This window comes from Pinus tabuliformis, chromosome 1_1 (assembly GCF_031772625.1).
Source record: "Pinus tabuliformis cultivar Carrire ecotype Pingquan chromosome 1_1, CPIR1, whole genome shotgun sequence".
NCBI lineage: Eukaryota > Viridiplantae > Streptophyta > Pinopsida > Pinales > Pinaceae > Pinus > Pinus tabuliformis.
The window spans coordinates 79,779,456-79,851,544 of NC_142297.1; positions in this window are offsets into that span (position 1 = coordinate 79,779,456).

Sequence of the window (72,089 nt, forward strand, 5' to 3'; positions counted from 1 at the left end):
TGCAGATTCTTTACATTCTACAGGAGAAAGCAATCTCCAGATGGAGCCAATGTTGTAGCACTTTTTGGTTTTGATAAGTTAGAGTAAATTAGTCCAAAAAATGAAAATATTTTTCAAAAAAAAATATGTTAAGCTAGGATATGGACAAAAAGAATACTAGATACAAATTTTAGGAAATTTTTTGATAAATATGTCCATATCAAAGAAAATGTTAGAATAGATGCCCTAAAAAATGAAGGCAAAAATAAAATGATAGGCTAGAGAGAAAATAAAAAAGCAAAAAACAGATCATGAAAGTGTGTAAGTCCAACTGCCACTACTTTTTACTTTATTATATAAACTAATGGTTGTGTGTAGCTTGTCATAAATGGCACAACCCACTGATAGTGAAATAATTTAATCTTGACTAGTTCATGCTTTAAATTTCATGTTTATAGTTAGAGAATAAAGATCTAGCCAAACTGTTTAATCTTGGCAGATCAGTAGTTAGGTAGAGAATAATAAGGAGCTCATCAGTTTAATCTGAGCCCTTAGATGTTCTAAGGTTAGAATTAGATAGTTTGCTTTTCAAAAGAAAAAGGAAATAAAGGGACTGGTAGCTTAAATGCACCCAATTAAGTGAAGAAAAAATGTTAGGGTAAGTAAAGGGTAGGTAAAAAAAAGGTTGTAGAAGTACAAAGTTGATTGAAGCATAAGCACATTTATCATGCTTAATCCAATGTTTTAGTGTGCAGGAGCAGTTATGAAAGTGAAAAGATGTTCACAAGTTGATTTGGTTAACTTCCCCTCATTTCATTTCATCCCCAACTATATACTTACTAATTTCCTCATTATCCCATCATTTCCTAATAAAATACCCTTTTCCCTTCATTTTCACCTTTTCCCCTTGGTTTCACATATTTTCCTAGCAAATTACCCTCCAAACTCATTCCCCTACCCAAAACCCCTTTTTCCTAGTGTGAAACCCTTTCCCCTTGTTAATTTCCCTATTTTTCCTAAAAAAAACCCATAAATACCCCTTATCCTAACTTTTATTCCCCCCTCCGCTTTAGTTAATTAAACTTCGACATTCAAATTTTTCCTAACAAAATGACTAAAAACCCATAAAACCCTTTATCCTAAGTTTGCGTGCCCCCAACATTACTTAATAAATCTTCGAAATTCATCATTTTCCCGATATAGATCCTTCTAACCCACCACCCTCGGTGCGGTTAAACAAACCCCCACCATATTAAACCTTGGTCCCACTCCATAAACCTTTTTAACCCACTTTATTCATTATTTAATTATAGTTAAATGTAATTAACTCCCCTAGGCCCCTCTAATCTCCACCTGATTTCCCTCCATGCAACTCCGTTAGATCTTGTACCCCCAGATCTAATGGCACGCATCCATATCACGCGCTCCCAGTGTCTAACCTTTACAAGCCCGAGAGCATGTGAGATTTGTGGTTTTGCTCGGGCCCCATTTGGCTATGTGACAACAATGGGTGAACTCACATGCTCTCATGAAAAAACCACCCGACGACAAAAAGTGGTGCGATGAACCTTAATACTACCTCCCTGCTTAGGCCAAAACCATCCACTATTCATTTATCAATTTTCGTGCCAAATTTTAAACGTTACCTGTTTAAATGCTGAAGACCCTCGTTTTCACTCTTTTCGCTCGTTTTTTCACTGAAACCTGCCTAAGCCTGCCTGCGCCACCCTGAGCCTCTGCAACCAAATTCGACCACTGATTACTTCCTGAACACACTCCAGACTCCATCCACAGACATCTCAGTTCAGTAAAAGCCATTGATGGCCATCCCTACCAACCTGTGTTTTATTAATAAATTGTTTTATTTTGCAGGTAATTAGAAGACCAGGAGACTGGATAAACAATTTTGACACTAGTTAAAAACCTGTTTACTCCAAGATTCTCAAGAAATCTATTCAAAGGCTTCATTTATCAAAAGTTTTGTGTACAAAGAGAAAATCAAGTTTAAACTAAAGATAGAGCAGAAACAGACAGTTTACACAGTAAAATATAAAACAAAGGAGGCAGCTAAATCATATACTTAAAGGACAAACAAATGAAATATACAGTAAAATCATCAATATCCAACTACCAAATGATGAGACATGTGAAAAACTAAATGATTTACTCTTGAAATACATAGTAAAAACTTGAAATGTACAGTAAAAGTAAAAAGCACAATAAAGGATATTTACAAGTCAACAAGGTCAAAGAGTATCAAATGAAAGTGTATCATATGAAAGGTCATAAGTGAATATGACATCCAACGTGAAAGTCAAACATAATTTAGCTTTTGGAGGAATAGTCAACAATTTTCAGTTTTTTCAAGCAATAGTCACTAACAACACAACATCAAAATAGTGCCAGATCAACTAGAAGTCTTTATTTTGATAACCTAATTTTGTAAGAACAATTTAGGATATTTTCTTAGTTATACTATTGTATAAATAACTCTATTCATGAGTTATTATGAGTTCCACCCTTGAAGAAGAGTGGCATCCTTGAAGAAGGGTTGTACCCTTGATGAAGCATTTCTAAACATTTGATGTACTTGACTTTTCTGGAACCTTAATACAAAGCAAATGATTTTGAATTCTGTTTTACATAGTTTGTGTTTCCTGTAAGTTTTTCTAGTATTACTCATTATGTTTTTCTTAATATTCTTATGTCTTATAGAGATAATTAGGTAGGAATAATTGTGTTTCAATCTATTCCTATAAGCCTCTGAAGTGATAATCTATAAAGAGAATGAATTAATGGACTATCTGTTTAATTAAATTACCTCTGAATCAATAAATCATCAACATCTTTTGTAAGCTTAAGCATATTCTCTTAAACCTTCTAAACATAGGCCAAAGGTTTTCATACTTATGATTATTTAATTTTCAATTTGAAAACTGTGATAATCATATTATTTTTTTTTCTTCTCACCACAATACAAGTTATATCACTATGTGAAATTTTATAGCAGCCCTCTACTTTGGTATTAATATTATTCAAAATGTTAGACATTATAGTGTTACATCTGTTTCATTCATTGGTCCTCCAGATTAAAACAAAACCCCCAAAACAATTATCTTAGATGCTCTGGCATGATAGCTGACCATTATCATCTCAGAGGTACCAAACACGGTTACCCCTTTTTCGGGCTGGGATAAACTACTTATGAAAAAGGTACTCCTTGAATGAAATGGTCAAGCGGGTCTCTCAATGTAGAAATTTTGAATAATTTAACACATATTCAATGGAGATTATCCTGATCATGTACTATTGCAGAAAACATACACAATACATAAGCTCCTCTACATTGATCATCAATATAGCAGCATCAATAACAATAAAACATCAAGAGCATTCACACATTAACACAGTATGTATCCCGGGGAAAGCATCTCGCTAAAAACCCCAACTATCTGTATATTAATGATTGAGTCATGTGACATCACACAACATAATACTTCTCACAAGTATCTCCACCTCTGTTACACACAATACAGCTCAGATCTGATCTCCAAATCTCTTCCACTGCTTGCCTGCCTCCACTGCTCAATACCTGCTCAAGAATTGATGAGAATGGCTCACCAAACTCGTTTTTCACCTGCAAAATAGTCACTCACACTTTTTTGGACGTGAGCACAAGCTATAATGTGGGCAAATACGTGAGCAAACTCATTTGCATACTCAATCCCTTTATTGTGCAAGATCTGGTGCACAACTATAGTCACAACTGATAGCAATCTGATTCTCTACCACCTGTCCCTGTTGAACTGAACATGCACTGACATGCAACTGAGTTAACTGATGTATTCATTAGTTGTATTATGAGTTAATAACTTGTGAATTAATTAATAACTAATTCACCCAACTCATCTCTAGTCTATTTGCCAGTTAGACTATAGTTTAACAAAGCTAAACTGAACACAACTCCATCAACTCCACCAAACTCAACTGATTGAGTTCTAACTGAAGTCATGCATACAAAAACTCAACTGACTCATAAGAAAAGCATATTTCCTTCTGACAGTTTCATGTGCCACCTCTGTAGCTCAAACTGAAGTGCTCCAAGAGAATAAGATTAAGTTTATAGTCCAAATATTATTGTGAGATAATAATATTTGACTTTTCTATTTTTGACAGCCAGTTTAAAATAGACTTTGATCACTCACACTGTGATCACTCACACTTTCATCAAAAATATAAGTCCATCTATTTTTTCCCAACTTGATCAATCATCCATAAACAACAACCTGCAATCCATAGACATGATCCATATGTCTAAAAATAGACATAGTCTAAAAATAGACTTGCGCCAAAAATAGCCTGCGGGCCCACTTAGTGAAGGCGACTCTTTTCACTCAGCTCCATCATCTTGTTGCAATCTCAACACTCAAGTATTGTTTTCTACCTTTTCAGACTCAAGAGACACAAATGTATGAAAAGGGACCATGTGGAGTTTTCTTTTCCATATCCTTTTCAAACTCTCTAAACATGAAAAATATACCAAGTTACACCTTTGTCGAACTTGTTAAAACATACAATGACATCAGATTTGTCACCATGACGAACATGAGATTCTCCTTCCTAGGGCTCATTAAACTTACTAGGTCAGATTCATCCGAAGGATGGAATTATAGTGCAAGAATATGTTATTCCCTTCAAGCTTGAAATTAAAAAATAATTGGGGTACCTGCCAGAAATGGTGGGGGGAAATTTGGAAATTCGATCATTCGTGTTGGCAGCTCACTCTTGAACATGACACTTTCTGTTTCATGTTGGGTTGGGATATCCTCCTTTTCATCATTGACCTTCTTGGGTGGGGCCATTCATTTTTTCCTTCCATTTGATCTCTTCCACGTCATCATGACCACCGATCCTATGGGTCCAAAAGCTGCCAAACTTCAGAATCATGTCACCAATATGTTCAAAAGTTAGTCCCTCTGTAGTTACACTTACTCCTGATTCTTTGTATCATCCAAAATCATTTGCATCCGTTTGTCTCGTGTCGATGATGTGGGACACATCATGGTCCTCCTTCGACATGATTGCTTCCTATCGACTTCAGCTCATTATCTAGGAAGTTGGTCGAGAGACTCCCTTCTAGTACCTTGGAGCTTGCATGCCCTAATAGCAAGTTCTTCACACTCAATGATAAGTTCACATTATTGGATTTTGATTGAGTGATTTCACGGGTGTTTGACTTCAATTCCTTCATTCACATTCCATGAATTGTGATGCTAGTACCTTGAGAACCATTGTCATTATTGGTGGTTTCTCTCGTGCTTGTTAACAGTTTACATCATTGACTGGTAATCAAACATTTTCTAGCATGTTTGATGTCAACACATATATTCATATGTTAAAATCTGTACTTTGATTGGGTCGTGTTGGAGCACAATACCCTGGGCTCAGCTTACAAAATTCTAGGTTGCAAGGCGATGTGACATTATCATGTTGATATACATGTCTCTTTTAGATGGATGGCTGCGACCATACCATGAGTTTTCATATGTAATCCTTCTCATTATTGGATGGTTGCGACCATACCTTGGTTTCATTATGATCCTTTCTGTTGGATGGTTGCACCCATACCTTGGATACATTTACATGCTCATTCTCTGGATGGTTGTGTCCATACCATGATTCATGTGTCATTTGACAGAGTTTTCAGTAATGTATATGTATATGTACTTGCTTGCAGGTTTCCCAACGACAGACTTTAGTTCCCTGCACTAAGTTATAAAGCATTTAACCCCTCACTCTAGTTCGGCCTTCACACTTTAGGGGGCATTTGTTACACAAAATTTTGTCACTGTCCCTGTACTCCCCGTTCTTTGATCTTAGAGGACCTCTACATTGAACCCTTCATGCTTTCCCATCATGAAGAAACTCCCATTGTGTCCCTCTTCATGATAAGAACAATTCCCCTTTGCATCATTTTCCCTAAATCTTATGTTTTTCCTAGTTTACAAGACCAACACTAATGACCCATATCCTTCTCACGTTGATATGCAGGGATTAAAACTATCCCTAGCACCGATCGGATCGACTAAGCCTTTTCCCAATCATGCCGATTCTTTATTGGAAAGTTTTTTAATATGGAGTTGAAGCTTCCAGCTCTAGAAGCTTCGTAACAGAAGTCTGGTAAATGGTTAGGCTGGATGGAGATGAGGATGTCAAATTGGACTCCTTTTCCATATTAATATGGAACTACCTCAAGAGATAAGACCTTTTCCCATGAGAAGAGGCACCATCTCCCATCCATTCAAGCTATATAGACCTCCACTTTCCCCAAGCACAAGCTAGTGTTGGTGTGTGTGTGCTAGTGCTAATTAAGTTTTTGTTTGGAGTAATTAGCAAGTTATCCATACTTTGTAGCTCTCTAGTTTGTGTTTAAGGGAGAATTGTGAGTTGGTTTGGTTTTGAGCCTAAAGGGAAGAGCCTTGAGACTATCATTGTTGGGGCCATCCATGGAATGCTAGCAGAAGTGTGTGGGAACCCAGATTTGTCAGAGGAGAACATCAATGTGAAGACGTCAGTTTTAATCTCTTCTTGATTTAATAAATATGCAAGTATTGATTGATTTCCTACATAAGATGTCATCTCACATGTTTATGGTTTAATGTTTCTTGACTTGTTAAGTAGGTTGAATACAATTTGTATATTATCACGGTTGTTGTCTGTTGTTGTCTACTGGTTTCAGGTGTTCACAAGAAGAAACGGAAGATTATTGGAGCAAGGAAGCAAGGTCATCATCAAACGGATAGCGTACTAAGAGGTAGGCCCTCTTAATTGGTTCTAACCTAAGTAAATCTTCCATAGAATGTCTTGTTTGTGGCTAGACCGCTCTCGGGCTAGAGGAATTGTTTGTGTCTGCACTTAGAATTTCACTTCACCACACTTGGACATTCTCAATATGAATAATTATCATAAGAAGAGTCAGATTGGTAACCCATGTGTATAGTATCATATCATCTAGCATTGTCACATACCAAGGCCTCGACTAAAATATCTATCCCTCCACAAGATCATAGCACAATGTTGGTGATACCAATGATTTATAAACACCCTCATCATTGTCTCTCTTGTAACATACCCCACCTGAGTTCTCTCTGAGCATGTTCCACTAGGAATATTCTTATCTTCAATTCCTATTCCTCAAAGAATATCGGTCCTCTATGACTAATCTTATCTTGGATGCCCTACCACATCCTCAAAGAGTATCATATGTCATATGCTTACCCAATCCTCCATTCTTTCTTCCCAATTGAAGACAATAATGATGTATCTATCTCTCCCTCTCAACTAGGGAGGATACACCCATTCCTATAAAGGAATGTTCTCAAGCTCCCTCTTATCTAGGGACTTTTCTAGGATCCCAGGGACTTGCTTCCAATCTCCCTATTAGCCAAGGACTTATTTCCATGTTTTTACCGAGTTAGAAACTTGTTTCCAGACTCCCTCTTGATCTGAACTTAAATAAGAACGCAACAACTTAAAGATATAATCATAAACATAGAGATGTAGCAGAAAAACACTTCATTTCATTAATAGAAAAATATTGAACTATGCTTACAAACATAACGGAAATAAGATAGCTCAGGCGACGGTAGATTATCTCTGAGAAGAGATGTGGCAGAGACATGCCTCTGAACTGAGTTATAATGAGTCTCAAGGGCATTTTTATTATTAAACAATAAGGGAAAACCATAAACAACCAAAACCCTAACCCGAGGAGATGTAACACCAAGAGTTTATGGGCCCTGTTGGGGTTAGTTGGGCAGCCAACTTCCCGAGATCGTAACTTGGTCATATTATCTTTGTTTAATGCATATGATACCTCATTGGAAAGATATCTCCGAGAACTACAAATGTCTATGTGATTTCCATTTCAACCACTAAATTAATTTTACCAAAAAAAGAGTCGTTTAGGGCCTCAAAATGGCTCCGGAAGTTCAAGACCCGAAAAACTACCAGAACTAGTAAATTGTGCTAAAATTAAGGAAATAGATGAAACTGACTGGGGGATCTAGGTGGAATAGGAGAGTAGCCACTAATATCCACGTGGACCATTCCTCCCCCCTTAGGAAGGAATGGTCCCCATTTCGTGTAGAACCTCCATGAGGTGAGGAAATTTTTGTTGGACCTAGTCCCTAGTGAACCACTTGACCTAGTGATGGAGTTGGCCTACTTTGAAAACTCGATATAGTTGTATCCTTTGTTTCTGAGTTTTCTTGATTTGTGCATCCATGATATAATCAGTTGTGGCCTATTCCATGCAGTCTGGGTTGAGCTCTAGTGGTGTGATCTGTTCTACAATGTCAGATGTGTCCAGCAATGGTGGGAAGTATGGTTGAAGGCAATCTACATTGAACACTTGGTGCAGACCAAGGAACGGTGTGATGTTGAGCTTGAAGGCATTGTCATCGATGGCCTTGGTGATGGTGTATGTCCCATATCAGAGCAGGTGAAGCTTGCGGTGGGGTCCATCAAGGCACTCTTTCTGCAAATGAAGCCAAACTTTGTCACCCACCTAAAACTTGTGTGGCACTCGATGTTGATCATGGCATTGCTTGCATTGGATCTATCCAATATAGTGTGGACCTATTGGCATATGTGTTGAATGCACTCAATGAAGTTGTTAGCCCTTTCAGCTTCAGACTGCACGTGAGCCAAATCTACCTGAGTGGCTAAAAATGGTATGGCCACATCAATGGGGCATAATGATTGAAATTCCAACCCTACCTGAAAGGGGTTGTAGCCTGTTGAGCCATGGAAAGCATTGTTGTAGCTGTTTTGGATACAAGTGAGAATTTCATCCCATGTGTGTGGATGCTTCGAGTTGTAAATCCGTAGGATTTGTACGATCATCATATTGACAACCTCTATTTGGCCATCAGTTTGGGGACGGAAAGTCATGGACTTAGTGAGTTTTGTATCCAACATCAACCAGAGACTTGACTAAAATGCACTCAGGAATCTCCTATCCCGATATGAGATAATGGACTGTGGGATCCAAAAGTGTACCCACACTCACTCAAATAATAGCTTAGCAGTGGCCTCTGCTATGATACTCTTCTTGTAGGCCACCATGATGGCCATCTTAGAGAATCTATCGACGACCATGAAAATGCAATTGTTCTCATGCTTAGTAGAAGGAAGGCCTAACATATAATCCATGGAGATAGAGTCCCAAGGCTTACTAGGAGTAGGTAGAGGAGTATACAAGCCTTGTTTCTTGATGGTTGGTTTGGCAATGGCACAAGTGGTGCAGGATATAATATACTTCCCAACATCCTTATGAAGTTTCGGCCAATAAAAATACTTATGAAATATTGCCACTATTTTCTCTACACTGAAATTTCCAGTGACTCGACTACAGTGCACCTCCCAAATCATCTTGGAATGCTCACTTGAAGGAACACATATGTGTCCTAAGTGGCATAACAGTTCATCCTAAAGGTGAAAATTTGGAACTAGCTTCCCTTCCAAGGGTGTCTAGTATATGCTTCTGAATTTTGGATCGCTCTTGTAAAGATGTGGCCACACCGATGTCTCATGCCCACAAGCAACCAGCAACATTATTGGTGCTGCCCTTCTTATACTTAATGTTCAAACGGAATTGTTGCAAATAAGTGGACCATTTCTGATGGTGATCATTCTGCAACTTCCCTTATGCCTGTATGAACTGTAGAGGTCGTTGGTTTGTGTGGATGACTGTTTATTTCCCCAGAATGTAAGGCTTCCATTGATGGCAAGCCTGCACAATGGAATACACTTCTTTGTCATAAGTGGGGTACTTTAGGAATGTGTGTGGAAGTTTCTGTTATGGAACCAGCTCACAAAAAGATAGAAAAGAGAGATCCACGCCTTAGAATTCAGCCTCTTCGAGGGGGCAACCTCCTTTACATTACATAAATGAACAATTCTTGGATGCTACAAATGACAAAACCTCCTTTCTATATATAGGAGTCTAAGGAGTCACAATATAATCCAGCCGACCTAACAATAATAATATAAAGCCACAAAAATAACAATATAGGGATTCTATGGGGCACATAAATAACAATATGGGGGTAATAGGGGCACAACAATATAAATAAGGGGTATAACTACAATAGTAATGGGGTAATCACTAGTATTATAGGGACCCAACATGCCCCTCTCCTTCAAAAAAGTGTTGTCCTCAACGCTTGAGTAGTTCTGGATACTTCTGCATAAAATTCTCATCCTCCCATGTGGAATCTTTAGCAGATAAGTTCTTCCACTTGATAAGATACTCTGAAATTGATCGATTTCGTAGCTGTCGAGTTCTTGTTTCTGTGACTGCTTCCGGTTCCAATATAATTTTTCCTTCCTCGTCAAGTTCTGGCAATATTGTTTGAACTGGGAGCTTGTCCCCTATAACCTTCTTTAAACATGAAACATGGAAAACTGGGTGCAATCGAGAAGCTGCAGGAAGCTCCAATTTGTATGCCATAGTACCAATCTTTTGCAACACCTTGTACGGACCATAATACTTTGGTGATAATTTATTATCCTTCTTAGCTTGCTTTAGGGACATTTGCTTATATGGTTGTAGCCGTAGGAATACCCAATCACCTACATCAAAACTTCTTTCACTGCGATGTTGATCTGCCTGTTGTTTCATTCTATTTTGTGCCAACACGAGGTTATCCTTTAAGAGTTGGAGGACTTGTTGTTGATGTTCGATGTGATGTTCCACTGCCTGAACCTTAGAATTTTCTCTTAAATATGATGTGATGGATGGTGGTTGATACCCATAAAGTGCCATAAATGGGGTCATTTTTGTTGCTGTATGGAAGGAAGTGTTATACCACCATTCAGCCAGAGGCAACCATTTGACCCATTGTGTCTGTTTATCAGATACAAAGCAACGAAGATATCCTTCCAAACATTTGTTTACTATCTCAGTTTGCCCATCAGATTGAGGATGATAAGATGAGCTATGAGCTAACTGAGTACCAAGACAAGAAAATAATTCTGTCCAAAAATTTCCAGTGAAAATGGGATCTCTGTCACTTACAATAATCTTTGGGTTTCCATGTAGCTTTTGAATTGTTTCCATAAATGCAGTAGAAACTGTACTGGCTTTAAATGGATGTGATAATGCACAAAAGTGTGCATACTTGGTAAGTCTGTCAACTACCACCATGATGACACTCTTTCCCTCAGACTTGGGTAAACCTGTGATAAAATCCATTGAAACCTCCTCCCAACGTTGGCTTGGAATGGATAAAGGTTGTAATAGACCTGGTGTCTTAATTGTTTCAACTTTATTTTGTTGGCAAACCAAACATTCCGCCACAAACTTTTGAATATCTGATTTAAGGCCATCCCAAAAAAATTCCTTCTTAACCCTGTGGTAAGTTTTTAAAAATCCTGAGTGCCCTCCTAAGGGAGAAGTGTGCAATTCCATAAGAATCTTTTGTTTTAGCTGGGAATTCTTACAGAGGTATAAGCGATCTTTGTACCATAACGAATCATTTTGCCAGCTAAATGTATCAGAAGTACTGGAATCTTGTTGTAGCTTTCGAATAAGTGCCCACACTTCTTCGTCATTCTTCCATTCCTCCCTTGCTTCGTTTATCCAATCTGGTTGGATAATAGAAATGGCACACAACAATGCTTCCACATCCTCATCCTTTCTTGAGAGTGCATCTGCCACCACATTTTGCTTCCCTTTTTTGTAGATGATTTCAAAGTCATAACCCAACATCTTTGTGACCCACTTTTGTTGCTCTTCAGAGGATAATCTTTGTTCTAAAAAGTATTTAAGGCTATCATGATCCGTTTTTACCTTGAAGTGTCTTCCCATTAGGTAGGGTCGCCATTTCTTAAGTGCATGGAGTATTGCCAACATTTCCTTCTCATAAATAGCTTTGCTTAAAAACTTTCCCTTGATTGGACGACTTTCAAAAGCAATGGGTCTTTCATCTTGCATTAGAACAGCACCAATTCCATTTCCTGAAGCATCACATTCCACAATAAAGGTTTTTGTGAAGTCCGGTGTAGCTAAGACCGGTGCTTGGCACATTGCCTCTTTAAGATGTTCAAAGGCCTTTGTTGCTTCCGGAGTCCATGAAAATGAATCTTTCTTCAATAATGTTGTTAGAGGTGCTGCTATTCTCCCATAATTCTTAACAAACTTGCGATAATACCCTGTCAACCCAAGAAATCCTCGCAGATGCTTTATGGATGTGGGGATTTTCCATTCCTTAATGGCTTTAATTTTGCTAGGGTCTACCTTAACTCCTTCATGAGATACAATATGACCCAAATATTCCACCTCCTGGACTCCAAAGAAACATTTGGATCTTTTTGCATATAATTGTTTCTCCTCCAATAGTTGTAGCACCCTGTCAACATGTTCAACATGATCCTTCCAAGACTTGCTGTAGATTAGTATATCATCAAAAAATACTAACACAAATTTTCTAAGGAATGGTTTGAAAATTGAATTCATCAAACCTTGAAATGTTGAAGGTGCATTGGTAAGGCCAAAAGGCATGACCAAAAATTCATAATGACCCTCATGAGTTCTAAATGCCGTTTTCGGAATGTCTTCAATCTTCATTCTGATTTGATGATATCCCGAACGAAGATCCAACTTGGTGAAGTAAATTGATCCATGCAATTCATCCAGTAATTCATCAATGACAGGAATGGGGAACTTATCTTTAATAGTGAGCTTGTTGAGCTCCCTATAATCTGGACACATGCGCCATGATCCATCCTTCTTGTGCACCAATACTACTGGAGCTGAGAAAGAACTTTGACTCGGTTGAATTATACCAGCCTCTAGCATTTCTGCAACCATACGTTCAATTTCACTTTTTTGGACATAGGGATATCTGTACGGCCTGATGTTTGGAGGAACACTTCCTGGAATCAGATGAATAGCATGATCATGATCACGCATAGGTGGGAGACCTTTGGGAGTCTCAAATACCTTGGAATGATTGTCCAAGACTTTTTGGAGATCTGGAGAAATAGATGATTCCAATGTGGAAACATCTAGCGAACATAATTGTGCAATTACACCTCTTTGCTCCTTTTTTAGAAGCTTTGTCATGCCATTAGAGCTGATTATCTTTCCTGGTTTCCCTGCAATACCCCTTAATTCAACTTCCTTTCCTTCCATAGAAAATTTCATGAAAAGTTCTTGAAAATTAAAAGCTATTGTACCCAAGGATTGTAGCCATTGGACTCCTAGTACAACATCAGCACCTCCCATTGGAATGGAAAGCATTGGGCTAGTCAATACATATTCTCCCATGGATAGCTTGATATTATGGCACTTTCCAGAGCAATTTATTGTTCCTCCATTTGCAATCATCACTTGACACTCTGGTGCTGGATATAGGAAGCAATTCAATTCTTTTGCTACCCTACAATGAATAAAATTGTGGGTGCTTCCTGAATCAATCAACACTATTACCTTTTTCTTCTTGATTTGTCCTTCTATCTTGATGGTTTGAGGAGTGGTAATTCCCGCCAATGCATTACAAGATATGGTCGGATTTATTTTTTCTTCATCTAGGCTTTGTTCCTGGAGTATATCCTCTTCTTTTGACCTTTCTTGCTCCTTTTCTTCTTCCTCTTCACAATCTATGTAGAATAATTTCTTCTCAGCACACTTATGACCTTTTGTGTATTTGCTATCACAATTGTAACAAAGCCCTTTTGCTCTTTTTTCTTCCAATTGTTGTGGTGTCAACCTTGTAGGTTGTGGAAGACTATGGGAAACAACACTTCCGTCTTTATAGTTGTGAATGGTATGCTTCCTAGTTGCCATAATTTTGCTTTCCATTTTTCTTGCTAACCTGAATGCCTTCTCTAATGAATCAGGTTCCCAAAGGCGAACATCATGTTGGATATTATCCTTTAAAGACCCTATGAACACATCAATCCTATGCTCCTCTGGAATATCTTTTACCCTTATGTTCAATTTTTGGAACTCCTCAATGTGCTCCATTACTGAACCCTTTTGTTTGAGACTTATCAATTGGCTAAAAAAAGTGTTGCTTTTTGTATCTTCATAATGTGCTATCAATTCTTCCGTAAAAATTGCCCAAGTGATAAATTTTTTACGAGAGCAAAGCCATTGATACCATACAAACTGATTTGGTTCCAAATATACAGTTGCCATACGTACCTTTTGTGTGTTTTGCACATTATTGAGATCGAAGAACTGCTCCATCTGTAATATCCATGTGGCGGGATCCTTGCCATCAAACTTCCTCATATCGATTTTTGGAATATGGTGGGTCTTTGATCCAACATTAGCGTCTATGGAATCATGATTAACATTTCTTTTGTTCACATCATGAGTTTCCTTTACAACCTTTTCACCATTAGTAAGTATTTCTTGTAGAAAATTTGTCAAAACTGTCTTCAAATCTGCCATGTCTCTCTTCAAATCTATCTTTGAATCATCCATCTTAGCTTCCATGCCCTTTATCTTAGATTCCACACCACTTATCTTAGCTTCTGTTAGCTTTTGTGAGCGTGACATTTGTTGCACTTGTTCTTGTAATTTTGATATATCATGTAGCATTTCTTCCTCTTCTTCATGAGTCATGCTAGAGCTTTCAGGTTCCTTACTAGGTGTTTGCATTTTCTTTCCTCGGGGCATCAGTTATCGATAATAATGCTTTACTATGCCCTTTGAATTACGTTAAACCAAGCTTACACAAAAAATTTGAAAAAAAAACTACACACCTTTTTTCACTTTATAGAAGCCTGATATTGAATCTGATGTATCTCTGTAATTTCGGATCATCCAGTTCTGAAATTGCTACCTGTAGTATCCTTCTACGTCCTCTTTCCAATGCCACAAGTCTGAGCCAAATTGGATTCTCCAAGGAAGAGTTATGTGAAATCTCCCACAGTGACTTGCTTTTAGACTGGTTCAGTAGAGCGAACTTGTACGACATGCCACGAGTCACTATTTCAACCTTTGAATCTGAAACACACACACAAGAAACTAAAGTCCGTCTTCTTTTTGTACCTTTTTACGAAATTTCAATCCGATCCTCAGAGAGGGAGTTATGACGATTTTCCCCAGGTCACTTGTTTTGAATGTAATTCAGGAGTCTGCAAAAAGTCCAACTTCCTCAGATCATATCTCCGAAAATATCGCGCTAAAATCTCTAAAATTTGGACCCAAGGTTTAGCGCCAATTCTTCTCAAATGGGTTTGTTTTTGCGACTTCTGAAACGTCACAGAAAAAAGTTATAGCGAAAATGCCACGATGACCTGTTTGGAGCAGCGAAACCCTAGAATCCAAAGCTCTGATACCAAATGTTATGGAACCAGCTCACAAAAAGATAGAAAAGAGAGATCCATGCCTTAGAATTCAGCCTATTCGAGGGGGAAACCTCCTTTACATTACATAAATGAACAATTCTTGGATGCTACAAATGACAAAACCTCCTTTCTATATATAGGAGCCTAAGGAGTCACAATATAATCCAGCCGACCTAACAATAATAATATAAAGCCACAAAAATAACAATAGAGGGATTCTATGGGGCATAGAAATAACAATATGGGGGTAATAGGGGCACAACAATATAAATAAGAGGTATAACTACAATAGTATTGGGGTAATCACTAGTATTATAGGGACCCAACAGTTTCTCACTGTGGTAAGCCATTGGATGCCCATATTGAGTAAGAACTGCACCAATAGCATAGTTGGAGGCATCTATCTCAATCTCAAATGGTTGTTGCAGGTCTGGTAATGTGAGCACTGGTGTAGAACATAGGAAATTCTTCAACGCATAGAGAGCTCACTATTGGGTTTCTGACCAAAAGATTTTTTCTTTCGCTCTGCCCTTGGTGACTTGACTTAAAGGCCAAGTGATATGAGAGAACCCCAACATGAACCTACGGTGGAAATTGGAAAGACCCAAAAAGCTATGGAGTTCTCTTAGAGTGGTTGGGGCTGGCCAATCCTGAATGACTTGGATCTTGGATGGGTCCACATGTACACCCTTCTCATCAATGATGTACCCCGGATATTTAATCTGGGTCAAGCCAAAGGTACATTTCTCCAAGTTAGCACACATCTTGTGTTTCTACAAGTGTGGTTGTCCTAACAATACATCAAAAACTTCAAGAGGAGAAACGTCACATAGTACCTCATCTATGGAGGGTTTGATGTTATAGGGAAGGTGACACTACTGGCTGACGTGAAGATCTCGTCCTTGGTGAAGCCACCCTATGGTGTATGGTTGTGGATGTGTTGTAGTCTTTAGGTCCAACCGCTTCACGACTTCTGTAGAAATGAGGTTCTTTTGGCTCGCACTATTGACAATGAACTATAGCGGAGAACCCTTCATCCACATTTGTGAGTGAAAGAGGAATTCCCCCTCCTATAAATATTAAGGCTCAATTTTTTGAATTGTTGTGGTGGCCATGGTGGCACTGGGCTCCGCATCAATGATCTGCTTCCCTTTTTAAGTCCCCTTATCAGGTTCTAATTCAAAGTCGAAACTTGCATCTGATTCAAAAGCCTTTAACTTAGCCACTAGTGACTTCTTGGCCTGACACACACTAGTATTGTGAGTGCATCTCTTATGGAACTCACACCATTTTATTGTGTCCTTCTTCATCTTCGTGGTGTTGTTATTTGTTTGCAGATTTGGCGAATTGTCCTGGGTAGCCTCGCCTTGGCTTGGTCCCTTGTTTTGTGGTTTGTGGGTGCCTTTTCCTTGATTTTGATTCGCAGATCCAAAGTCCCTCTTCTTCTGTTTAAACTTTTGCTCAATATTTATAGCGTGCGGATACCTTGTGCCGAGCAAGGAAATGTCCAAGAACTCCATCTCGTCCTAGATGTACTTGTGTAAACAGTCGCGATACTTGAGCACCAAATTCTTCTCAGTATCCTTGATACCCAGCTTCGTGCGAAGGGTATGGAAAGTACTTGTGAACTCTGGCACATCTTGGTGCCTTCCCTATTGTAGTGTGGTCCATTTTATGTATTTATCTTCATATCTCCCGACAGGGTAATAGGGTTCCTTAATCGTGTCTCAGAAGGAATTCCAAGTGGGTGCAGCTGAAAATAGTGAGGGTTCACTCTTGTCCTTTTGTTCACAGTAGGTTTCCCAACAGTCCTTGACATGTGGGGTAGCTTTGAGAAGTGCAAACGTAATCTCTTCCTGATTGGAAAATTCATGAACTAAGAAATATATTTCCAATAGATTTTACCATTTATCTATAGTGTCTGCATCTATCAGGCCTTTGAATATGGGAATATCGAAGTTAACTTGTACCTTAAAAGGAGTGGTGCCTCCAGAGTGGCTCCTGGATGAAGATGCATCTCTTGTGGGTAACCGTCGAAGGATCTGGGCAAAGTTATCCATCATCGCGTCTCTCTGTCACTCGAGGGATTCCTCGAGCAACATTTTGAAAGGATCTCCTGCCCCCTCATCTTTCTTTCCTTCTGCCATGGGAGGTCATCGGGTTTTGCGAGGTTGATCCTGTAATGGTTCAACCAGATCAAGCCCTAACTCCTTATACCCTGACCTTGTTGGGAACATGCAAAGAAAAATAGAGAAAGAGCATATCGCTATGATACCGCTGATCCAAACATAAACATGAACACAACAACTTACATATATTATCATAAACATAGAGATGCAGCAAAAAAACACTTCATTTCATTAATAGAAAAATATTGAACTATGCTTACAAACAAAATGGAAATAATATAGCTCGGGCAATGGTAGCTTATCTCTGAGAAGAGATATGGTAGCTACATGCCTCTGAACTGAGTTACAATGAGGCTCAAGGGCCTTTTTATTGTTGAACAATAAGGGAAAACCCTAAACAACCAAAACCCTAACCCGAGGAGATGTAACACCAAGAGTTTATGGGCCCCGTTGGGGTTAGTTGGGCAGCCAACTTCCAGAGGTTGTAACTTGGTCATATTATCTCAGTTTGACACATATGATACCTCATTGGAAAGATCTCTTCTAGGATTACAGCTCCCAATCTGATTGCCATAACAATATACAAAAATAATTTTTCCAAAAAAACGTCATTTAGGGTCTCAAAAGGGCTCCAGAAGTTCAGCCAAAAATAGTAAACTATGCTACAATTAAGGAAACAGCTAAAACTAACTGGGGTTCTGGGTGGAATAGGCAGGAAACCACCAATATCCACCTGGATCACCTCTTCACTAGGGGATTTTTTCCAGCATCAGCTTTTTATTCATTGGTGGTGATTATGGGACCTTCAACTGCTTGTTGCCTCCTCCATTTGATGTCATGAATTTTATATTTAATATTATGGAGCCTTCATCTTGTAGGGAATCAACCATCCATCACTTTTCTCAAGTGAGTCATGTCATCATTCCCCTTATAGGAAAGTGATTTCTATTCCACATCTGGCTTTCCTTCATACAACTACCTCTTCCGCATCATGTTTCCTTTAGGATCTTCTATCCCGCCACATGGGTTCTAGTTGTAGACAACATCCACAACACTTTTTCCAGTAGACCTGAATGATCCCATCCAGATGTTATTTAAAAATGAAAAATAACGTCAAATCAAAATTACCTTTTGCGATGGCCCTTCATCATGACATTTGTTTGCTTTCAATATTAACATCTCACGCATATATTTGACACATCTCCAAGATATAAGATTTCAAGGGTCTCCTTATTTTCCAAGCTTCATCATGGTCTTCATATCTTTCCAATGGAGATATGATAGTCAAATATTTTAGTCGTTTGATTTTGATTACCTTATCCATAGTTGCATTCGTCATGATCTCTTCCTTTCTCTATTCACACATTGCTTCCTAGGAACTTCCAATTGTATTTCGTTCATTTTTATCAACCACCTCATATTCCATATGAGGACTTATTATGTTTATTTCATCTAGTTAATATGTGAATCATGCTTTTATGCATCCTTCCAAAGGAGGATATCCCTTTCTCTTGATCATGTTCATGAGGTGGATCATTTATCCATGTTATCTACAACTATATGACATGCCTCAATTTATTAAACATATGCATGCATACCTCTTTTCTCCTTTGGTCATATGGACTTACTTCAATAGCTTCCTATCTATGATTGAGAGTGATTTAATCATCTTTGACATGCTACATTATTTTGTCATCTTACCATAATTCTTTTAAACAAAGTGGAATTCTTAGCGAGACATTTTCTTCTCCCAAGAGATGAACCTTCCAATGAATATTCTAACTAAGGATCCTGATTATCCTCATCTTGTAGATGCTCGTTCCTAATGATGTAAAATGAGTTTTATACTAGATGACTCACTTCTACCCATAAGTACTACTTATGTTTTTAATGAGGTTATCAAGAGCTACTTCCTTCTAATAGTGAATTCCATAAACTTCAGCTATATTTCAAGCTTCCCATGAGCTCTTTCTTTCAATCATATGTTATTATGATGCCATCCCCTAAAATGATGCATCCTATAATGCTTCTAATGCTTCCTACCATGATATATATATATATATATATATATATATATATATATATATATATATATATATATATATATATATATATATATATATATATACAAAAACTAAAAATAACTAGGTGGAGAAGACTTATCTCAATCGTAGTAGAGATATTTTACTTCTTCCTTCTTGAATTTCTTCTTTTTAGATTCTTCCACTTCTTCAGCGATATGGGATTTTTCCCTTCCTCTTTTTTTGTCGTCCTTCTTGAGCTTAGGGCAATCTCCCTTATAGTGCCCATATCTATAGAATTGAACCTTTGCCATACTCTTCTTCCTTTTCTGAGGACCAAATTGTTGGAAATAATACTGAGAGGGGGGGGGGTGAATCAGTATTATCAAGTTCTTTTAACAAATCTTCCTTATTTATACTTTGAATTATTTTTGCATATCAGTACCATAAAATAATGAGCATGAACAAGAGAGACAGATAGTCACACCAAAGAACACAAGATGTAAGGTGGAAACCTAATGTGGGTGAAAACCACCTACTGCAATATGTCTCTATCTTCTTTCAAATTAGAAACTCCTTTTACAATGGTTTTGTACTGGTGCAGTCCTTTACTAGTACGCAGGCTGCAACCTGCAGAGAGCTACAACTCTCTCTCTCATTTTCCAGTCTCTCTTGGAAGGGAGCTACAACCCCCTACTTCTTTTCATAAATTTTCAAACTGAATCCATAAACATCAAATGATCATCAAGTATATGTAAATTACACAGTCAACTGCAGTAACCAGATCAACAGTAACAGAACTAAACCCAGAACAACTTATCAACAGAAAAATTCAGTCAACAAAAGATCTTAAGACAGATACATAGTTTTTCTTCCTCTGGCCTGCGTCGCTACGCACTTCACCTTCTGCTTCCCTACGTATACCCGCAGAGAGCCTTCTGCTGCACCGTACCCACGCACTGCTTCTTCAATCGCGTTGCGTACTGTTACAACAGGTACGCACCCAGAGACACTATAGCGCCGCGTACCTTTACTGTGCGTACGCACCTAAACTTCTGTCGCACTGCGTACCCACGCAGTTCTCCTTCTTCTGCTCTACGTACCCATGCAACTCTCCTGTTTCGCCTCTGCGTACCCACGCACTTGCACCGTTAATCACTTGTGTACTTCTGATTAGGGCCGAATTGGCAGTTCACCAGTGTGCCACAGTTAGTTAGATGTCCAGATCTGATCATGCGCTCGAGAGATCATCCTTCTCAGATTCGCTCTCAACTTCACTTCATATAGATCAAGCTTTTAAGCAATAACCCAATATTTCAGATCTTAAGATATTCAATTTGCAAAAGATACTTAGCCAAGTGATCTCCTTTGCTTTATATAGGCAAGCTCCTCCTAAAATCATGGATCAATACCATAGATAACCAATACCAGGGGCCCAAAAACATGGGGCTCAATAATAATAATAATATAAATCAATACCACGGGCCAAAACCATAGAATCAAGAGTGGCGGGCTAAATACCACGGGCCAAACATAGGAAACCCCACGTGAGCACGCTTCTCTGCCTTGAAGTAAGTGAAACTGGGGGTACGCACTTCCTGAACGGGTGACCTGCGTGTCTGGCAAAGGTCCCTTCATGGTGTACCTGCATGTACACATCTGTTGAACTGTTCTCCTGCGTACTTCTTGATTTTCAACATTTTGAGAGCCTGATTTGCCATCAAGTACAACATCTGTAACATAGAGCCATACCAGAATCATAATGCCAACAATCTCCCCATTTGGACTTGATGGCAACCTCAAAATCTTTCATTCTCCCCCTTTGACATCAAGGGCAAAGGGTTATGCTCCCCTAAGAACATGCTCCCCCTGAATATGAACCAGATCTGCAAAGAAGAACCATAATCCACCAAACACCATAAATGATCATGAAAGAGATAGAGACATATTGCAGCTATAATCAAACCAGCATCCATGATCCCCTTCTGTACATCCTCCATAATGCCAACAATGCATTATATGCTCCCCCTAAACCTGTGCCATCCAATCTTCAACCAATCCGCAACCCAGCACATGTACCCATTAGAAGAGATTCAACAAGATGATGCATCAACAACCCCCAGCTTTTGCCTGAGGTATTCAAAAGTCTCCCTGGGCAATGGTTTGGTGAGTATATTAGCAACTTGTTCCTTGGAAGGAACATACTCCAACTTGACCTTCTGTTCAAGCACTTGTTCTCGGAGAAAATGATATTTGATTGGTATGTGCTTGGTCTTTGAATGCATGACTGGGTTCTTTGAAATGCTGATTGCACTTGTGTTATCACATAAGATGGAGATAGGTGGTGTACAAGTGATTGTCCTGCAAGGTCTGCATCATCCAAAGGAGTTGAGTGCAGCAAGATGCAGCAGCAACATATTCTGCTTCAGCTGTAGACAAGGCAATCGAACTCTGTTTCTTGCTGAACCAAGATACCGATCTGGAGCCCATAAAGAACGCACCACCACTTGTGCTCTTTCTGTCATCCACGCTTCCTGCCCAGTCTGCATCTGTATAAGCATGAAGTGTGAGATCTGTATCTCTAGGATACCATAAGCCATAATTTTGAGTCCCTTGAAGATATTTGAAAATTCTCTTCACTACCTGAAGATGAGTCTCCTTCGGATTTGCCTGAAATCTTCCAACTATTCCAACTGCATGCATGATGTCCGGTCGGGTACCTGTCAGATACAGTAAACTTCCAATCATAGATCTGTAGTTTGGTTGATGCACTGCTGCAGATTCATCGTTTGCACTGAGGCTACATCCTGTGACCATGGGTGTACATACTGATTTTGCATCTTCCATGCCATATTTCTTCAAAATTTGTTTGAGATACTTGGTTTGAGACAAAAAAATCCCTCCTTCTTTTTGTTGGATTTGCAAACCAAGAAAATATGCCAGTTCTCCCAGCAAGGACATTTCAAATTCTTTCTGCATCACCAAGGCAAAGTTTTGACTCAAGGCTTCTTCATTGCTGCCAAAGATAATGTCATCTACATACACAACAAGTATTAGCAATTTGTCATTTTCAACTTTTATATAAAGATTGCTATCTGCTGATCCTTTTGAAAAACCTTGTTGATGAAGATATTTTTCCAAACGATAGTACCAAGCCCTGGGAGCTTGTTTGAGGCCATAGAGAGCCTTTTTCAATCTGCATACAAGATTTGGATCATTTCCAAGAATGAACCCATCTGGCTGCTCAATGTATACTTCTTCTTCCAAGTCTCCATTCAGAAAGGCTGATTTCACGTCCATTTGAAATACTTTAAAGTTTTGAAAGCTTGAGAGAGCAAGGAACATTCGGATGGCCTCAAGCCTTGCAACAAGAGCAAAGGTTTCTTCAAAATATATTCCTTCTTGCTGCGCATACCCTTTACAAACAAGTCTGGCCTTGTTTCTAACTACTTCTCCATTTTCATTCAGTTTATTTTTGAAGACCCATTTTGTCCCTATAACATTCTTATCTTTTGGTCTAGGAACCAACTCCCAAGTGCTATTCTTTTCGATCTACTCAAGTTCTTCATCCATTGCTTTGACCCAACATTCATCTTTGCATGCCTCTTTCACATTTTGTGGTTCAATGGAAGAGAGTAATGCCAAATAGCTTGAAGATTCTGCAATTGTTCTTCTTGTTTGTACACCTGCTTCTTTCTGCCCCACAATATGAGATTCTGGATGATTCTTCTAAACATATCTGGATGGAGTCTTCTCTTCTATTCTTGTCTGCTCTTCTGGTTCTTCTTGAGGTTCTTCTTCTTCATCATTCTGTCTTTGAGGGTAGCCTTCATCTTCTTCGATGTCTTCATGATGCACTTGCTTAGGAATGTATCCCTTCTCATCAACCAGTACATCAATGCTGTCAACAATTCTGCCAAGTCTTTTATTGTGGCACTTGTATGCTTTGCTACGTGGAGAATAACCAAGAAGAATGCCTTCATCTGCTCTAGGTTCAAGTTTGCCAAGTTGCTCATCAGTATTCTTAATATAACATTTGCTCCCAAAGATTTTGAAATGCTTTGCCGAAGGAGTCTCACCACACCAGAGCTCATGAGGGGTTTGAGTGCCGTTCACCTAGACATTTGTTTTGTTGAGAATAACAACTGCAGCATGTGCAGCTTCACCCCAGAAGGTTGCGGGAGTTCCTGACTCATCAAGCATAGCACGAGCCATTTGTTGGACTGTTCTGTTCATTCTTTCCACAACTCCATTTTGCTGAGGAGTTCTAGCTGTAGAGAATTCTCTTCTTATCCCATGTTCTTCACAGAAATCGAAAAATTCATTTGAGATAAACTCCCCACCTCTCTCGGATCTGAGACACTTAATTTTGTGTCCTGATTCGTTTTCAACCAAGGCTTTGAAGGATTTGAATTTTTCGAATGCTTCATCTTTGTGCTTCATAAGTCCTAACCAGACAAACCTGGAGAAATCGTCAATGAATAATATCAAGTATTCTTCTCCTCGAGGTGTTCTTTTCCTGAATGGACCACATGTATCTGTATGTACTAGCTCAAGAGGCATGCTAGCTGATCCTTCCTTCTCTGGAAAGTTAGTTCTGGTTTGCTTTCCAAACTGACATGATTTGCATATGGTATTGTCTGGAATTTTGATATCTGGAAGATCGCGAACTGCCTGATATTTGCATGCTTTCCTTATTTGTGAAAAGCTTAGATGCCCCAACCTCCGATGCCATAACCAGTGCTCATCATCTTTGCTCAGATAGCATTGTTGTTTTCCTTCTTCAAATATGTATAGATTATTTGGAGTTCTTTTACCTTTGATCATTGTTTTACCTGTATCAAGATCACGAACAAGACATCCATTTGATCTGAATATCACCTCGGTTCTTTGATCACACATCTGGCTGACACTTAGAAGATTATGCTTCAATCCATCAACATATAAAACATTTCCAGCCTTGACTTTTTCTTTTAACTGAGCAATGTCTTTTCCTTTTATAGTTGTGGGAGTATCATTTCCAAAAGAAACTTTCTTTCCTTTTTCTAGCGCAGAATATGACTCAAGTTTTTCTTTATCACCTGTCATATGCTTCGAACATCCACTGTCAATGTACCATATATTTTCCTATCCTTCTGCATAAAATGCTATCCCACATCTTTATGTTTGTGGTTCCTTTATTCTCCATGTTTTGGTGCTTGAGGCTTGTTCCTTTGTCTGTTGAAACCTGCTCCTGCATTCAGAATCTTTATGACCAAAGTTATTGCAAATAGAACATTCAACTTCATTTTCAAGAGCCGAAAAGTTGTTATAGGTCCTTTTTGTAATCCCGGTCATACTTCTTTGTTTTTGAGCTTCTCTAGTCATGATTGTTTTATATGCAACACTTTGAGCTGCTTTGTGACCAAAGTTATGGCAAGAGAAACATTGTCCATTGAAGAAACTTCTGCGGTTATCAAATCTACTGGCCAAATGATTATAATTTCTATTGTCATCCATTCTTGAACCAAATTAAGAAGATTTTACCTATGGCTGGTTGTAGCTTTTGTTCACCCTTAAGATGGATTGCCCCTGATAGTCTCTGTTTGCAATTCGTCCCTTCTTTACCTGATGGTCTCCATTGTGCTTTTGCTCATTCCTTCTTGCTGCATCAAGATAACTTTTTGAGGTGGATGCTTGAGAAGATTCTCCATTATAGCCCAGACCTGTCTTGTTTAGTGGAGAACGTTGTACATTGATAATCTCATCCAAAGTTTCAGATCCTTTGACAAACTTAAGATTAATAGCTTTTTTTTTCTCAATCTCTTTTCTAAGACCAACAATTTCACCTTCTAATTTTTCAAGATGTTTTTCCTTTTCATCAATTTGAAATTGTAGAGTATCAATGATCATATTCTTTTCTTCTATACATCTCTTGAGTTTAGTAATTTCTTCATAAAGGCTATCCACATCTATAGCATCCATATAATCATCATCTTCAAATGCCATTAATAGTTTATAGTCATTACCTCGTTCATCTTCATCACTATTTGATAAACCATCACTATCTTCATGAGTGTAGTAGCTTTTCTTATTTGCACTCTGTTTCTTGTTCCATCTAGCAGGTTCCTTTCCTTTATCCTTATAAGGGCATTTTGCAGCATAATGACCTACTCTTCCACAAGCAAAAAATTTAAAAGGTAACTTACCTCTGAACCTTCCAGAACCCCTTTGAAGATTTCTGACAAAATTTGATTCTTCTTCTTCTTCTTCTGGCACGTGACTTGCTTCATAATAATCTCCTTTGCCTGAAGCCTTGAAAGCAGCTTCTCTTCTGTCTGATGGACCTCCCTTTCTCATTTCATAAGCAGTTAGAATTCCATGTAGCTGAGACATGGTAAGAATTCATAGATTTTCCTTTTCTTCTATTGCAGACACTTTAGATTCAAATTTGGGGGACAATGATCTTAGAACTTTTTCAACCACAATAGCCTCTTTTATTTCTTCACCCAAGTTTTTCATGCAATGAACAATCTCATCTACCCGAAGAAAATAGTTAGCCACACTTTCATCATTATACATCCTGAGATTCTCATACTGAATCCTGAGAGTTTGAAGATTAGCACGTTTTACCTGTTCATCTCCTTCGTAGCTCAAGACAATCTTGTCCCATATTTCTTTTGCGGATTTATATTGCATAACCTTTACGAATTCTGTTTGAGATAAGCATCCCAGTAAAGTATTGACTGCTTTAGCATTTGTTTCATATTTCTTCTTTTCGGCCGCATCTGTAGGAGTAGCTGAAGGAAAAGTGTAGCCTGTATCTATGATATCCCAAACTTCTGTACCAAGAGATTGAAGATAGGCAGTAACTCTTACCTTCCAATAATTGAAGTTTGTCCCATCAAAAATTGGTGGCCTGATTGATGCTTCCCTCTCGTAGTTGCTCATGATGAATGATCTTCCTTCAAGCGATCAAGCTTCTCCGAAGGACCTGCTCTAATACCAATTGTTGGAAATAATACTGAGAGGGGAGGTGAATCAGTATTATCAAGTTCTTTTAACAAATCCTCCTTATTTATACTTTGAATTATTTTTGCATATCAGTACCATAAAATAACGAGCATGAACAAGAGAGACAGATAGTCACACCAAAGAACACAAGATGTAAGGTGGAAACCCAATGTGGGTGAAAACCACCTGCTGCAATATGTCTCTATCTTCTTTCAAATTAGAAACTCCTTTTACAATGGTTTTGTACTGGTGCAGTCCTTTACCAGTACGCATGCTGCAACCTGCAGAGAGCTACAACTCCCTCTCTCGTTTTCCAGTCTCTCCTGGAAGGGAGCTACAACCCCCTACTTCTTTTCATAAATTTTCAAACTGAATCCATAAACATCAAATGATCATCAAGTATATGTAAATTACACAGTCAACTGAAGTAACCAGATCAACAGTAACAGAACTAAACCCAGAACACCTTATCAACAGAAAAATTCAGTCAACAGAAGATCTTAAGACAGATACGCAGTTTTTCTTCCTCTGGCCTGCGTCGCTACGAACTTCACCTTCTGTTTCCCTGCGTATACCCGCAGAGAGCCTTCTGCTGCACCGCATACCCACACATTGCTTCTTCAATCGCGCTGCGTACTGTTACAGTAGGTACGCACCCAGAGACACTATCGCGCCGCGTACCTTTACTGTGCGTACGCACCTGAACTTCTGTCGCACTGCGTACCCACGCAGTTCTCCTTCTTCTACTTTGCATACCCACGCAGCTCTCCTGTTTCGCCTCTGCGTACCCACGCACTTGCACCGTTAATCACCTGCGTACTTCTAATTAGGGCCGAATTGGCAGTTCACCAGTGTGCCACAGTTAGTTAGATGTCCAGATCTGATCATGCGCTTGAGAGATCATCCTTCTCAGATTCGCTTTCAACTTCACTTCATATAGATCAAGCTTTTAAGTAATAACCCAATATTTCAGATCTTAAGATATTCAATTTGCAAAAGTTACTTAGCCAAGTGATCTCCTTTTCTTTATATAGGTAAGCTCCTCCTAAAATCATGGATCAATACCATAGATAACCAATACTAGGGGCCCAAAAACATGGGGCTCAATAATAATAATAATATAAATCAATACCATGGGCCAAAACCATAGAATCAAGAGTGGCGGGCTAAATACCACGGGCGAAACATAGGAAACCCCACATGAGCGCGCTTCTCTGCCTTGAAGTAAGTGAAACTAGGGGTACGCACTTCCTGAACAGGTGACCTGCGTGTCTGGCCGCGGTCCCTTCACGGTGTACCTGCATGTACGCATCTGCTGAACTGTTCTCCTGCGTACTTCTTGATTTTCAACATTTTGAGAGCCTGATTTGCCATCAATACAACATCTGTAACAGAGAGCCATACCAGAATCATAATGCCAACACAAATTTCCCAAACTTTAATTTCCTCTTCACCATGGTAGCATATGCTTGAGGTTGCTCATTTGATCCTACATCACTTTTTGCCTTCAACCCAGTTTCTTCAATTTTTCATTGTGACCATAGCTCATTGAATGGAGCTTCCTTCTTCCCATAAATTCTTGATGTAACGTTACCCCATTGCTATGGTAGTGAATTGAGTACAATATTATTTGTTTCCTTGTTAGACATCATCTCTCCCAACTTTGGCAGTGAGTTCCTGTTAGGTGGACTAATCCTTCTTGCAGACAAGATGGATTTCCGTAGATCTCAAATGAAATATAGTAACATACAAGATAAATAACTACTACCTTTCCTTAGCTTATGAATGATTGAAACAAGTAATATGTGAGGCATCACTTACCAATTTAATGAAGTCCCTGTTGAATTCCTTTCAGTTACTTCCACAGTTGGCTTCTCCTTGATGCTTTAGAGGCCTTTCCAGTTCTTTCCACAACTTATCCATGATGTTCCAAAGGATATCTGCATAGAAAAAAACACATAAAGAATCAAAGCATATAGCATATAGAAACAAATATAAATGAAGTTTTAACTCATCATACATCATGAATTGAATCAATAACAAATCATAAACTATGTGAGTGATCAAGGAATCTCACAAAAAATATCAGAATAGACGTGATTAGGAAAGAAAAATTATTTTTATTAAATAAAAAGAACAAACTTACAATCTCATTGCCTTGATTTTACAAGCCTCTTCCCATAATCTCCAACCTTCTCCTTGGATGAAAATCCTTCTTGCCCTATTTTTGCAACATAAACTTACCTTTAGTGGTCCTCATTAATCCTCTAGCCTATGTTTAATTTAGAGGCCAAGAGGAGGGAGTCTGGGATCCTCTTCCTAAGGAATGGGATCCAGAAATGATGGGATAGGGGATCCACAAAGAGAGGGAAGTTGATCAATGATGGGAGGGATCAGGCTCGAGTAAGCATCAATTCGAAGTTGTTAGTTGGGAAATATTTGACTAACAAAACTTCTAGACTTTACTTTTTACTTTTTACTTGCGTTGCGTCATGTGCGCAGGCCATAGTGTAAGACATAGCGCACTTTTGTGTTGACTTTAATGGTAACTTTTGCATATGCACAGAAACTGGTTAGGGAACTACATAGACAACCAAAAATAGGTTCTTGGGCCTTGTAATCCAATAATTTCATTCTCTTTGGGATTGTTTAGGTTCTAGACTTGCAGGGGGATTCTTTGGAACAATTTGATGGATATCGAAAGATCCAAACTGATGGTCATTTTCCTAATGTGACAAAATGACGTGTAATAGATTTCCCCCTAAAGTGAAAAGTCAAGAAAATATTTTTTATTACTAAAGTGCTTTATCATGCCAAGGTTCGGGTTAGAGACCATAATTGGATACCTAAAAAATCAATAAAATGTTACAATGAAACATATAATCATCGCTGAGGTAGGAATTCCCATACTCAAGGCATAAATGTCTCAAAGAACCCATACACAAATATGCCTAAAGATCCATGTCAACAGAAGACACGGTATGGATGAAACCATCAATGGATCTATATTTACAATCATGAATATTTAATATCTCCATGCAACCTAGATGGATGAAACTAGATCCAGGGTCTTGATCTCCATCTCTCATTCCGTAATGTGAATCTAACCATGTGATTGAATGTCTCATAGTCAAATATGGTAGAAACCATTTGATTACCAATCAATGATGTGAACCGTTAACAAGCATGAGAGAAAGCACCAATAATGACAATGGTTTCAAGGTACTTCCAGTACAATCTATGATGTGTGAAAATATTTCCTGAATTTGAAAACTCATAGAATTATTCAATTGAAGGTCATTGATGAGAACCTATCGTCAAAGGTGAGAAACTTGCCATTAATGCATTCAGGCTCTAAGGTACTAAAGAATTTTTATAGATAAACTTCCTAGATAGTGAGCTAAAGTCGATAGGAATAGATCCGTCGCAGGATTACCTATGACACAAAACTCATGTCAAGTTTTGAAGAGAAACAATTTGGAGTAATCCAAGACTGACTTAGGGATGGTCGACGTTATTGAAGGCTATGAATTGCAAGGTAATTTTGATTGAGGTTTAAATTCTCTTGAACATATAAATGACATGACATTCTAATTTGGTAGCATTTGACTCAAAAATAATACCCAAAACCAACTGAAGACTTTCAATGAGGTATGGTCAACTGCGAGACAAATGGATTTCGCAACCTAGACACAAAAGTCATGGAGTGTCATGTTCAAGAGAGACATACTTACTTTTCTAATATAAAAACAAATGTTCTTTCCTGATTTCCCCCCACCATTACTAGAAAGTACTCTTTATTTTTGGAAAGCTTGAGGAGGATAACATATGCTTGCCATGTAAGCTCATCCTTCGGATGAGTCCTTTAGAGTATTTTTAACAAACCTTAGGAAGGAGTGGTTTAGTCTTGTCATGATTAGCGATCTCAACACTATTTAATTTTTACGAGTCTAGTGAAGGGGTCACTCGATGTCGTTTTCATATTTAAAGAGTTTGAAAAGACAGAAAAAAGAAAATGCATTCAGTTATTTAAACATAAAATTTTAACGAGCCCAAAGAAAGTAATGCTAGGTGTTTTTCATATTTGGGAGTTAGGAGAAAAACATAATTAAACCCCACAATGTCCTTTTCCATAAATTTATACTCCCAGTCCCGAGAAAAGGTAAAATAATGCAGGAGAGAACTTTATTGACCATGATTATTCAACGTATACCTTTTTCATAAATATTCTAGTTCAGTCTGTAAAAGGGATAAACTTATACTAAATAGACGATTGTTCATTTACTTTTACAAGTTTTAATAGTCAAGTACTCAATGATATTTTCATGTTTAGGGATTCTAAAAAGGGCTTAGAGAGAACTCCATTGTTTCAATTTTTCGTAAGTTTTAATGAGTTCGAAAAAGTGATAAAAATGTAGTCGTATCACCAACTCTCAATTTAATTAACGAGCATGAAAAGACAAAAAGAACTCAACATTTTCTTGTGCATTTTACGAGCATGAAAAGATAACAAAAGAAGCTTGGGATTTCCATGAGTTTAAGGAGTATTGAAAATAATAACCAAAATGGACTCGAGGTAGGTTTCATTTTTGTACAATATTGAAACAGAGAAAAACTATCCTTGAAAGTAGTTTAATTTTTACACAAGCTTGAAACAAAAGAAAAGTATTCTGGAGATAGGTTTCATTTTTACACAAGCTTGAAACAAAGAAAAATTATGCTTGAGAGTGGTTTTCATTCCCCTAGCATAATGACTTAATTTTAGGCACATGCCCCCCAAGATTCATTTCACTCACCTAAGTAGACTACTGGTTACTAATAGGTGGATGGAATGAGGGTTCATTTACGAGATCAGGTGAAAGACTCGACTCAACATTAAGGGAGGATTTGTTTCCTTTTTTAACAAGCTTGACACAAGAAAAGATCTATGCTTATGGGAGTTGTTTCATTTTTTAATGAGCTTGACACAATAAAAGTGACTATGCTCATGGAGACCTATTTCATTTTTTAATGAGTTTGACATAGTAAAAGAACCATCCTCACAAGAACTTGTTTCATTTTTTAATGAGCTTGACACAATAAAAGAACTATCCTCATAAGAAATTGTTTCATTTCTTAATGAGGTTGACACAATAAAGGAACCATACTCATAGGCACTTGTTTCATTTTTTAACAAGATTGACACAATAAAAGAAGCATCCTCTCAAGCACTTTTTTCATTTTTTAACGAGGTTGACACAGTAAAAGAACCATCCTCATAGCAACTTGCTTCATTTTTTTTTCAAATTGCCTTGACACAAGACAAGGAACTCAAAGAGTGCCTTCATGCCTTCCAAAAATGTGTACATGGGCTCATTTAAGATATATACATATCCACACCATGTAATACATTATGCATTCCATAGTTGTTGTATGCTCAAACCTCCAATTAGACCATATAAATATATAACCATTAATATTTTTTCACAAAATGTATCAACTCCATGTATATAAAGGTCGATTGCATTATATGATGAAAGATCCCCTTTCAACCATGGGGTCTTCACTCAATGAACCTATGACATATCACGTGCATTTGTGGCATACTAAACAATACCCTTAATTTGACTACATATTGGAAAATAACTCTAAAAATCACATTATTTAACCCCCTACCAATATGAACCCAACACACCTTCCCAATTTAAAAAATCCCTACTTTCACTCGATATTGTAGGTATCCATTTTTTGATTAACATTTTTGATACCTCTTTATATTTGTCATTAACTTTGAGATCCTTTTTTTATACCTTCCAATATAAAAACCCTTTACCCCCTATTATATGCTCAATATATTATGACATTTTTTCCTCAATATATATCCCCTGATATGAAAGCACGTGGTATGGTATTACTCCCATAGTGAATCCCCCATGCTTTCAACCTTAAGATGACACATAGATTCATATAATTTTTGCAATGTAAGGCCAAGATACTTTCGAGCCATCAAGCAAGGTGGATCTCAAACTTATACCCTTTGGCAGAGGGTTCATTTGATGAAGGATCTCACCTACTAGGTCAATATAGTTAAAAACAATTGCTTTCATTATGGGAGGGTTAGTTTAAAGATGAAAACAATGGTTTTTGGAAGTTAATTAATATTGACAAGTGTCAGCAAATTCCTTTATGAAGTTTTCTTTGAAATATATAATAGATAAGTTGATGAAATTATGACTAATGTGTGAGATTGAGATCATTTCTGGAACTGTTGGATATTACAATAGTAGGGATGTTATCAACTAGTTGGACCCTTCAAAAGGTTTCAACTAGAAGTGTTGGTAATAACAACCAAGCAAATAAGTTAGTACTAAGTCAAGATAAAGAGGGTAAGGAAAACGAAATTCGTTAAGAATTCCTTTACTTGAATTTGGAAAATATTCTTCAAATTAATGTATGTTGTGCATGGATCCCAGGAAATGGTACTAATAAGGAAAGTAGCCTTCAACACAAAATATTGCAATAACGTTTGTAATGCAAGCCAAGTGGAATGGAAAACTAAATGTATATTTCTTACTTTTGATTCATTGGTCTATTGGAATAAATGTTTGATATCAATATGAAATTCTTGGAATGAATGTGATGCACATGTGGTTGGAGATTTTCTACTACAAGCAAGATATTTGTTGGGCGAGGGTAAGGTTGAAGACGGCGTAGATAACGAGACGATCTAGGGTTTTTAGCAGAAGTTCAGTGTTAGGCACCATGGAGAGGCGAGAGGGGGGGAGTTCCAATCCTTCCTATAGTCAGGCAGTCTCTAATCGATTTAAGAAACCTTTGGAGGCTGAAACCGGAGTTTTAGGTGGAGGGAAAATGAAAATAGAAGTACACAAGGGTAGGAATATATGCAGGAAGAAATCAGAAGAGAAAAGTGAATAGAAGGAGAAAATCAAAATGGTGACACCAAAAATCGAACAGGACCGTGTAAACCTAGGGCAACCATCACACCCAAAGTGGTGTTAAGTGATCCAGTGCTACAGGCGCATAGGGAACACATGGCGACTTATGAATTGATTTGTAAATTCATGGGGTTATGGCCAACGGAGAAGGATTTATAGGCATGGATAAAGAATCATTGGAAACCTAAGGGGGATACAGATCTGCACCTTGGATCAAAGGGTTTCTTCACTGTAGTTTTTACAAACATTGAGGATAAAGACAAGGTGTTTGAAGGAGGGCCCTACTTCTATGCTACTGCATGCCTCTATATGCGGCCTTGGGTGATGAATTTTGTCTTGGAGCATGAGACACTCACTTAAGTCCCAGTTTGGGTAAGGCTCTACTCCCTACCACTAGATTAATGGCAGCCAAAATCATTAAAAGCAATAAGAAATAAAGTAGGGAATTTTGTAAAAATATCAGAGGCCATTATGCGGGGAAAGTATACCTCCTTTGCCCGTATATGCGTAGAGATGGACCTCTCTGGAGCTCTACCGGATGAATTAATTCCGTTTTTGATGAAGAATGGGTACAAGTGGTGAACTATGAGCATGTTCCTTTCAGATGCCATAAATGCCATGAACATGGGCATCTATTCAGGGATTTCCCCTTAAACAAAATGGAGAGCAGAACTAAAGCTACCTCAATGAAAGAAACTGAAAGCTTTAACAAAGTGGGGAACAGAGGTAAAGGAGGGAGAAAGTACCAAAATAAAATCAACTAGGAAAAGAAGCTAAGTCAGAATAGGTACAAGCTATTAGAAGAAGAAAAGGAGCACGATAAAGCAAACCAGACTCTGGAGGATAGCCTTGTGGAGAAGGAAAAGGAAGAGAGCATGGAGGACACACATGAAAACAACCTACAAAAGGAGGATCTATTGAACACTATGGAACTTTATAGGGAGAAAGAGATGACCCCGAGTGAGGTGGGAACAGAGGATCATGAACTGCGGGATATTCTTGATAGGGAGCATCTAGATCTGGAAAAGTTCCTGGAGCAGGGAACCACCAAAGGAATGGATTTGCTACCACAAGAGGAGTTCAATAGAGGGAAACAACTATTCCTATGGAGAACTTAGGAAAAAGGTTCAGGATTCAAAAGAAACCATGATAGTTAGGACAACAAAGGGGTGAAAACAATGAATGAAAAATTGGGACTAGCTCCTAGGATACTTGGCAGGAAAAGAGGTAGGAAAAAACAGAATGAGTTGCTAATAGAGTGTGGAAAACTCATGATTGATTCAAGTAATATGAAAGACATAACTAGTTACTCATTTACAAATCTTTCTTAATGAAGCTCACTACATGGGATATTAGGGGTCTAGGAAGTAAAAGGAAACAAAGGAATCTTAGCAATAGAATGAAAGAAGAAAAACCAAATATGGTTTTCATCCAAGAAACAAAATGTTCAGTGGAAAAAATAAGAGAAATAAACAGAAAATGGCTGGTTAAATACGAAAATGTAGAAGTTAAAGCAGACAAAATAGCAGGAGGAATTCTCACACTTTGGAACCCTCAGAAACTAGGAATCCTTGATGCTGAAGCATCCATAAACTACCTATCAATGGTTATTCAACCTTTGGGGGACAAGGAAGTTTATTTTATCACAAATTTTTATGGTCCACAGAAGCCTGAAGACAAACTCAGGCTTCTTACATCTCTGGAGGATCTAAGAGACAGAAATTCGGGCATCCTGTGGATTTTGGGAGGGGACATTAACATGATCAAGTCCCTATCCGAAAAAAAGGTGGAGCCAAATCACTAGGCAGATATTCCATAGAATTTTAGAATTTTATTAAAAATATGAGGCTAGTAGACACAAATACAAGTAATGGCATCTTTACCTGGAATAATAAAAGGGGAGGAGAGTTTCAGGTGGCCTCAAAACTAGACAAATTTATTATCTCAAAGGACCTTATCATTACAGGCCTTGACTTGTCAGCGATGATGCTCCCTTTGGGTGGCTTGGATCATTGGCCTGTTCAACTTGAAGCGTCCTTTATAAAAACTCTAAGAAACAGACCTTTCAGGTTTGAAAACATTTGTCTCACCCATTCGGACTTTATCAGCAATATTGGAAAATGGTGGACAAAGGATATGCAAGTTCAGGGCACTAAAATGTTCCTCCTACATAAAATACTAAAACATATCAAACTCAAGCTTAAAGGCTGGAATAAGAGTGAGTTTGGCAACATTTTTGAAGCCAAAAAAGTTGTTGAATGGAAGCTACATGAAATTAACCAGATCCTCATAATAGATGGCTTCAACGAGGGAAGAAAGAAACAAGCTAACTACCATCAACAGGAATGGGAAGAATTATGAAAGCAAGAGGAGATATTCTGGAAACAGAAATCAAGGGTACAATGGTTCAAAGAAGGAGAAAGGAACACAAGGTTTTTTCACAAATATACCATGGATCACAATTCTCATAACAAGGTATCAAAAATCAAAGATTCTCAAGGAAATCAACTCAATACCCACAAAGAAATAGAAGTTGTGCTAGAGTGAGTTTGGCAACATTTTTGAAGCCAAAAAAGTTGTTGAACGGAAGCTACATGAAATTAACCAGATCCTCATAACAGATGGCTTCAACGAGGGAAGAAAGAAACAAGCTAACTACCATCAACAGGAATGGGAAGAATTATGAAAGCAAGAGGAGATATTCTGGAAACAGAAATCAAGGGTACAATGGTTCAAAGAAGGAGAAAGGAACACAAGGTTTTTTCACAAATATACCATGGATCACAGGTCTCATAACAAGATCTCAAAAATCAAAGATTCTCAAGGAAATTAACTCAATACCCACAAAGAAATAGAAGTTGCGCTAGTCAACATTTTCAAGGCATAGCAAAGGAACCTCTCTTAGACAAATCACAATTCATCAATGACTTTACAAAGCACATTCCTAAGCTTGTGAAAAATAGAATACAATTATAATCTAAACAGGCCTGTGAATGAAGAGGAGGTTAGTGAAGTCATCAAAGAGATGAAAAATGGGAAGGCACCAGGTCCGGATGGTTTTAATGTTGACTTCTTTTAAAGCATGTTGGGGAATTGTCAAGCAGGATATCCTCGATGTGTTGTAGGACTCAAGGGAAAACAAAGTTGTTTTGAAGGCGCTCAATACCTCTTTCATATCCTTGATTCCAAAGCAGGATAATGCTATGACACCAGACAGATTCAGACCAATAGCATTATGCAATGTGGTGTACAAAATAATTTCCAACAGGTTTAAGCCCCTTCTTCCAATTCTCATATCTGAGGAACAAACTGGGTATGTGGAAGGCAGACAAATTTTCAACAACATCATTCAAGCTCATGAGGTTGTTCACTCACTTAAGAGAAATAGGTAGGCAGGAATGATTATGCAACTTCACCTAGAAAAGGCTTATGATAAGCTAAGTTGGGCTTACATCAGGAGAGTTATTATAGCATATGGATTTGACCATAACTGGGTAAGATGGGTAATGGCCCTTGTAACTTCCTCTAGTTTTTCAATCCTATTAAATGGTTCACCATCCAAACCCTTTAATCCTATGAGAGGTCTCAGACAAGGAGATCCACTCTCACCCTTCCTCTTTATTCGCATGATGGAAGGGCTAGGAAAAGCTATCAAATCTGTCAGAGTAGAAGGTAAAATCCAGGGTCTCAAACTCACCATGAATGGAGATGCTTTGACCCATCAACAATGTGTGGACGATACTATGCTACATGGTACACCCACGGTCAGGGAAGCTCTAGCCTACAAACAAATCCTAAAAGACTTTGCAATGGCTGCAGGCACAGAGGTTAGCCTTACCAAATTAAAGATTTTATTTTTTAATACTCACATTGCTATTTAGAGAAATATATCTAGAATTCTAGGCTTTCAAAAAGATATGCTAGCCTCTAAATATTTGGGAGTACCGCTAACAGACAAACCTCTGAGCAAGATAGCTTGGGAACCTGTGACTAATAAGCTACAGGACAAAATACAAAAATGGACAAGTAGGTCTTTGAACTTAGCTGGATGACTAGTGCTCACAAAAGCTATCGTACAAACTATCCCCATCTTTATGTTTTCAACCCTTCCAGCTCCTAAAGGAGTCATGCAACAATGCAGAAATATCCAAAGAGATTTTCTCTGGGACAAAAGGGAAGAGAAAAAAAATGGGCCTTGGTAGCCTGGGAAAAGATCTGTAAACCTAAGACACATGGAGGTTTGGGACTGGATGATCCTAAAATTCTAAACAAAGTTTTGGGGGCGAAACTATGGTGGATATGGCTAAACGATTCAGCTTCCCCTTGGGCCCAAATTTGGAAATAGAAATATGCAAATAATTGGTAAGACAGGGATCACATTAGAATGTCTGGGATCATCAAAGGCTCCCACATTTGGAACAAATCTTGGGAAAATAGAGCCATTATTTAGAAACATAGTTTTTGGGAAATCAGAGATGGAAACCTTGCTTGGTTTTGGGAGGATAATTGGCAACAGGAACCTAAATTGTTACGAGAAGAATTTGCAAATCTTGAGAATGATACTGACAAAAAAGGGTTACTCAGAGTAAATGACTTTTGGGATCAGGAAAAAATCAAAGGAAAATGGAGAATATGGAAGAACCTAGTATACAGTGATGACTCCCCATTGAAGGCACAAGCAGAAGCTTTAACAGCCATCCTAGAATAGATAAAGATTTTGACATCAGCAGATATAGACCAGCTGAGATGGGGCAAAAAAAATGAAGGCACCTTTAACCTCAAAGAGGCCCAGCGCATAGCCCTTGGGCTTGACTTTCCAAACCTTGATTGGGTATGGAAGAACCTATGGCAGAACCAAAGCTGAATGAAAATCAAACTGTTCATGTGGTTAGTGCAACATAAAAAAAAAAATTGACCTGGGAAAACCTTAGAAAAAGAGGGGTATCTGGTCCATCTAGATGCCAGCTATGTGAATTACAAGAAGAAACTATGGATCACCTTCTCAACCTCTGCCCATTCACATCCACATTGTGGAATTGGATAGCTTCAATATTCAGACAAACAGACAGGGACATGGGCAGCATTACTAGCACCTTAACGAAGTGGATGAAAAATTTCTCTGATAATGAAATAGTCAAAAAATGTTGGGCTTTAGCTCTAGGATTTTTAATCTGGGATGTTTGGAAAGAATACAACAACAGAATATTCAAAAAATAGGAAAGGTTCTTCCCAGAGCATCATGGCTTAGATTTTAAGATAGCTCAATGAGATGGTAGGAACCCTCATTAAAAATCCCCCTGAGGACCACCATAAAGATACGGATGTGCAAATACTAATACATTTGGGTCTACAAGGGCTTGTCCCACAGGGAAAAAACAAGATTGCAAATCATATAATTGCTGAGAAGGATTTCTGGCAACCTCACCCTCAGGGTTTTATGCAATCATCTTTCATAGTCATTTGGGGAAAGCCACTAACAATATGGCAAAGCTCATGGCCCCTGAGCAATGCTTAGAAATCTTGAGGGACTCAAATCTTCATAATACTATAATTGAAGTTGATTTCGAATTGATTATTAATTTAGTCAAGAAAATTTTCTATGGCTTAGCTCCAAACAAAGTATCGAGACACTGGAAGCTTCTGCAAGTCTATCAAAGGATTCAATCCCATCTGCAGAACCTGAGAACCCTGAGTTTCACTCATGTGCGCCGTACAACCAACAAATTAGCGGAAATCTTAGCTAATGAAGGAGTACTCTGTGCTAAAAGAAACAAAAAATATGAATGGATAGAGACCCCCCATGGTAGATTGAGGGAAGAGTGTCTTAGACAGGTGAACACGGATAGGGAGTTCTATCAGAGTAGGGGATACTAACAAGGTGTAGGCTTTTGGAATCAGATGAATTTTAGTCTATATGGCACAACAGTTCAGGGATAAATATGAACAGGATGTCCGGTCCTTAGGCGGGTATGTGCCTAGAACTCTACAAACCCAAGGTTCTCGGGTGGGACTCAATAGATAGAACAAGTATTTACATGAATATGAATTACACTACAGATCGCCTTTTCATTGGCTATGCAGGGAGCTTGGTTATTGTGCGAGCAGATAGAAGAAATAGCAGCAATCTTATCAATTCCGCATGGAAAATAGCAAGGTGGTTACCAAGACAAATGGAACCGAAATCAACTTTAACGATGGCTTTATTTGGCTTCGGGTCTGAAAGCAATGTTAAACATCGAGCAAGTTACTCAGCCTGGCATGGATCGCTCGCATCCGGTGGATTTTGCACTGACTACATGCGCGAGGGTTATCAGCCCAGGCGGACCCGAAATTTTTATAGAGCAGTCTTTAATTACCTGTCGGGTCCTATTCAAGAATTAAAGGGTGTGCTTGTTAGTGCTCCAATATTGTGTCTCAACCGTTAGATCTCTAATGGCAGATCGAACGGTCTTGGCATTCGTTTAAATTTTGAGGTTACTACGTCATGTTTTGTGGGCCCTGGCCCTGGTCAGAGGGCCTTTAGCTCAGTTTCCAAGGCTTTGTGTGGCCCACATCTCCTTTGTACATTATGTAATATGTTTTTAGAATATAATTGAGTAGAAGGACCGACACTTAATTTAGCAAAAAAAGAATGTGATGCATATGTACATTGGAAAAAAAATTCCATTTCAATTCATTGGAAATTAGTTGAAGTGGTAGAATTATTACGAGTGTAATAAATTCTGAGATCACTTCCAAAGTTTTGGTCTATACAATAAAAATATTGTATACATATATGCATATGCACTGACAAAGTGTTGGTTGATTGAAATATTAGATTGTAGGCAGAATGTTGGAATGGGGTGGAGGACAAAAACCACCATGACATATAACACAACCTATAAGGGATCCCAACAACATTACTAAAGAACTTGTGCCTATGAGATCATATCAAGCTTCTGAATGAAGCAAAGCTGGGAAATTTAAATTTATGGTTTGAATTTTTTGAGTATATCTCATGAAATAAATTAAGTTTTGTGACATAGGTTAAATGATGTAGCATGGAGCCATGAATGAGATTGTTGCAATGGCATTTTGGCCATGTGCTACCTTATTTATCTCATGGGAGCAAGTCATAACCGAGACCTTGGCTATAAGACTCCATGAGTAGTGCAGTAGAGCACACCATACCATGACTTGATCATAAGGCTCCATGCACATGTCATTAGAGAATTCCAAAATGGTACTTGGATCTAAGAATCTAATGATCACCCCTTTCAGTAAACCCCTTATACAAGTATAATGCTTGAAATGAGGGTTTCTTGGGCCCAAAAGGATGACTGACTAATGGGGGACCATAAAATAAAACCTTTGAATAGGTAGAACACCCAGAACGGGGATCATAAAGGTGCGTAGATGGTGGGATAATAAATATTCCCATGTTCATTGGGATGTGAGCATGAAGAGTCTTGTTTAGACCTATAGAAAAAGAATGCATGGAGCAATATATTCACCACTAAGTGCACCCCTTGGTGGTGAAAATACTCAATGAGTTGGACTTGAGGATGGAGTTATATGAAAAGAATGCATGGATCAGTATATATACCATTTAGTGCTTCGGTTGATAAACCACTCAGTGGTTGTAAATCTAAGGAAGTAGAGAGTAACTACATAGATAAGTATCAATTATCAATTTAAAGAAATTTATGATTAGGTTGTGATTTAATATGTTTAAAAGTTTTTGTGATTAATCTCATGAGACTCATGTGCTTTTAATGTAGGTGAAATATTGAAATACCCAACACAAATATATGATGTTGACTATCAAGCAACAAATATCAGCATGATATATCAGAATGCACAACAACTACAGAATGGAGCTAAAGAATTCAAAAACTAGGTCATTGTGGTGACATTGGAACCTTGTGATATGCATTGGTCATCTTGAGTTATGCTATGAAAAATGTGGTGTGTTATTACAACAAGGCAGAGGGATCTCTTGGATGTGAAGACTCTTCCTGTGCAAGGAAGCATTCCCAAGGGATGGATCACCCAAGGGAATTGTTGTAGCACCAACATTAATTTATTTATTTTCTATATAAATATTGTACATTTAAAAAAAAGGTAAAATGAAGTTTTGTAAAAAAATATTGTAAAAAATTGCAAAAGAGACAAGAAGGAAGAAATGTTAAAAAAAAAGAGGAAGGAAAAGAGAAGAAGAAATGATGAAAAAAGGCTTGTATCTTATTGGTTAAATCATGTTGCAAGTTATTAAAATCTTTGTGCCTCCAAAACTATAACAAAGTGGGTTTTCAAATGATGAAATATTAAAGTGAAGTGGAGTATATTTTTGATAATATATCAAGTGCCACATATAATTAGTTGTCATCTGACTATATGAGGGGCCCTCAACCCCATCACAATTTAATGGGAGGGGGGGTATCTCATTTGGATCTATGCCCAAATAACCCACACAAGATCGATGACTCTTATGAATTGAGGGACTCCCCTGTTGGTTTCTAAAGTTGGAGAAGGGGGGAAGGGGTCTCTCAAAACCATTAGTTGTTTTATTGGAACATGCGTGCAACAAAATGTGAGACTAGTTATAAGCATGGTACAATTGAATGACAATATAACATCTAAATTAAAGTTTAATGATAGTTGGGTGTTTATGTGGCTATCCACATCAAAACCATATTAGTATGATGTCATTAGTAAAAAAACGAAATATGATAGTATGCACCAATGTGAAAAGATATGGTATTTTATGTCAAAAAATGAGAGTCAAGTCTTTTCATTGAAGCCTAAGATCGGACCTAACCACCAATTGGACTACCAAACTCTTGTAGAACAATTCCAGCATCTCGCTGTCAGCCCCAAACATGTTATTAGTCTCAGGTAACCCTATTCCTTTCTTTTTCGTTGGTTGATTCATAATTTTTTCTAAAAATGGTTGAAACTAATGAATCCCTATCCAAAGAAACTTTGAACTATGACAATATGCAATTGTTAGATACGTAATCCGACATTCATGACACTCATTTCCATTTGTATTTCCTTTTTGTTATAGAACAAGGCATGCACTGTGTTATCTAATCCAATGATCTATTATGTGGAGTTGAGCCAGAATGTCCTTTTCTATTTTGCCTAAAACCTATGATTTCATCAAATTTGTTAGTTGGTGTGGTTTTCCTTATATCTTCTCTAAGTTTCTTGTGGTTTAAAGAGAAGTTCATACTATTTTTCAAATTTTTCTAGAGTCAATTTGAAGTGTAATTTGATTCCCAATTACCGAAGGCCTTCAGATTTTTACAGATCGGGCCTTGGTACAAACCTATAGATCTCTATTCCTGACTGTTAAAGAGAATTGACTCGGGAGTATATTACCTTCTAATGCCACAGTTCCACAACATGTTACCTATCCTCTATCAATTTTCTTCCAAATTGCTTAAGAATTTTTATCGGTTATGCCTTGAATCCTAGAGGAGGATGATATTAAATAGGTGGGAGAGAAGACCCTTAGTTTTTTCAATATGGAGTTACCTTATATGTACCCACCTATCTTGCAAACTCATTTAATTTCTAGATTTCATTAGGGGAATTTTGAGGTCTAAAATGGGCCTCCTAAGGAAACTATAAAATAATAGTGGAAATAATAAAATAAGATTAGATTACATCATCAAAGTTTAGAGTGAAAAAAGAGAAAACTAATTTTTAAACTCGTATTTTCAACTTATCTCCCTATGAGTTTACTCAAATTTCAAGCGGGAACACTCGTTGGATGCATAATTTGGCTCTTCATCCAAGGAGTACCCATGTTGCATAATTTCGATGGACCCTGCTACATGAAAAATGTGATTGCAATCATGATTTTTCATGTATTTCTCATTTTTCTTGTAGCAGGGTCCATCGAAAGTATGCAACATGGGTACTCCTTGGATGAGGAATTAAATTTTACATCCAATGAGTACTCTCGTTCGAAATTTGAGTAAAACCTTAGGAAGATAAGTTGAAAATACATGTTGAAAAAGTAGTTTTATTATTTATTATTTTTTTATATTTTTACTTTTATACCCAAAAAATGGTGAATCATTCCACATGGTTGACATCATCATCTTGAATCTTATTATTTCTTATAAAGTTTATTTTGGTTGTACATTTTTCTTAGGAGGCCCATTTTAGACCTCAAAAGTTCTCTAATGATAATTTCCAAAACACCTAATATTTAAGAATTCCTTCTTGTCTTGCACATTTAATTCTATACTTATATGTGGCTAAGTTTGCTCATATGCACCTTAACATCCTGAATTCAAAAGGCTAGCCTTAGCTTGTTATTTATTGGACCAATATTGTAAGAAGGAAACTGGAAACTAGGTTTTCTCACAATATATTTCGACCTTCATGTTTATTATTTTCACCATTCTAAAGTCCCACCAATAATTCTCCCTGATATCAAAGATTTCTTGTAGCTTAGCCTAGATACCAATGTTGGGGACTAGTTTGTCTTTGAAAATTATACTAAAATTGAATTATATGGAGAAAAGATCCCCCACATATCATTTTCTTGTGTTCCTTCACATAAGAATATTTTCTTTGGAGTTCATTAAACATAGGCTGAATATTGATCAAGTCCATTTTTTCCCTAGACATCAAGAACTCTCTTTTAAGCTCAAAAAGACATAAAGGATTGATAACTAAACTGGGAGTTGATCCTACAAACATTGATGCGATTAAAATTATTGTAAAAAATAAAGAGACAAAAATGCAAGATTTGAGGAAGCAATTGAAGATGCCAAGAAGAAATAATATCCAAACATTTGAACGGGTCAACGTGGAAAGAGAAAAGGAGCAATTGTTACAAGTGATTATTGAAAGACATGAAGAAATATCTTAGTTACAAAATATTATTCAAGATTTCAATCAAGCTACAAAATTTCATGTTTTCCCAACTTCATCATCCACTTCTTCAAATGTTCAGGTCCCTCGGGAACCCTCTGAATAGCTAGCTCTAGGTCTTACAAATATCAATCTTACTGAAGTCCAATTAAATGATGCAAAGAAGATAATTCAGTACCAGCAAGATTAAGGAATGGCATTGAGGGGTGAATTAGCTCGTAAATAATAGTTATTGAAAAGTCTTGAAGAAACTAAAAACAAAATGTGAGTTGAGAGACAAGGAGAACTGGAAGAGATTAATAAATTGAAGACCCAACTAAGAGGAGAGGTTCCCTTGGTAGAATCCAAATGGATGTTTTGGGACGAAATCATATGAGAACTAAATACAATCTAGGGATACATTAGCGCGATTGGAGAAGAAAAATATTTAGTTATCAAAATTAAACATGCTATAAGATAGATTAAAGGGGAGTTGGGTGACAAGCCCCAAAATGACAATAAAATCATCATATATTTAAATGATAGAACATGAAATGAATTAAGGGACTTGGAGGTTGCAAATAAAAGACAGACAATTGTTGAAATAAGAAAATTAATGAAGAAAAATTCTCTTAAAAATCAAGGCCAAATCCAATAAAAAATGTTAAGAAAAGCATCTCAACGTTTAGTAATAGGTTTGATAAATTGGTGAGGGTTGGACTTCCAACATGTTGGGATAAAATTGGAAATTTAATTCCTCAAAAGGTGTATGTAAATTCTTTAATTGCTGAGAAAAAACAAGTCTAGCAAAATCACAAATTGACTGGCTTTTTGAAGGGAGAGATCATCTTCAACTATCTTCAACAAGAATTTCAACTTTTGTGGCAAGTGAAAACCATGTTCTTAGAAAAGCCAAATTATGAGAAGTTTACAAATTTGGAGGCATGGAAGGTTTTCCATATCCCAATGAGGCAGACTGGCAAAAATGTGCAAGGAAAATAACATAAAGCATGAATGAAACTCATTTAATGGAACCTTGACCAGATGGAAAGAATATGCAACAAATTTGAAGATATATTTTATTTTTCTAATTAATTTTCTTAAAATCATAAGATTTTCATTTACGAGAATACTCTCAATGTATATATTTTAAAGAGACTTAATATTTTTTATTAAAGGACAACTAGTTTCAATAGTTTAACAGTTTTTAGTTACATTAGTAATTGAAAATACAATTTTGGTTTGTGCAATAAAAGATGAAACAAACCACTAAGAAAGGGTTCATAGATTTGGAGATTTTTGTACTTGTGTAATGTATTTACTCTTTTTTACAAATGAGTTAATGAAAATTAGTTCTGATTCCAATTTTGAGTAAAATTAGAGCGTGTTCCATCCTTTTCTTTGTGTATTTATTGTTTCACTAAATGTTTCTTTTTTTGAAATTGATATTTGAAGCAACAAAGATTCATTTTTTCTTATGAGGAATTAACATGAAATAAGTTTTAGAGTTACCTATGTGGATGTTAGTTGCAAATGGTACCTATAGTTTGAGAAACATGCATTATTAGTGTTCCATCTTTTTCAAAAAATATATTCATACATTATCTATTTCCTTATTCCATTAATTATTTCATTATTAGTGTTAAAACTTGAATTCTATTTCCTTAAGTTACTAAAACCTTGCCTCTTCTAGTTTTTATACTTACCATCATATTAATTTGAGGTCTACAACCCTCTCGTATTGACCTCTAATTATAAGTAATAAGTATTCAAGTGAAAGAGTTCATTGCACTTATTTATACTCCGACTCTAACTAGTCTTTTAAAATTTCCATGGAGATAAAGACTCTTGGGCACTAACTACCTACAGTCAAGAGTTGTCTCCTGGATTACAATAAGACCAAGGAAGTAGAGAAGGGGATGCATGACTTTGAAAGGTAAGTTACTACATGGAAGAGGAAAAATATCCCATGAAGGACTAATGAAGCAAAGAAGGGGATGTTGAAACTTGGAAACTAAATTGGTTTCAAAAAGTCATATGCATACTCAGTGGGATCAAGCATACATTAGATGTGTCCCATGAAATAATGAGCAGAATTTGTTACTTGAAGGAGCCCTAAGCATAGTGAATGACATAACTAGACATGACGATTTAGGACATGGGAAATATTTTTGAGATAAAAAGATGAAAATATAGAGCTATGGTTTTGTTGACATCCGTTGTTTTGCATACCACTAACAGCGATGTTCCTTTAAGGGGGTAGGGTAACATCCCTGTTTTCTACCCCTACTTATTGTAATGATGATTGTAATTGTAATGACAACATGGAAGGACTATGACTGGATGGACCTCTTATTAAACATATAATATTTATTATTAATTAATTAACACCACTGAAGGTTGGATAGCCTTATGAATCCTTGCAGTCCTAGGGGGAAATTTCTTTCTCAACTATCTTTACCTAAAGCCACTCTAATGTATGAAGCCTAATTTCCCACTTGTCTTGCTTAAATAGCCATGACCAATACCAATCAAATAAATGTTGAGATTTATTGTACACTAAGTGGTTTAGTTGTTTGAAAGGTGTTATGTGGCGTGATTGAGCCTGAAATGAAAGGGATAGAGCTCATTATTAAGTGCTAAAAAAGTAAAGGAGAGGAACAACACCATCACTTAAAGAGGGAGGAGGTGGCATAGTAGAAAAATCCACCTCTTGATAGGTGAAGGGACATGATTGGGCTGGCTGGTACAAAAAGGGAAGTTGGTGCCCATTCCATGGGATCCACCCACAGATGGAGAGGGGATTGTTTTTACCTCCACTCGTAGAGCACGAGAGGAGAAGGAACTAAATATAAAGTCAAGATTTGGTAGTCATAATAGAAGAGGGAAATAAGGTGCACTAAATGTTGGGAGAGGGGGAGTGGTCATCCTATGCTATGTCATATTCCCCTATTTTCTTATGCATTTCCATTGAACATATACCATTCACTTTGTTACCTGGTTAATCGCTTGTGTGGTTATGCCTTATAGCCATAAAATTCTTTATCTGAGTCTATATAGGTTGGCGAACTTCAATGGGTGAAAGGGACACTAAGTCTTATCTTTTCAGCTAATGAACCACTGGAATAACAGACTCCATCCACTGAGATCATGTTAAAACCTTTGGCATGAATCCTTTCCCTGCATAATTATCTCCATTAGACCCTGGATCCATCTTGAGGGTGGTTAGCTACAAGAAATGTTGCAATGTAGATGGCCTATGTTTGGGTGGAGAGTGTAAGTCCCTCCTTTAATTTCCGAATAGAATCAATATAAAAAGATAATTTTATTTACTTGTGTATCTATGTGTGTGTGTGTGTGTGTGTGCGTGTGCACGTGCAACATGAAGGATGAATCATGTTTGGTATGTGATATGGTTACATAACCATTTGTTTTACTAATGGATAAATGAGATAATTCTTGGTGTCATGATGGATGTTTCATATACATGTTTTCATGGTTATGAGGGATGTATTTGTCCCTATGTTTACTGATATGTTCCTGAGTTACAAAGTTATTTATATTGTCTTGCATGAATGCTTGAATTGATTAGTTAAACTATTATTGTGTGTGATTCCATTGTTTAGCATGGTCATGGATTTTATATTAACTAAGAATGTTCATTGTCTTTGCACTGCATAGTTGATCCAAGTGGCTCTAGACACGATCAAATTCAGAAGTGGCTTCAAAATAGCTCAAAAATATAAGTTGTCAGATTGAAGTTAAACTAGGACCTGATCTAGATTTAAACAAGAACACAACAAATTACATATATAACCATAAATATAGAGATGCAACAGAAATAATACTTCATTTTCATTAATCTAAAAACCTGAAATATGCTTACAAACAAAAATGGAAATAAACTAGCTCGGGCAATGTTACCTTATCTATGAGGAGAGATGTGGCAGCTACATGCCTCTGAACTGTGTTAAAATGAGGCTCAAAGGCATGTTTATTATTGAGAAATAATGGAAAACCATAAACATCCAAAAACCTAACCCTAGGAGATGAATTTCCAAACTATGGACCCTGTTTGGGTAAATTGGTACATCAACTTCCCGGGGTCGTAACTCTGGCATACGATCTTCGTTTGACGTGCACAATACCTCGTTAGAAATATCTATCCTAGGACTAATTTTTTTGAAAGTCTAACACTAGTATATGCCCCATGTTGGTCCCATTTTCCCCAAAAATACGTCGTTTAGGGCCTCAAAACAGCTCCAGAAGTTCAGGACCCGAAAAAACTGCCAAAAATAGAAAAATTTTGGTACAAGTAAGGAAACTGAAAGAGACAGTTGTGGGGGTCCACGTGCGATAGGCGGGTGGCCACCAACATCCACCTGGATCATTTCTTCCCCCTTAAGAAGTAATGGTCCCCATTGCATTCTGTGCCTCCATGAGATGGGGAAACTTCTGTTGAACTTGGTCTTGGGTGAGATGTTCTGTAATATCTTATGCGTCCAATAATGGTAGGAAGCATGGTTGAGGGCGGTCCACATTGAACACTTGATGAAAGCCAAGGAATGGGGGAATGATGTGCTCCAAAGCATTGTTTGCCACATCCTTGGTAATGGTGTAAGTACCATATTAGAGTGGTCTAAGCTTCCGATGGGCTCTTGTAAGGCATTCTTTCTGCAAATGCAACCAGAATTTGTCACCCACCCGAAACTTGTGTGGAACCCAATGTTTATCATGTCATGGAATTTTCCACAATGGAGCTGAGATATATCAGCCCGTTGGGTAGAGGTGCTTCGGGAGTCAGATCGAACGAATTCTTGACCTAACAGTGCAATGGTACCCCCTTGGGTGAGGATACGATGTTAATTTATTCTTTCATGACTGTATCCACCTAATTCTGATGCATGAAGGAACTCTCCTGGGGGCCATGGATGTGGATACGATCTTCCCCTTTGAGAGAAAACTAGAAAGAAAGAAAAAAATTCCTAGTCTAGGAGATGATCTTACTGCATTTCTTAGCAGAGATCAAAAATGTGGCGGTAAGTGGGGCTACCTCTAGTATCCTATATAATGCATTACCCAAAGAAATAATCAGAGAGCAAGGCCTAGACTCATATAAAACATGTCACTTCCACAAGTATGGTTGGCCTAATAATACATCACAAACATCAAGAGGTTACAACATCACACAATACCTCATCTGTGAAGGGCTTGATGTTGTAGGGAAGGCGAAACAGTTGGCAGACTCGGAGATCTCGTCCTTGGTGAAGCCACCTGATGTTGTACAATTGTGGGTGTGGTATGGTCAGTAAGCCCAGCCGCTTCATGACCTTTGTTCAAATGAGGTTCTTCTGGCTACCATTGTCAACAATGAATTGCAGCAGCGAACCCTTCACCCACATTTGTGAGTGGAAAAGATGCCCCCCCTCCTTGGGATCTTCGTGCTCACTCTTCTAGATCTTGGAAGTGGTAGTAGTGGCATTGGGCTCTGCATCAATGATCTTCTTCCCTTTGTCATTCCTCTTGCCAGGTTCTAACTCAGGGTCAGAAGATGCATCTAATTCCGAAGCCTTCAACTCAGCCACCAACGACTACTTGGCCCGACACTCACTTGTGTTATGAGTGGGGCTCTTATGGAACTCACACCACTTTCATGTGTCCTTCTTTGAATTCGTGGTGTTGTTCTTTTCTTCTGGATTCGACAATTTGTCTTGGGTCACATCATCTTAGATTTTTCCTTGGCTCTGCGATTTGGGGAAGCCTTTCCCTTTCTTGGATTCACAGATCCAAAGTCTCGCTTCTTCTGTTTAAACTTCTGCTCAATCTTGACAGCATATCGGTGCGTCATGCCAAGCGAGGAGATGTAAAAGAACTCCATCTCGTCCTAGATGTACCTGTGTAGGCAGCCACGGTATTTGAGTACCAAATTCCACTTAGAATCCTTGATACCCAACATTGTGCGAAGGGTATGAAAAATATTGGTAAACTCCGACACATCTTCGTCCCTTCCCTACTACAGCATGGCCCACTTTATGTATTTATCCTCATAGCTCCTGATAGGGTAGTACTGCTCCTTGATGGTGTCCCGGAATGAATTCCAAGTGGGTGTGTATGAAAACAGTGAGGTCGTACTTTCATCCTTCTGCTCACAATAGGTTTCTCACTAGTCCTTGACGTGGGGGGTGGCTTTGAGAAGAGCGAAAGTAATATGTTCCCGGTTAGAAAAATCATGAACTACCCTTCTAGTAGATTTAACCATTTATCTACGAGATTTTCATATATCTGACCCTCAAATATGGGTATTTCAAAGTCAACTTGTACCTTAAAGGGTGTGGCGGTTCCAGAGTAGCTGTTGGGAGTAAGTGCGTCCCCCCAGGGTAGTTGCTGAAGGGCTACATGCCTCTGAATTGTGTTATAATGAGGCTCAAAGGCCTATTTATTATTTAGAAATAATGGAAAACCTTAAACATCCAAAAACCTAACCCTAGGAGATGAAGCACCAAACTATGGGCCCCGTTTGGGTAAATTGGCACATCAACTTCCTAGGGTTGTAACTTTGGCATATGATCTCTGTTTGACGCGAACAATACCTCGTTAGAAATATCTATCCTAGGACTATAACTTTTGAAAGACCAACATCAGTCCATGACCCATGTTAATCCCAGTTTTCCCAAAAAATGTCATTTAGGGACTCAAAACGGCTTTGGAAGTTTAGGACCCAAAAAACTGCCAAACATAGTAAATTGTGCTACAAATTAGGAAACTAAAAACCTGAAAGAGATAGTTGTGGGGGTCCAGCTGGGATAGGCGGGTGGCCACCAACATCCACCTGGATTAGGACCCATGCGCAGTGCTTATTGCCCGGATTCATACGATGTGAACGAAAATCTAATCCGAATTCGTATGAAGAAGATAGGGATGGTTAAAGTTGTGGTCAAAGTGGACAAGTGGATGAGGTTTAATAATCCTATAAATTGATTGAGACCCAGCGCACGAAATTCAGCCAACAGGGAGGCGAATTTGTTGCCTTGTTAATATTCCCATTAACCCTTATTTTCAGAAAATTTAAAAATATCTATGTTGTTATAAAGACCAAAAAAAATTATTAAAAAAAGAGGGGCAAGATAGGCCCACTGGACCTGACCACCACACCGGTCAACATATTAAAGTACATATTAAAAATTAAAGGATTTGGGTGGCGGACAGCCACTCCATCACACCTCACAATGATATATTATGTTAAACGACGCACACATAACCATATGTCGTGTGTTATTGATGGCTGCTAACACATTCCACTTACCGCCCAACAGTTAGTATAACAGCAGCCACACCATTTCAAACATAAAAACAAACATGCACCAAGGTTACGGGATCAACGAGGTTAGAACCCCCAACCTCCCCACCACTATTTAAAGCCTTTTACCAATGTGCCAATGACCCTAATAATACATCACAAACATCAAGAGGTGCAACAACACACAATACGTCATCTGTGAAGGACTTGATGTTGTAGGGCAAGCAGCACTGCTGGCGGACTGAGAGGTCTCGTCCTTGGTGAAGCCACCTGATGTTGTACGATTGCAGGTGTGGTATGGTCAGTAAGCCTAGTCGCTTCATGACCTCTATTTAAATGAGTTTCTTTTGGTTTCCATTGTCGATAATGAATTGTAGCTTTGAACCCTTCACCCACATTTGTGAGTGGAAAAGACGCAAAAGATGCCCCCCGTCCTCTGGATATTTGGGCTCACTCTTCTGGATCTTGGCAGTGGCAACAGTGGCACTAGGCTCTGCATCAATGATCTGCTTCCCTTTGTCATTCCTCTTATCAAGCTATGACTCAGGGTCGGAACATGCATCTAATTCTGAAGCCTTCAACTTGGTGACCAACGACTGCTTGGCCCAACACTCACTTGTGTTATGAGTGAAGCTCTTATGGAACTCACGCCACTTTCTTGTGTCCTTCTTTGACTTCGTGGTGTTGTTATTTTCTTATGGCTTTGACGAGTTGTCTTGGGTCACATCGTCTTAGCTCTATCCTTGGCTCAGCGATTTGTGGAAGCCTTTCCCTTGCTTCGGATTTGTTATCTCAAAATCAGGCCCTGATAGGCTGCTGTGATCAGGCAGACTTTAAGTAACTATTTCAAACCTACTTTAGGCTGAGGCTTAGCCTCCCCAACCTGAGAGGGCTCTCTCAAAGGATTAATGATCTTTGATTATGATAAAGATGGCTAACTCTTTTGAAACAAAGGTAAAATTTGAGTGGTGGAAACACAATTAGAAACTATCCATTGGGCTTATGGAGTCAACATCATTTCAATATAAAAATGTTATCAACCTTACATAGAAGTCAGGGCATTCAGGATTCAACACATTTAGAACATACCAGAAACATATAGGACCTCATAGTATATGAATGTATATAGGAAATTAGAGCACTAAGTGAGTTCTAAGTGATTACACATTCATACCACTGCAAATATTGGGAAAGAACAATACAACACATTCTGAACATTGAATCCCTCCTGAGTCCTGAGAAGCAAAGCAAATTTTGTATTATTGAAAAAGAGTCTTTACATAAAGCCAAATATCAGAGCTTTTCTGAATAATTTTCTAACCCTTGGTACATTTCCCTCTCTCCTATATATAGAATTCTTTTACAAGGCTGAGATTCCTCCTCCAACATGAGGGGAACTCAAATTCTACTTCTTATGACACCTATTCACACTTTAACTACCTATTAAATGTAACAAACTGCTAACTAGACTTTTTAGAGATCTAAGGAAAATAGGAGTCTAACTCCATATCATGCTAATAATAGCATTAATTACAATCAATTATCGTTCTTTGACAAGTGGTCTCTTTTAGTTTAGTTGTGGTAGGTGTTTGTAGCTGCCTGCTAGCCCTTAATGTCACATCTTCATTACTGCTCCTGAAAAGTATGGGACTGCCCCCTGTTTTTCTGCTTTTAGTCTTCTCAAAGATATTCGGAACCAATTAATCATGTTGATCTTGCTTAATTACCCAAAAATATATTGGAGTGCCACGTTCCTCATGTGCTGTAAGCCTTTCCCATATACATGTGTGATGACAAAACCTTTCAAAAAGATTTGTCGCTTTGTCAATCATAATTGATCAACTGAATTGTAACATGCAGCTACAACAGTTTTTTAGCGCGCTACGAAACTATTATGTAATTTCAAAAAAAAAGTCTTCCTTTCATAGCTAAATGATCGCCACTGTTCATGGCTTAAGCCCCTTACTCCCCTGATCACCTTGAAAATATTTGCTTGCAAATTTTCAAGAAACGGATATTTCTCCCGAGGAAGAGATGCAATGACACCATTAACACCATTGACTGTTCCAAATATAACTATAGGAATTTGGCTAGATTCAAAACCTGGCAGACGCATAACAAGAGATCCATGCCTAATAAGATACAACAAACTCTCCTAAGTGATATTCACCTAAAAATTCCAATTTTCCTCTCTCTTCATCAGTTGCAGCATCGCTATTTTTCCTCACTGTAAAAAGGTTGAAATTGTTCTCTGCTCCATGGTATAAAATGTATTCGCAAGGCCTAACAATGGATATCCTGATTTTACTGATTCTGTACCATCAATTGACTGCCTTGGAGAGAAATCACTATGACCATCCTCATCAATCTCCAGTGGCTCTAATGTCAGAGTCGAATCCCGGAATTTCTGCATCATTGTGCTTGTTGTGTCACTTGCAGCACAGCTTGAACCTCCCACCATGGCCATGGAATAGGGTAACTTTAATGCCAAATTCTTTACAAGCAGCTACAACATCTTCCTGTGCTTTATATAATTCCCATGCAGCAGTGAAATGCCCTACATCTTTTCCTGAATCAGAAATGAATAAATTGAACAAAACCTTTCATGATTTCCATCATGACCGTCTTTCATTGCATTAAACAAACCTCAACTTGGAAAGCATGCAAGCTATGGTTCTTAAATCGAAAGGGACTTTTGCGTCTGAAGCAGCTCAAATTTTCTGGTCATGCTCTCATTTTCTTGTAGTCCCAATGACTCGAAGTATCTTTGCCACCATGATTGACCCTGTAATTTTGCAGGCCTTCCAGCTTTGCTCAGTTGAATAGCTTTTGCTGATTTTGAAGTATAATGAGCTGGAGTGAACTTTCGATAGTCAGTGGAAGATCCAATCTCATGAACAACACATCGCTCCTTCAAAAGTGAGATGAAAGGCAAGAATAGATTCCTCTGAAGACCACCTTCATATAAATTATCAGGAGCCCTGTTGGAAGTGGAAACCAAGATAATTCCTTTGTTAAATAAATGTCTAAACATCCGATTTAGGATCAATGCATCTGAGGAGAAATGAAGGCTTTATATTAAAGCTTCATTAGGCCCTACATTGTAGTCTATATATAATGCTTTTTGTTAATATCCCCAATCTTACTGAACAAAACAAGCACGTAACCAATAGAGGAACATGGGCCTGCCAAAGGCCTTCATTTCAAGAATCTCTTAAACCAAAGTCCAATGTTTAGAAAGCTTTCAAAATCGAATTACAAGCAGTGGATTACAATGAGTGGATTACAAGCATCCTCCCGAAAAGCATTTTCCTTACTTTCTGATTCACTGGAGAATCTAGATGACACAAATATCACCTCGAAAGGCTGTTTGGCACCTTCTGTTAACAAAAATTCTTGATCTTTAACTGGAATCTTCAAAATATTAAATTCAATTGAGGACAGTGAAGCTTACACTTTCTCTGAATAGTCCATGAAGGGAATTGACATATCTAACCACCTCCACCTTGTTTTTTCATCATTATCCGTGTCAATTCTTGACAGACGGCCATATTTCAGTTTCGGAGGATTGGCTGGGCTGCTAGACACTGCAAGAACAATGTTATCATGCACTGCAAGAACACTCCAAGAAGAATTTGAATTCTCAGGGCTAATTCTTGAAACTTTTCCACTGACTACATGTGGGAAGAACAATGGAATTTTGAATAAGACCAACACGAACAATGCGTGGAGCTCGAATCATCTCTGGCTCAGCATTGAACGATATGCCTGCAACATTTGTAACCATGATGCCTCCTCCTGCATCAAGTAGCATCTTCATCATAGAACAGGGACCTAATGTGGTTCGAATAATATCTGCAACAGCCTTTGATGCTTGAATATTTGCATGGTGCACCCTATTTCCAGTCTCCCACTTTATAACGTCATTCAAAATGAGAACAGGAGCATACATGGCTGCAAGTGAAGGCGGCTAGTAGTCCGTCGAGGGAACAAACGCTAGACTGGACAAAAACCACCGAATCACAACTGAATTCGACAGGGAAAGTGTATAAGTTGACAACTGTTGATGTAAACATACCGAATTTTGATAAATTTGACAGCTGGATGAGATTTGCTATGGATCAGCACGAATCCCTGATTTTGTAGCGCAGTCAGTGCAAAATCGGTGTTTTGCGCTACGAAATCACCTAGACCGGGTTTCTGCGCTATGAACTTTGAAATGAGTTTCGACATATGATATTCATGTGAGATATGAGACCAATGATAGACTAAAACAGAGAATTGAACCCATTTGACATACTAACAAGACTCTTAACAAGACTCTAAAACAAGATGAAAAGACTAGACCCAAAACTGACACCAACCCTTTGACAAAAATAAAAAAATTGATGTTCAGAATTTAAAATACTTTTTCTTGAGTGATAACAGGATTCATGGATCCAAAGTCCTGCTTCTTCTATTTAAACTTCTACTCGATCTTGACAGTGTATTGGTACATCGTGCCAAGAGAGGAGATGTCCAGGAATTCCATCTCGTCTTGGATGTACCTATGTAGGTAGCCACGATATTTGAGTACCAAATGCCACTCATAATCCTTGATACCCAACTTTGTGTGGGGGGTATGAAAAATATTGGTAAACTCCAGCATGTCTTGGTCCCTTCCCTACCACAGCGTGGTCCACTTTATTTATTTATCCTCATAGTTCCCAAAAAGGTAGTACTGCTCCTTGATGGTGTCTCGAAACGAATTCCAAGTGGGTGCGTCTGAAAACAGTAAGGTCATACTTTCATCCTTCTGCTCGCAGTAGGTTTCCTACCAGTCCTTGACATGGGGGGTGGCTTTGAGAACAATGAAAGTAATCTATTCCCCACTAGAAAAATCATGAACATAAAAATACCCTTCTAGCAGATCTAACCATTTATCTATGGCATTTGCATCTATGTGACTGTCAAATATGGGGATTTCAAAGTTAACTTGTACCTTAAATGGTGTGGCATTTCCAGAGTCGCTGTTGGGAGTAAGTGCATCACCCCTAGGTATTCACTGAAGGATCTAGGGAAATTTGTCCATCATCGCATTCCTTTGTTGCTCGAGGGCTTCTTCGAGCAAGATTTTCATAAGATCTCATGCCCCCTCATCTTTCTTTTCATCTGCCATGGTAGGCCATTAGGATTTGTGAGGCTGGTCTTGCAAAGGTTAGACCAACTCAAGCCCTAACTCATTATATCCCAACCTCATTGGGGATAGGCAAAGAAAAACATAGAAAGAGTAGGTACCACTGATCTGAATTTAAACAACAACACAACAAATTACATATATAACCATAAATATAGAGATGCAGCAGAAATAATACTTCATTTCATTAATGTAAAATCTTGAAATATGCTTACAAACAGAAATGGAAATAAACTCACTTGGGCAATGGTAGGTTATCTCTGAGGAGAAATGTGGTAGCTACATGCCTCTTAATTGTGTTACAATGAGGATGATGGATTAAAGATGGATCCAAAGAAGATAAAGGCAATCATAGAGTGACCTTCACCGAAAAGTGTTTTTGAGGTAAGAATTTTTCATGGTCCTGCTAGTTCTTATAGAAAATTCATAAGGAATTTTAGTAAGATCAATGCTTCTATTATTGATACTATCAAGAAGGATAAATAGCCATTTAAATGGATTGTTGAAGCAGAAAAGAACTTCCAACTATTGAAAAGAAAGATCGCTGAAAAACCTATTTTAATTTTCCTTGATTTTAATAAACCTTTTTAAGTGAAATGTGATGCTAGTGGAGAAGCTATTGATGTTGTTTTAAGTCAAGAGGACAGACTTGTAGCTTATTTTAGTGAAAAACTGAATGAATCGAAGAAGAAGTATTCTTCTTATGATAAGTAATTTTATGCAGTTGTGCAGTAATTGGAAAAGTGGAGACATTACTTGATGTCTAAGGAGTTTATACTTTATTCAGACAATCATGCATTATAGTACATTATGCAACATCCAAAAGCTTAGTCAAAAACATGAAAAATGGGTATAATATCTTCAAGGTTTTAATTTTGTATTAAAGCATATAATTGGCCAATCAAACACAGTAGCAGATGCTTTAAGCAGAAAAACATTTTAGTTCAGGAAAGTCAAATTCAAGTGTTGGGTTTTGATTTTTCTTAAAGAATTATATGGGAAAGATTTAGATTTTAAAGAGGCATTTGAAGCTTGTAAAAATCATGTTTTGTTAGACAAAAGTAAGTGGATGGATTTTTTCTTGCAAGAAGGATTGTTGTTTAAAAGAAATCAGTTGTGCATACCAAATCTCTCTATGAGAGAAAATTTAATCAAGGAAAAACATAGTGGTGGACTTGGAGGACATTTTGGTGTAGATAAGACTTATAAGCAGTTGAATTGGTTTTATTTCTAGCTGAAGATGAGATATGCAGTGGAGAAGTATGTAAAAGATTGTAAAGTCTGTTAGTATGCAAAGGGAAGGAGCCAAAACACAGGTTTGTATGTTCCATTACCTATTCCATATAGACCTTGGGATATGGTAAGTATGGATTTTGTTTTGGGTTTACCAAAAACTCAAAGAGGAAATGATTCAATTTATGTTGTGGTTGACAGATTTTCTAAAATGGCACATTTTATTCCATGCTATAAAACCAGTGATGCTACTCACATTCCTAATATTTTTTTAAGGAGATTGTAAGGTTGCATGGGTTACCTAAGAGCATTATTTTAGACAAAGACACCAGATTTGCTGGTCATTTCTGGAGGACCTTGTGGAAGAAACTTGATACTAATTTGAATTTCAATTCAGCTTATCATCCTCAGACTGATGGAAAGACTGAAGTTGTAAACAGAAGCTTGGGTAATCTTCTGAGAAGTCTTGTAGGTGAACATCCAAAACAGTGGGACCAAATTTTGGCACAAGCTGAATATGCTTATAATGATTCTCCTAACAAGAGTACAAGGCAGAGTCCATTCCATATAGTTTATGGAATGCACCCAAGAGGAGTGTCTGAATTAAGAGACTTGGGCAAAGCTGAAATGAGAAGTGCTAAAGGAGAATATTTTGCTTCAGAGATTCAAGCAATACATGAACAGGTAAAACAACAATTACAGGATAGCAACGTAAAGTAAAAGAGCAGAGCAGACTTGAAGAAGAGAGAATTTAATTTTGAGGTTGGAGATTTGGTTTTAGCACACCTGAGGAAGGAAAGATTTCCAAAAAGGGAGTATAACAAGTTAAACTTTAAGAAAATTGGACCATGCAGAGTCTTGAGGAAATTTTCTGCAAATGCATACGAAAATGAATTACCCCCTTGTTCGTGTCAATCTTCCCAGCCTTCCTCCAGTGATCAAATATGCTCTTACAAAGTGGTCTCAGAGTTTCCAAGTCAAATTTTGTCATTTCAAAGAGTTTTCAAGCAAAATTTGGTCACTAGGCATTAGGTCTAGGGTTTGCCTTAACTCCTTCTAAAGTTATCAAAATGTTGGTCCATGTCACCATTCAGCTGAGTCTATCATCATTCATAGGGTTTTCATTGTCATGTCAGTGTCGAATGAGTCATTTTACACCTTATTCATGCTTCAGTTGTGCCTAGGTAAGGTCATTTCCCTCTCCTAGGGTTTTGAAGCCAATTCCTCTTGGACGGTCAAATCATCGGCAAAACTTGTTTCCTGATGTTCATACACCTTCCCCTATCCTTAAAGTACCTTATAAAACACTTCCCATCCCTTAGATCCGCTAAAATCCTCATTTTTGCACAAACCCTAGTTTCTAGCTACAACCTGGCAATTTTCTAGGTTTGGCCTGTGTTTTGCCCTTTTGGACCCCTTCCCCTCGCTCAATCTCTGAGATTCCACTTTCCCCTGCTTCCTAACATCCCTCCCCACTCCCAAAAATTTCCCCAAGAATTTAGAAGCCCCCTATCCCCTTCATTTCGCTCCATTTCGACAAAATTCCTTGTTCCACACATCGGGATAAGTCGCACTCAAATGATGTTACAGAGCAATAAAAGATGAATTTTGGAAAACTGAGAGAGGTTTTTGTCCACAACATGCAAAAGAAGAAAAAACTCCTTCACTTTTTGCACAGGTGTCATGGTTTTAGATAAATGTCAAAATTACAATCGCCGGATCCAAGGCGGTTGACCAAGGCACAAAAAAAGAAAAAGAAGACCAATCCACTCCGTATCTTGGTTGAGGCTTCACTCAAAGATCATGGCACTCAATATCCTAGACAAAGCTCAAATCCCAAAAAAAATTGAGAATTTTGGGTAATTTTGGCAATTTTTGGAAATTTACAGGTTTTGGCTCCTCAACGGGTCTCACCCCCGGTGAGACCCTTTGTCATGGCAGCTCCTTTTTGCAAAAACTCATCATTTCTAGATTTTTCATGCAAAGTTACATATGCCTATGGATGGACTTGAGTTTTTATGGAGTTTTGGGCCTCCAGAAGGTCAAAATACATGAAAATTTTGACTTTCTGCCACTTTTTTGAACTGCAGATTGCTATCTTGGGAGATTTGATTTTTGACATGGAAAATGAACTCCAAATTAAAAAATTCCAGTTGGGTTGGAAAGTATACTCAAAGACCTTTCCAACGAGCTATCCTGCACCTGATTCTGACACCGGGAAGTGCCTCAAACAGAGCTCCCAATGTGCGCGACCCGTTGAGAAGATGTGCGTGACCCGTTGAGCAAACTTAAGATTGTGTGAGTTTTAGTTGAGCTTGGACTTCTTTGGGACGATGTAATTTCACAATTGATTCTTAACCTCAACCTCTCCCCATGAGATTTGGACCTGAGACTTTATGAGAACTAAACTCTACACATATTCACACCTTATAGGTAAATAAATTTGATATTATGAACCTTCTTTAATGTAAGTTTATGTGTTTATATTCATTTACTTTTTATGAAATTTTTTATTTATAATTTGATGAATGATTTAATGGGTTCATAATTTCTGGGTTCTTACATTCATTCTGATGATGAGTCACATATGATGGTTCAAAACGTTGATAAGAAAAACCCCCATGTGATAGATCCAAAAGCATTTTCACATAATTCATATCGTAGAAGTCCCAAATCTCGAATGAGTTAAAAGTTCATTTATAAGGTAATGTGATAATTAAAATATGAGTTAGGTAGCCTAAAATTAATTGCATATAGAAATACTAGATATATTGAGATTCATACTCACTATTTTGAGGTAGTCGATATAAAAAGTTGTGGTATTCGAGGTAGTTGATACAGAAAGTTGTGATATTCCATGAATATAGTAAGATATACATCAAATTGTTAATATCTTCATAAAACCACTAACAAAGTCCAAGTTTTTGTCATATGTTAGTCTATACTCAAGCTCTAAAAAGGTATTAAATAGAATGATATTGATAATGTTGTCTTGCCCATTCCTTGAGCCACATTTAAAAGACATTGTTAAAATATACTTATGCATGAGATCACAAAAATGCATAGTTAAAAGTAAATGAACGTTTTACACACGGTCATGTTTAAATAATTAATTAATAGAAACACTAAAATATATTTCACATTTTATATTATTACATTTGAGTTGTCTCTCAATAAAATTCCAATAGTTTTTACCTCTAAATATTTTAATCTCTTTGATATCTTTAGATCATTGATTAGTCCAATAGTTTAACTCATGTACTTATTTGACACGTCTTACTCATATGTGTGATATCTAACCTCTTTGATATCTTTATATCACTTATTAGTTCAATAATTCTTGATAGTTTAACTCATGTACATATTTGATATGTCTTGATCATATGTGTGTTGCGTTCTCTTCCATATTTACAAAAAAAATATTTAATTAGAATACAACTTATTAATAAATTATATTATTACTTATAAATGATTTAATAAATAATAAAAATTATTAAATTACAATATTATTTATAATTATAATAATAATTTCAATAATATATTTATTAAGAAATATAATTTTATTATATCTCTAAAACATACATATAAAAGTTAATAAATTTATTTATCTAAATTCAATTATATTAAACACATTTCTTCATATAAACACATTCTTACCATATCACAATCACAATTACAGGCCAAACTCATATTCTAATATTATGTTTTATTAGATATCAAACACTTACCTTTACTTTACAAGCTCTAAAAAGTAGGTATGATATTATAAAAATGTATAATTAAAAATAAATGAATTTTTTAACATAGCTTTAAAAACCAGAACTGGTGACCGGACCAGTCCATCTAATAAATTGGGTTTCAAACTGAAACCGATCAAACCGGGACTGGTTAGATCTCAATGAACTAGTTTTAAAAAAATACATGAAATAATTATTTTGTATTGAAAAAAACTATTTTTAAGATTTAAAACCATGATTCCAAACCAATAGACACAAAATATGCAAAGTTTTCTCATATATATACCATGTAAAGGTGAATATATCAAAATGGCACAAAGTGCAATACATATCAACAACAAATATATAATTAATGAGGCTCTAAATGGCATCTAGAGTTAAAAAACAAAGCTTACAAACAATGGGGCTGTTGACCTACTACAAATCTACATATATGATACTAGTGATCAACATTATCACTTGAAACTTCTCATCATGATCAAACTCATTTGGTTGAGTCTCAACTCCCAAACTTTGCAACTGCTTAAGTCATAAACTTCATTATTGGTTCAGTGACTTGAGTCTCGAACTTCTGAAAGTATTCTACCCTAATATGCCCTATTACTTCATTTGGTGCTCCACATGGCTTTACATGGCCTCTTATCCAAGCCAAGTGTTGCTTGAACCTGTTAATACCCCCTCCTGCAATAGATTTTTGGCAATATTTGCAAATAATTTTGCCATCAATTAGATCACACTGAACCCATGCAGTATCCTTAGATTATAGAGGCATGATGACTACTACTTAGCTCAAACTCTCCGTTGTTCCTCTACTCCAGCGAAAACTCAAAACTCTCCAAGCTCCCAATCAAAGTCACAAAAACTCCAAATGAGATGTGTGAGACAAATGAGAGGGGTAAACTCCTTTTAAAGGCTCGGAGAGGGTGTTTTTTGAGGGAAACAACCCTTATTTTCCCTCCAAAACACACTCGAACCTTCCTGAAGTGCGTTGTGTGGGTCCACCACGGCCTTGGCAGTGAACTAGCCAGTTTAGGATAGAACTTACCAGTTTGACCATAAATTGGCCAATTCCATCCTAAACCGGTTTTTAGCACCGATTTATGTGTTTTTTGGGCAAAGAGGTGGGTTAAACCCGTTTTTTCTGTCGGTTTGACCCGGTTGGCTAATGAACCAGCCAGTTTGACCAGTTTCCAGTTCAAGCCGACCGGTTTTTGAAACACAGTTTTTTACACAAAGTCATGTTTAAAAAATTAATTAATACAAATACTAAAATATATTTAACATTTTATATTATTACATTGGAGTTGCCTCTCAATAAAATTCCAATAGTTTTTATCTCTAAATATTTTAACCTCTTTGATATCTTTAGATCATTGATTAGTTCAATAGTGTATAATAGTTTAACTCATGTATTTATTTGACATGTCTTGTTAATATGTGTGATATTTAACCTCTTTGATATTTTTAGATCATTTATTAGTTCAATAGTTCTTGATAGTTTAACTCATGTACTTATTTGATATGTCTTGCTCATATGTGTTGTGTTCTTTTCCATGTTTTTTTTTTTAATCCTAATATATCTCATCATAATTCCAATAATAATATTAGTATAGGTATATATATTTTATTTAGTTTTAAATTAAAAAAAATAAAAAAAGATAATGTTTTATCTCTTAATAATTATATATTAAGTATAATTCTTTTGTTTAGGTATATAAATGTTACTAATATATATTTTTAGTTTTTATTTAATTGTATAAGCATCATATATATAAAAGAAGTTTTTAGTTAATTAAAAGCGTATATATATATATAATTGTTGGTCTAGTCAAAAGTAGTCGTTTTTTTCTAGCTGTTGGAACGATTGGTCTATATATTTAACTTGTTGTCATGATCTTCACCTTGTCTTAACAATGGACCACACTTACTAGTTCGAAACACGTCAATAAATAAATTTTGGTGTGATTATCATCGAAAACATAACTCAAAAACTTGATATAAATCACAGAAACCTTAATTCAATAAAAAATATTTAATTATAATACAACTTATTAGTAAATTTTATTATTATTTATAAATAATAAAATATATTGTAAAATATTATTTTATTATATCTTTGAAACATACCTATACAAATTATAAATTTATTTATCTAAATTCAAATATGTTAAACACGTTTCATCGTATAAATACATTTTTACCATATCACGATCACAATTACACGTCAAACTCATATTCTAATATTATATTTTATTAGATGACAAACACCTACCTTTTTTTTTGTGTAAATTTGACTACTGCTATTATATTATACAAAAATTGTTACAAAGGAGTACAACCGCCATGCTAAGATGGCCGCCACTGAACATTTGAGCGCGCTATGACTGAACATAAACCTGAAAACTGTGGAGCTAAGGAGCTGTCCACTGACTCTAGACCCGGACACATGACAAACTAGTTACACGCAGATAACAAACTAGTTACACGCAGATTGCTTTCTGTCCCTGCCAAAACGACACGGAACTTCCCAACGATCCAAAGACAAGACACGTAACAGACATTGAGCTATGCTACCCGCTCCCATTACAGACTCAGAGCTACCATTCATACCCGTCCCAAGACACTTGACCGACATTACATACGATGATAAGTATCGTGCAAAAACCATGGAGCCGCCATTCTGGAATTGAAAACGCAGCCAAGCAGAGGACTTACTCATCCATGGAGGTGGACGGTTGTTCCTCCACCACTCGGCAGGCATAGGGAACAGAGGCGCTCGTATCCGTGTGGGGAGGTTCATTGCGTGCAGGCTCGCTTGTTCCAGCCATTGCTCCCGCAGCCGCACCCGAGGCCTCCGCAGGTTGCAGTCGAGAGCTTTGAATAGGCGAGGGTGGTCATGGCTCCGCTGGAGCTGCTGGTAGGTCGGTGTGCTCGCATTTCTCGAGCCGAACAGTAACATAAAAGGTGGCGTTATCCAGAACACAGGGGAACCGGAACCGCGTGGAAGGGTGAGAGCCGAGCGAGCACATCGTTGTGCCACCCCGCCCTCGTCCTCTGCCGCGGCCCCTCCAAGCACCTGGAGAGTTAATTTCTTCGGAAGGAGAACCGAGTGAGGCTGAGGACCGCGGAGGAGAAGCTCGTCCACGAGCGCCACCTCTTGAGCCTCCCCGTCGGCAAGGTTGCCGCATTCGTTCTCGCGGCATTCTGGTATCGTGCTGCCTGGTGTACAAAGGAGCCTTTCGCCACACAAAAGCCGACCAGGTGAGGAAATATCAATTGAAATGACAGACAGGGAAAAACCAGAGCTTACCACCCCCGAATGCTGACCGAAGTGAACCAGGGCGACGCTGAGAGTATGGCACAGAGCCCAGAAACTTTGGAGCCAACGAGACCGCACAGGTGCCAAATTCTTTTGAAGCAGATAAACCAGAGAGCCAGAGCGAGCCAGGATGAAGACCAAGGCCTTCTGCACAGAGGGCCGAGGTCTAAAGCCTGGCACACTCGGCCAAAACAATCTCATCCACAAGCTGAGCAAGTTGCAGGCTAAACCCCGAGACCAGTTACAGACCATACCCACCATTACCACCCTTGCATAATGCATCGTCGAGCCGATGGAGCCGAATGAAATAGAATGCCGCGTGACCATTCTCCCATGCGGAGTAATGGCTGCATTTAACTGAGCCGGACGAAGGAGGCGGTTTCGAGACGCTTCCGTCCACACGTCTGGAGCGGGCTGCCACTTGCCTTTTAATGAGGCGGCCCGTTCATTTATGGGCAGACTAATCACCCACAGCCGGGGGACAAACACCTACCTTTACTTTTACTGGAACTTTATATTATATTTTATAAAACGTGAAACACATACCTTTATATACATTCATGTTTTTTTAAATCCAATATAAAAGAGCTTTACATCTAAAACAAATATTACATTAAAATGTAAATATTAATAATTAATCTATATTGATGAATGAAAAACAGTTACAAGATACCAAAAGAATGAAGGAGACAATGTGATGTTGATAAAATTAACATATAAAAAAAATATACCATCAAAGATTTACTTTACTTTCACAAAATATAATTCCGACCACCAACAAAACATAATTTCAACAACTAATGTGTACGTCATATCAATGATTTTCATAAGAAGCATTCTTATGAAAACTTTATAAAATGGAAAGGAAGAAGAATTCTTATTGATTTGACATAAAATGGTAGCTATTTTTTATTATTATTTTGATTTTATAATGGTTATAATAAATTTAAATGGTTAAAAGCATATTATTTTATTTTTTATTTTTTTAGTATTGATATTATTTTTCTATGGAAATTTAATTAGATAGATTTGTTACGAATTACTATAGATATTTTATTTTTGTTGACTTAATAAGTCAAAAGATTGGTAGTGTGACAAATATTATAAAAATAGATGTGAGTAAGAGTTGGGTAATCTAAGAGAAAGTGTTATTCATCTTTAACCCTCTTAGTATCGCAAAGGTGACAAACTCTTTTATCCCAAGGTGTTTTGGGAATAGACTGACACCTAGTTTCACTTTGAAGCTCATGGGAATTAGTTCTTATATTGACAATGTTCATTTTCTTATTAGTATTGGTCAAGACAAAAAGATAATTCTGGTTTTTCATACTGGGGTTGATCACCTCCTTATAATATCTTAGCTTCATTTTTCCCTCTAACTCCTTATCATCCCACATCTTATCCTTAAATTTGGAAGTAATAATATTTGTAATATTATCCTTATTCTTCAAGATGATCTCCAGTTTTACCCCCCAATGGTCTAACCAAGAGTGAGCATCCTTATGCCATCCTTGCTTGAGCCAGTGGTGGGGGTGTTGGCTAGGGTTAGAATCAATTTTAGGATACATCTTGACTTTCGTGTTGTATAAATTCTTCTTATACATCAGATACCTAGCCACAGACATGCTTTCAATGGGAGAAATGCAAATTTCAATTAGGAGGATAAGGTAGGGAGCATCTCCTTTAATCTTAAGGTTGTAGGTTATAAATCGCTTTTGGATCAGCTCAATGTTCCTTCACAATTCTCTAGATATACTGCAACCCCAAACCTCTCATCCATATAAAATAACAGGGATGACGAGAGTCTCAAAGAGAAACTTTTTTTTACTCCATGCCCAAAGATCTATTGACTTACAAGTGTTTTCAAGACCATAATAAGCTTTACAACCTCCAATTATCATTTTCTCAATTTAATAATTCCAATTGAGTTGATGATGAATGTTGATTCTTGAATATTTGTATGAAGAAACTTTCTCCAAGTAGTTATTATCATAAATGAAATTATCATAGTTGATATTTTTGAATTTAATTATCATGAATTTAGTCTTGTTGGTATTAACAGAAATACCCATCTTGGAGCAGTAATCTTGGAGAATTATAAGCTTCTTGTCGAGATCCCCATGGCTCCTAGCTAAACAAATGATACCATAAGCATAAAGGAGAAAAGTAATGACCATACGAGTGAGCATGGGGCCATCACACCCTGCAACTTCCAAACACTCTTCTAACTTATCAATGTAAGTACCAAAATGGGTAGGGGATAAGGTGGGGATAAGGGACATCCTTTCTTAACTCTGACATTGCACGTAATAACCAACCCTCGATGGTCCGAAGCTTGGAAAAAACATTCTCATATAGCCTAGTCATAGTAGTTCTCAACTAGGGGGAAACCATTATCTCTTTTAGCCTCTTCCATAGCTTATCTCGAGGAATGGTATCGAAAGCTTTTCTAAAGTCAAAAAAACAACATAAGATATCATTCTTATTATTGATGCATTCCTCTGCCATGATCCTAAGTGTAACAAGATGGTTTATAGTTGAGTGATGTCTCCTATATCCATATTTCCTTTTATCTCTTTTACCATGGATTTCAAGGTAAAGGCTAATCTTCTTTTCCAAAATGGCCCCATACAACTTAGATAAAATGTGGCTAATCATAATGGTCACATAGTTAGATGGAAAGTTTTTATCGCCACTTTTAAAGATAGGTATGATAAGGCTTTATTTCCAAGGCTTATGGAAGCCTTGTTTCACTGCCAGATTGATGAGTTTGTGTATATGAGGGATCAGGAAAAACCTTCCCATTTTGAGAATTTCAACTTGGTAGCCTTCAATATCTCTATCTTTCCCATTAGCAAGTTGGTTAATCCCAATCTCAACGTCTTCCAAAGAGAAGATATCCTCCTCTATAGGAGTGTTCAAGATCATGCACATGGCATTAGGGGAATCATAAAGATTCTTAAGATAGATATCCCAGTTCTTTATGGGGATCGAATTATTTTCTTTCATTTTATGAACAAAAAGTTTCCCACAAAACTTTCTAAGCTCACCTTTAGAAAGGTGAAGAAGATGCTCTTGCTTCCTATTTATGTAAGACCTTTTCTTCCTTTTAATAAGAGATTTGTACAAATTTATTTTTTCAAGATTTATGGTTGTTTCAGGACCATCTCTAATTTCTTTCATGGCAATTTCACAATCATTGTCATACCAAGGGTTGGAAGCCTTATTATTCTTTTTATAAGACACCTCGATAGAGAACTTGTTAATGGTAGTGGAAAGAGTGGTAGTAAAATTGTGGGAAATGTGATCAATGTTATCATTATATGTTAACCAATATAAATCCATATTTAAATCCTCTAAGAAGAGATCCATTTTACTTCTGTTAAGAGGAATGTGCCTTTGACTCTCACAATTATCTTGCACGAGGTTGGTGTGAATGCCACATATTAATTTTATATTAAGAATTGGTCATATGAATTGAGCCATTTTATCTATGGACTACATTGTCCACATTAAAATGATATTTTTGTTATTAATATATTTTTAAGTATACATTAATATTACTTAATCTTGCTTATTAAAATATGTTATCATTACATGTTAACCAATATAAATCCATATTTAAATCCTTTAAGAAGAGATCCATTTTACTTATGTTAAAAGGAATATGCCTTTGACTCTCACAATTCTCTTGCACGTGGTTGGTGTGAATGCCACATATTAATTTTATATTAAGAAATGGTCATGTGAGTTGAGTCATTTTATCTATGGACTACATTGTCCACATTAAAACGATTTTTTTTTATTAAAATTTTTTTAAGTATACATTAATATTACTTAATCTTGCATATTAAAATATTTTGTTGATGACCCACATTAAATTTTTTATTATTATAAATATTTTTAAATGTCACATATTAATATCATATTAAGAATTGAATGAATTACACATCTCCCTCTTATAATTCTTATTAGGAATTCCCTCATATTTTTTATTTTATTTTATAACTTTCAATTACTTTTTTCTTTGGACATTGAGTATTTTATTATATACAATATTAAAATATTTTTGTTAACATTTTCTTTCTATATATAGATATATATGAAGTTGTTATAGACATAAATTAGTTAACATAGATCTTCAATTAGTTCATTTAAATATTGTGTTGAAATATTTTTGAAAAATATAGATTTAAACATCTTATTCACACTTTATTTAACTTCTAATTAACTTATCTTTTTTAAAGTTGATATGAAATTATATTTGGTCTGGTTGACATCGAAATATTTTATTATGACTGAGACTGTTTGAAATATTTTTACAACATTAGGTTGTAATATCAACAATGATTGACCATAGTGAGCTTGAGATTATTGATGTTTTATAATTCTTTTAATTAAAACTAACTAAATATGCATATTCATATTTGGTTTTTTTTTATAGCCGACATTGCTTGTTCTATTTAGATAATATTTTATTTTTAATTTAAGAGGTTTGTGTGTCAACTCCACATTGAGTATGCATGGAATTACACATCACCCTCATACTAGGTTGTAGAATGTGCCTCTTGGTAGAATAAAATTATAAAATAATGTATGGATGATATTGATAATAGTGTATTTACTAGTATTAAATTAAATTTTAATTAGGAATATAAGTTGGCTAAGTTGTGATATAGTGGTAGAACGATATTTTTTCCTATATTTGAAAATTATGTAGTGATATGGTTTGAGAATTTTAAAAATTAGTATTTTTTTTAACAATTGGAAATTGATATGAAGTTTTTAAGCTTAGAAGAACTAGCGTAATTGTTCTCCATGTTCTCGAGAAATATATAGTTGGTGGAAATGTGAAAGGTGTCAAGGCTAGGAGAGCTAGAGTTAACATTCTCTGAAAAAGAGAACCAATGGGAAAAAGATGAGGAAATCCTACACTTGACGAAGGGAGAAATTGACACGAATTCCCTAATGGATTCACCAAAATGTAGTGCAATTTCTAGAGTGAGGCACCACAATGAAAACAATTATCAATGATGCAGCACTAGAAGTAGGGATGTAGGGAGTATAATTTCCAGTTGGTTGTTTAGGGAAATTGAGAACCCAAGGAAGGAAGTGGAAGGAGACTAAATGATCCGAATTTAAAAAGGAATGCAACAAATTACAAATATAACCATAAATATAGAGATGCAGCAGAAATAACACTTCATTTCATTAATATAAGATACTGAAATATTCTTACAAACAAAATGGAAATAAGACTAGCTTGGGTGATGGTAGCTTATCTCTGAGAAGATATGTCGCGGTTGCATGCCTTTGAACTGTGTTACAATGAGGCATCATGGCCTATTTATTATTGAGAAACATCGGGAAACCCGAAACATCCAGAAATCTAACCCTAGGAGATGAAACACCAAACTATGGGCCCTATTGGGGTAAATTGGTACATCAACTTCCCGGGGTCGTAACTTTGGCATACGATCTTCGTTTGACACACACGATACTTCGTTAGAAAGATCTATTTGAGGACTACAACTTCTGACATTGTATATCAAGGTAAAAACTCATATTTGTTGATCTGAATTTGAAACTACTTGAAATTTGTTTGCAAGGTATTCAATTCAGAATTAAACATGTTTAAAAGATTTCCATGTCTTGCAGAAAGAAAACACATGAAATTTTCAGTTGTTCATGACCTTATTTAGGCATAGCAGAGTTATTTCCTTTTATTGTTTAACACATTAAAATGAATTTGATCTGCAAAATAAATCAACCACAAATGCAAAAGAAGTTGATAAAGCAGTTCACCCCCTCCAGGGCTACGTCTGTTGGGTCCAAAGCTCCCAACCGGGCTTGTCCTTGTTTTTATTAAATGCTCAAATTGAAAATACAGCTAAATAGAAGCATCTACAGGTGAAATAGATGGAAAAAATGGATTCAAAACACTTGAATCCTTCAGGATTGACTATTGGATCACCTCCAATGGATACCTGCAACCCTATACAGTCTTCACAAAACTGGGCCCTAGTGGCTCCTAGAACTTTCACGGCTCCAAAACCTCTGCAAATGACCTCAGATGGCTGTAAGACCTGCACCAATAGCTTCATAAGATCGAAAATACCCAAAATCAAGTCCAAAACCGACTTTCCTAGCCAAAGTTATGGCCATTTAAAGTTTCTCCAGTTTGCCCCTAAAAAAACTCCAGCTAACTTTAGTTAACTCCAGATAGCTCCGCCAATTATGGCGGGTCCGCCAAATTTGGCGCTCCTGCCAAAATTCCGCCAACTTAACTGCAGTTACATTTAATGTTTGGTGGTTGCCTCGGATTTCGTGCCCGACGGAATATCCCTTTTTTTTTTTTTTTTTTGAAAAATTAAAATTTCTAATGTTATGGACAAATTCTTCTTTTTGCCATAACTTCCTCATACGGCGACCGTTTTTCGAAACGTTTGCGGCGCTGGAATCAAGAAGACGAGAAATTTCCAGTCATTCAACTTTGAACCAGTTCTAAGCAATTTAAATTTTGAGCATTTTACGACACTTAGGACATGAGCACTTGATAACGCCTCCCCATTGGGAAGCTTTTGGACCCCAAAAACCTTCAACTACCTGTTAAAGAGGTGAGGGTACAGCTCCCTCACTCTGTCCACCTCCATCCACTTTGCCTTGTTCGGTTTGCTGCCTTTGAAACCAACCCGAACATAATCTACACTGCCCCTTCTTGAAGTGCGTGTCCTTCTGTCAAGGATTGTATCTTCTTTCAGCTCATGTAAGAATTCTAGTGAGAAATATTCTATAGATGGCAGCTGAACAACATTTTCATGATCAGCAATCAAAGGAGGTTCATACAAACGTAAGTTCTCCACATTGACAACAGAATACATTTGCATGTAGGAAGGCAAATCTAATTGAAAAGAATTATTTCCAACCTTCTTGAGGATTTTGAATGGACCATAACGAATAGGCTTCAGCTTTTTACCTTCTCCTTGCATCCTTTCCTTACTAATGTACAGCCATACCTCATCTCCTTCTTGAAACTTGTGATCGACT